Source organism: Bactrocera tryoni, chromosome 3 (genome assembly GCF_016617805.1).
Source record: "Bactrocera tryoni isolate S06 chromosome 3, CSIRO_BtryS06_freeze2, whole genome shotgun sequence".
NCBI lineage: Eukaryota > Metazoa > Arthropoda > Insecta > Diptera > Tephritidae > Bactrocera > Bactrocera tryoni.
In genome coordinates, this window is record NC_052501.1 from 34677107 (window position 1) to 34729411 (window position 52305).

Here is a 52305-nt window from a genome sequence, read left to right on the forward strand (position 1 = left end):
GATAAAGCGCACGCGCAGCTGTACGGAAAGGTAGTCAGCGTTCACAACAGTGTGCGGTGGGCGCCGTGGGCGCGGTGGCACGCAAGGGGCACTGCCGGCGGCGCACTATACCGATTTCCCGACTTTGTGAGATGCTCAAACGGCGGTAGCGTCGCTGTTGCTGGTGGTCTGCGGCTCGGTGGGGTGGGTACCTTGATGTGTCGGCGTCGACGTCGCCGCCAACAGTGTCGCATGCAAGCAGAGCAATCCAGTAGTGTTCGTCGCTACAAGAGCCATGGAGCCGCTAGCTGCTACCAGTGTGTTTTCGGATGCGGACGTTTTTACACGTTCGCTCGCTCGCTCGCTCGGTCGCTCACTTATTTGTTTCTGTCCGGCCATTCGTTTCGTTTTTGTACTAATTTTTTTTGTGCTCACAGCGCTCGTTGTTCTTCTTCGTTAGCAAGTGATTCTTTTAGTTTCTTATATCTGTTAAATATGCATTGTTGAATTTGTTATTGTTATTATTGTTGTTAGTTACCTATTGCTATTGAGAGTGCTTTGTTTTTCGTTTGCTGATTGTTGTTGTTATTGCTTCCGATTTGTGTATTTGAATTGTTCACTTATTTCGTGTAACGGGCTTCGGTGGAACTTGCCGCGAGGTACGTGAGAGACGCGTTACGTGTTCTTTCGAGCAGCCACTTGACTTCATTACTTCGCCAACCCTGGCAGGAGTTGCTGCACCATACGTTTAGATTGGTAATTGCAGCGACCTACTACCGTTAGTATGAAAAAAAAAACAAAAATAATAATAAATAAAGAAACTAACAACCAGTAGAACAAGCATAGAGTGTATCAAGAGTGGCAAGAGTAGCATAGACCACAATATCCGACCGACCAATTTAACCGAACGGCATTTAATTCACTGGCGGTGCAGTGCAGTGCAGAATTGCGATGTTGCAATGTGTGCTGGGTGTGGGCGGGAAGCGGAAGGCGCTGTTGTTGTCAGAAAAGTGTGTATGGCGTTTCGAGAGTGCACCTTGTCATACTATAAAATTGAATGGAAATTGCGAAACGAACACGAAATTCACAAAAAAAGAATAAATACATGGAACAGAAAAGAAACAGAAGCTCATAAAAAACGAAACTAAGCAAATTTAGAAATCAAGTGCATTATGGATTACCTAGTTAAGTCTTATTTCTACAGTGTTTCACTTAATTTCAAACATATCTTTTGCATGCGTACCTATGTATGTACATATCCGCATCTTACAGTTCAGAACTGGTAGAGTCAGTGCAGTTGGGCAAGCCTCGAGAGTTGCATCGATACGATGGAATATGTGTATGCGTGTTGAACCAAGTAAATATGTAGGAATATGTCTTTTCCAGTTATCTTTTGCAACATCGGGGCTGGAATTCTTCTTCCGTGCGTTTTTACTTAATTTCAAAGTATGTTTGATTATATTTGAAACCTGACCTACTTACATACATATGTATGTTGCAATTATTGCTTTAGTCTTTTTAACCAAACCCTTTTCAACATGTTTCTTATTTAAATATTTTCTAACCTCAAAGTAATTAATCAAACAAGGTTCGTGGCATAAAAGCAAACGGTTTTAGCAAACTGCAACAGCACTGACCAAACCCCTTATTAAAATAGCCTTATTTTATTGAACAAAAAAATTAACTTTTTGAAAGTTCTTCAAAAGTAGAAATATAAGTTTGAAATCTTAGAATATTAGCAGTATCGTAGAATAATTACAGTTATCTCTTACTTATCCGAAACAAAAACTTGTGACTATTCCGATATTTCAATGTCCTGGTTAAAGGTGAAAAAGTAAACTACAAATGAAATTTTTGAATTAAACCTCACATGGATTTATAACATTATTATTTTTTTAAAATTCATACACATATAATACACTGTTCTTGTTTTTCAATATATTCTTATATAAGAACCTAGAATTAATTAAAACGTTTATTCATCTTCGAATAAGAACAACTTCCACTTTCAAATCGCTGCAAATTCGTCCGTGTCGCATATTTCAAATCAAAGAGGAAGAGCACAGTAACTCTATTCTGTGATTAGGCAACTAAATATTGTCATAGGTCGTTTCGAAATTCTTAACTATACGAATCGGCATTCAATTGGACACACTTACGTACCCACATTCATTTATACAAACGCACGCATACGTAGCAGTTGTAATTTGTTTGCGCAATGTGCGTTCGTTCAGCTCGATCCTATGATTACCTTGTAGGAAATTTTTGGATGATAGAATTGTTTGCGAGTAAATTATTTAGAATTAGTCTAGAAATACCAAATTCGCCACTAAAGAGTACTTGTTATTACTGTTCGCAGGCTTAGTGTGTGCTTAGCACTCAGTGGAACGTGGGCTAAAGCCCTGACAAGGTAAGAATCTAAAGTTATGACCAAATGTACATATGTACATATTTATGTACATATATGTGCTTCGGCAGGTAAAGATAAACTTCAGATGGTTTTGCTGATCTAAAATCTATTAGCCGATTTAATGAGACTTAATGCTGCAGATCCATCCACTTTCGGCATAGCATGAAGAATAAGTACGACAAAAATCCAAAAAACTAGAGAGGTAGTAATAATCATTATGTATAAATACCAATAAGTAATAAATATACTTGTATAAGATCTTGTTTATAGCACCTTAATTTGAGTTCTGGTCCAGACCAAATCACCAGTTGGTTATGAATGTCATCAAAAAGGGCACCAAAGGGTCACCTGTTATATTCCTCACTGGGTCAGTACATATAGTACTTACGAAGTCGTACACTTTGTGTGTGTGTATTTATGTAGTTCGTTATGCATTCGTAGACACATCGTAATCAGGTGGTAATAATAACAGAACGTGTGCTTTCGATACGAATAGTTTTCGGTGTTTATATGCCATGCTGCATGCGATTGAGATCACACAAGAAGAAGCATGAAACTTGAATATTGTAGACCAAGTCCAAGCGTAAAGAGCAAAGCTAAAACGTAAAAAATAGTGAACATTGTTAAAGCAAGCTATTGAGTTGAATTTTACATACTATTTTTGATAATAATCGCTGCTATTGCTCAAGATCTCACTTCCTTATAAGAATCCTGAAAATGCAAACTGCCAAACTTTATTATGGAAAAATGAAAAAATTAAGATTATAAATTTTAAGTTTTTTCTATATATGTATTATAGTAGTATAATAAAATTGGCAACGTTATGGGCAACATATGTTTTACAAATGTCATCCATAAAAACAAGTTTGAAATATTTAAAATATAACAGACAATACATAAATTTGCGAGAAAAATTATATCGAAAATAGTTGAAAACAATAAAAAACCCCGAATTTCACCACCAGCGAGTCGGGCCACCTATTTGAACTGGTGGAAATCCCAATCCGATTTCATATTTTTTTCACAAAAATTAATTTCTTATTTCTTATTATTCTTCATTTCACAAATAACTGAAAATTTAAAACAAAAATCAGCTGTTACTTAAGCACTGCTTAAATCTCACATTTTCAGTACTTAAGCATAACTTAAGTATGAAATGTAAAACACTATTTTCCTGTTTTATCGGAAGCACAACTTAAGTATGGACTGTGAAACCGGAAATCCGAAATATTAATAGTAAAATCAACCTTATTTATTGAAATGAAAAATATGTGATAAACTCAACGCAAGGGGGTTCTTAGCAAATCTGGTTAGTACAGCTCTATTGGATTGTGAAGTATGGACATTGAATCTATTAGCGGCGGTACCACGCCTGCTTTTTAAAGATTTAAAACCATAGATGCCTGTCCTTAAAGCGATTACATGTATCAAATGACCGTTTTATATATCAATGCAGTTACAGTCTACCTATTAAATATAGGTTTTCGTATAATTTAGTTTTATGGTCGTGGCAATGGTCTGATTATGCTCATCTGAAATACTAAACTCCCCTTTATACCACGGAAGGATATCTCAATTTTTTCTCAAGTTATCGGAACCGAATTTTGCAGTCCCCGAATTCCAACTCGCCTCGTCATTCTGATCATTTATACGAGTACGTATGTACATACATATGTACACTTTCAGAAGTTCCTACTAACACATTTGATGACTTGCAATTCAACCAAAGGCATTGCACATGCCATTCCACGCCGTGCTGCAAACGCTTGTCTGCACATTTGGAACATACGTTCGCCAGCGTACACATTCGCTCTTATGCTTGCATGTGGGTGTGTAGGTGTGCAAGTAGCATTCTGACACCTTATTCATAGCTTGTTTCAGACGACTTCTAGGCGCGTGATTATACAGGTACATATATTAGCGCTGCTAAGCAGAGTATCGAATGCGACTAGCATAATGTCTTTAGCCGTTGGGTGCTGCATTGGAATAGTGGCTGCGACGGTTGCAACAGTGGATGTGACAGCGCCAGCGACAGCGGCAACAACAACGAGACTCCACTGTTCCTAAGTACCTGCTGGCGTAACTGCTAACCAACACCGTAAAGCACAATCAGTATTGGAATTGTTATTAAAGCTGTTTCACTACTTTGGCCCATAACACCAAGCGTTCAACTAAAAACAACAACAACCAAGTCCGTTAGTCTAACAACAACTAATCAAACAATGCGATGTGCGAGAAGCGAGCGGATGATTAGTTGGATGTGGCGGTGGTGCAATAAATGCATTGCGTCGGTGGTTTGGCCGACTTACGGTTTTTGCCCGCGCAACCGAATGAGTGCGGAACGATTAGGAAGGAAGGAAAGAAACGGAAGAGGTGCGCTACCGAGCATTGGGCGCAAATTGGGCGAGCATGAAGGTGCGCTCTCTGCTCGCTGCTCGTGCGTTGAGCGCCACACAATCGCAAAATAAACAGCAATTGCGTTGAATGTCGTGTCAGCATGAGGGCGCTGCGGTATGGCGAGGAAGATACAATCAAACAGCACATGAGAAGGCCCACTCCAAACCTGTTGACCTAATTTTGAATCGTGCGTCGTCTCGCTTCAAACATTGGCGCGTCGGCGTTTCCACTCAGTTTACGATTAGCACACAACGGCCGCTACGCTCTGTGTTACAACACAGACCAAAAGAGCGAGAGCATATCAATTGCTGTGGAGCGCACTGGTGTTTTGTGTACGAGGAGCTGACTGAATGCTGACTACGTACATATATGAACAGGGAGCGTTTAGCTTTGGAGACGATTACTGCCTACGGCTTTAGTTATGGCGCAGCTGACACTGATGTTTGCGCTGCCGGCGTCGCTGCGTCGCATTCGTCTAAAGTGGTATTCCCTGACACACTACTGCCTGTGTGCTTGCATAGTGCGGTACTTTGGATTCAGTATATGTTGTTGTGTTGTGCCGAAAAGCAAAACATTAGAATCGAAGACGCGAAACGCGCGTACCAGCGTTCTCCGAAAACGCCATCGCCTGTAGTCACTCATCGAACGCTTTCGTTCCAACGTCGATTCGGTTGTTTGTCGCACGCATAAGCGCATCTGTGAAGAACGCGGTCGCGTAGAAATACATACATACATATATTCACACATATACGGGTTTCGAGTACATGAGTGCATGGATTATTTTGTGGATTGTGCAATAAAGTTATGAAAATAATCGCTGAAGACACTACAAGTAGAAGCAAAATCCAAGTTATGAAAAACTGCAAGCTTCTGCTGGCCTGACATCAGTTTTACGTGAGGTGAATTGCTGTTAAGTTGCACTGCAACGAAACCAAAAGTAGAACAAATAGTGGAAACTAGGTTGGGTGCATGGCGAGCATAGGCTTTTTTAAGAATAGATGTGTGCACAGTTGTGCATATGCTTTGAACATATATGTACATATGTACATATGTCTGTACATATCTATATAAATCAAATGTATGCATGTACATAAATAATGCTATGAATTTCTATGTTCGAGCCATTCGCATATACATACATACATACATACATGCATATGTACATGTGTGCATACATACATACATATAACAACACTTTTGTGACATACTTGTACATATAATCCGTTGGCAACATTACAGCGGTTGGGGGTGTAAGGCGAAAATTCTATTCTCACCATTAGGTGAAATTGCAAGAATCCGGTCGCCGCCACGGAAGCAATGGCGATGACGATGACGATGTAATCACGGCAGCCATATGCTCTCTGCCAATATGTTCCTGCAGCATGGCAACATCAAAAATGTATTCGGTATTAGAAATAATTATTATATTTATACTTGACACAATTAGGTATTTGTGTGAACTGCATGCGATCTAACAATAGCTCAACTCCAGTTTATATCTCAAATCGGTTTCTTGCAGTTCTTCGCTTAAAAATGAGCATTGCTAAGGTACGACCACGCAACTAGCTAGAGTGTGTGCAAGCGTGTCCATGTGCGTCTATACGTACGTATGTATGTATGTAGTAAATACACATGTGCAGTGCTTTGTAACGTATTGCCGTTGTTGTTGGTGCTGCTGCAGCTGGTTTTCTAGTTCATATCTACAAAGCATCACGGCCGCCAACTAACATTTACTCGTCGCTCCACTACTTCGCTACAACTGAACGCTGACGAAATATGAGCGCAACGGCCAGCCATTGCAATGGTCGTACAGTCCGTCGAACGGTCGGCCGACGAGACGGTCAAGTTACCATTTGGCCAGGCAGTCTGTCAGAGAACTAGTTGCCATCGCGTGAGGAGAACATTGCCAAGAAAACTTAACGAAATGAGTAAAAATGAGGAAAATGTAAAATACAAAGATATTAAAAAGTCAAAGTGAGCGAGCACACAATTGTAACAAGCGAGAGGAAAATTAGGTCAACAAAACAACACTGCTTTCGAGCGCAAGCACCAATGAACGCTGGGAAGCTAACGCTGTTGACGAGAGGCGGCGGAGAGACTTTCTCGCTGGCGAAGCACGTTTTGCCGCTAGCAGAGCGCTTTTGCCTTTTTGACAAGATTGAGTACACGCGGTGTATGTGGAAATTTCGCTTTGTATTCTACGAGCATTGTGGCCACTAAAAGAGCGAAATACACTTTAAAGCGAAAACGTCAAACAGTTTAAATCAATTTATTAGAAATTCATTATTTACAAATCGCAGAAGAACAGCTCAACCGCAAACGAGAGCGAAAGAATTGAAGTGGTCGATTTTAAAGCAATAGACGTTTACGACCATAGTCTATTGTTAACTAATTATTGCTCAATGGGGTCAGTGTTTCTCTAGGTGCTCCAATATGAATGGAACAGAAATTAGTTCAATGAGTTTGGGCACACTCGTGGATTAAATCTGCCTAGTGCTAAAGCAAAAATAAAAACGAAAAAACGTAAAATACATTGAAATTAATAACAAAAACTACTATGCTTACCACAAATAGGTTAAAACGACTGCGAGCAGCACAAATTAGACAAAAGTGAAGCAAATAACCAAGACACTTTGTGCATACGTTTTAGTGGGTGATGTGAGTGTTGGAGTGTGAAGCGCTCTGTCGAGCTAAATGTTCCGAAATGAAGAGTTGCGAATGATAGTGGAAGTTGTAATTGCAAATATAGCAATAACGACAGTAACGAACAGAGTGGCACAGTGAGTCGACGCAGCCAAACGTGCGGTCTGTCTGTTGGTCGCTGACTGTTGTCATTGTTGTTGCTGTTGTTGGTACTCTGCTTAATGCCAGCGCTGTGGCAGTGTCCCACATGTGTGGAATGGTGAACTATTTTTGCTCCACTTGCTCTTGCCGTTGACCATGGCAAGTGTTTCGCAATGCGCTGCTGCAGCGCCTACATAAATGAAATCATCGCTTCGCATTCGGAACAACGCGCCGCTATAGCGTCGCTGTGTGTGCTTACTTACATGCATACCCACATGTGCACGCTTACTAGCCCGAGCGCAAATTAAGCTTTCGGTCTGTTGATCGTTGCCGGTGGCGAGAATTTCGCTGCCTGCGCTGCTCCGTTTTACGCTGTTTTACCTTAATGAGGGAAATTCCTGTTCCACTTTCTAACTTGGGAGTATGGCGCGAAAAGCACAACCGCCGTGTTTGTGCGTTTATGTTACAGTTAAAACTGATTCTCATTCACCATTCTTTCGTATTTACATACAAACATACATATGTATGTGCGTTGTTGTTATAAGTTTCGTCGTTCTTTTTTGCCGAACAAACAATTTCTCATTTGACTTCTGTTCGCCGAATGCGTTGGGCTGCGATGAACTGGTTGGTATGTGTGTGTGTGCGAGAAGGTGTTTGTGTGGCCTGTTGTAAATGAGCAGCGGGAACAATGTCACCCACTTTCAATAGCAGAAACTTCAGAATTAATGTCAAGTTCCGATAGAGTCACCCACAAACACACACACACACACACACATGTATTTAGAAATATACAACTTTTCTTATGAATGTAAAGTTGTGTGTAACTCTCGCACGTGCGCTATTTAGTTAACTGTTGTTTTCTCTTGTAAAATACATAGCTTGTGGAAAGTCGATCTTGGCGACTACCCAATCCTAAGTAATTTAATATTTTTACTTTCCCTAAAATGTGAACCAGTTACGGTAAACAGTCCAGTGTAAAAGGTTGCATCCAAATTATGCATAAGTATATAAGAACATATGCAGTATGTACATACATATGGCAAATGAGTACCGTGATTTGTTATTATCAAAAACCTGACGGTTATTTCACAAAAGAACTCCTGTTAAAAAACAGTTATGTTGTGCTAATTGTGTGACCTAACTTGGTGCTTGGATCACGGCGTTACGCCATAGTTGCAACTAGAAAATGTCCTCAAAGGCCTTATATTGAGCTTATGGCTGTCCTTTCTTGGAAAAAGTCAGTGAATGACTCGGAAAAGTTAGGTCGGCCTGTTGCTTTTTAGAGCAGCTAGAGAGAGATGATATGAATGATGAAATGAAAAGTATGGGATTCGAAAAACAGATTTAACTAATAAACATATTTAAAAATATCGAAATAGTCCAATATCAATCGATTTGTAATTGATTAATGTGGAGATATCAATCATGGTGTCTTTTTAGACGAGAGACGTTATTTCAAGTTCTGCGTAGCTTCAATACTTTGTACTTTAGTTTTGACTTAGTTAAAAATGCTTCAAAGCGTCTATTTGAGCGAAACCATTAAGCGAGTGTGTACGCGGTTAAGTGTAGGTCATCCACTTTCGGTATAACATAGGTATATTCCTGGTTGGTAGGTTTGCTTGTTAGTCGCCCGGCTTTTGTGCGACATAATCCAACATAAAAATGTTAAGCAGATATGTCACTGACATACTGACATGAATAACTTCAAAGTGGCAAAGAGCACAAAATAGAAAACAAAATGCGCTCTCTCATGCCTATTCAACGTGTATCTGTTTACTCACATAAATGCATTGGCATATGTGTGTATGTAGGGCATGTGGGTAAACTATGCACAATGTAGGCATGTATGAATAGTGCCAGCATGAATCTGTGTGGCTTTACCTTTCGAGCGAGATATTTATGAATTTGGGATGTGAGCTAGTTTGGTTTCAAAACTTGACCTAATGACTTGGTTGTAATGCAGCTAAGGAGCATTAAAATATACTAGTACATATTTACTATGTACATATGTATGTACATATCTATGCGCATATCTTTAGATGTGCTTATGCTTTAATGCATTTTTGTTTTACAACCAACGTTAAAATAGGCCAACTAGAAGAGACTGAGGGGTTATTCGAAATCAAGCGGTATACGTACATACATACATACATACATACATATGTTTATAAATATGTTTGTACATTATACATATGTTTATGGAAAAACTGTAACCGTTATGTTGATACATACATACATATGCGTAAGTTTGATAAATTGCTGAGAAATTAATTAATATGTGTATACAAAAACTTGAATTGATTTTGTAATAATTTAACCTCGTAGACACCTCTTTTGAAAATTGCCCTCAGAAAATGCTTTTTTCTACACTGAACAGTGTATATGAAGTTTGAAACGCAATTTGACATACCCCGAAGGAAATATCGCTGACCGTACATACATATGTATGTATGTATGTATGTATGTACATAAATAATCAGCATGATGAACTAAGTCTATTTAGGTACATATGTCCACTTGTCTGTAAAACGCGAATAACGCGAACTAGTCTCTCACTGTTTGAGATACCGACCTTAAACTTTGCACACGGCTTTTTCTCCCCAAGAAGCTGCTCATTTGTCACCGTTATCGACCGATGATCGCTCCTCAAGGCTTTTTTAACAAGATATACTCAAGAAATTTGGCGTGGATTAAAATATCAGAAAATATGTCCCAGATCGGATCACTATAGCATATAGCAGGCATACAAACTGGCGGACCAAAATCAAGTTCATGTGTGAAAAAGTGTTCAGAACTTCCTCAAGTCGTTTACTTTAGAATAGATCTTTTAGGCTGCCCAAACACACATTTCCGAGGAATTGCTAAGAAAGGTGCTTTAATATTTACCATATTTTTCAATGGTATTTGCTATTTTATTAAAGTTTTTTATCGATTGCGCAAATGTTACGAAACTGTAGGATATGCCTGAAGCATACACTGTATTTGTCGATCACTGTTTCATATGATCGTATAGTATATTTTCACAGAAATGGACAAGCTTTTGAAAATGTTGAAGACTTTTTGTCTTTATAAAAAAAAATTTCCATAATTACGATTATTTAAAGAAAGAAAAACGCGTTCTGATTAATTGAAAACTTGAAAATTATGCATTTGATGCGGGTTTTATTATTATAGATTATGTTACATAAAGAAAAACAAAAAAGGGGAATCGGAGTTTGAGCCACGGTTCGTCAAGGTCAATCTTATTTATTCCACATACACACATACAAATGTATATTATAATTTTTATATGTGTGCTTTTTGTATATTGTTTTGTTTGTGTGCATATTCAAATTGGATTAACCGGGTGACCTCTAATGTATCGTAGGGAAAAAAATATTAATTTTTGGTAAAGTGTGTTTATACACAACCGTTCGTGTTGGCATACATACATATAGATATGCATAAGTATGTGCATCTCTAATTTATGGTTTCTTTCATTCAAACCTGTTTTCTTAATGTAAGCGCCTCTAATAACAAACCCAAAACTATCCACTCACAACAAACGTCTGTATATTTGAAGATGGACTGTATTCAACCTTGAATCGAACGCTGAAGATCGCTTCTCTTACGTATTCATAATCATAAAATTAGAGGTTTATTTATTGTAGTTTGAATATTTTGTGTTGCTTATGCAGTTTTATTCATCTCTGTAATTGGAATGAACGCTGGAAAGATAGCAAGGGACTGTCTAAATAGCTAATCCCCTCAAGGCCTTGCGCTCAGTGCTTTGTAGGAGTGCAAGCAAAATGCGAAAAGCTTTTGAGGTTTTAAAACTCAGTAAGAAATTATCTCCGAAGAAAAAATGCCCTTCTTTAAAGCAATTACATTTAAACGCACTAAGAAAGCAATCCGCACCTGACAGATTTATTTCAATCAAGTATATCAGCTCAAGTTCTCTGCAAAGGGAAAGCAAACGTAGATAAGTTAACAAACTAAAAATATGTCATTACTGCCAAAAAACTAGAAGAAGAGGACAAATCAGCTGAGTTTGTTTGTCGGACTAGAAGAAAAATGCGACTGAAGGACCCATTGGAAGAAAACAAAGAGTTAGCATCTGAGAAAAAAATTCCATTTTTTAGTTTCTGATGATAAAATGCCAATTGTAAAAATTGCTAATTGTAATAAATTTGTCATTCAAATATTTGCGAATAACTGAAGGTATTCGACTCACTTTAGAGATCTTTCCGACACTATAATTATCATATTTGATGTAAAAAGCCGTCACAGTAACATGCATATAACTAATTACACATTAAATCCGTTAAAAACTACGCATTAATTGTCGAAATTATGTATAAATTAGATACATTTGTAGAACATTTAAGATTGGTTTAAAACTTTTTAAAAAGTACCTACAGGTCTAGTTAAAATAATCGGTTACTACAACTTGTCTTGCGTTTTTTTGTAGGTAAATGGCTGAAACTATAAGTGCAGCCGCCGGTATGGAGATGACATTAAAGGACAGCGGGATAATTGATATGACACCCGGGAGTTTGTTGCAACATAGTGCGTTAGTCAAGCATACACATGCGCTACGTAGCTTGAAGGAATGCAGCGCAGATGAACAGCCAGTGGCCTTGGATAGTACGGCACGCGCAAATAGTACCCCGCCAACGAATTACTCCACATCCACAAGCACACCGAATCCGCCCGCTATGGCGACGTTTCGATGCGAACGTTGCGACCATTTCGAGACTACTTCTAGGGCATCGCTACTACTACATGTCGTCCAGTGTTTGTCTAATCATGCGCGGCTCAAAACCGAAGAGCCTGACTTGGAGAATCTGAGTGTTGTCGGTTCGGTGATGCCCCATGCAGACCAAAATGCGGGCAATAGCAACGATGTAACGAAATTGGTACCGGATACGGCAACGGTAAATAATGTGCCCACAAATATGTCGGTGGTTGCAACGAATGGCAATGCCAGCAGTCCAACTGCATCATCGTCTTCGTCGTCCTCATCCCGCAAAGTTTTCGAATGTGATGTTTGCAATATGAAATTCTCGAATGGCGCTAATATGAGACGGCACAAAATGCGCCACACTGGTGTCAAGCCTTACGAATGCCGCGTCTGCCAAAAGAGGTTTGTATTTACTACTTACTCGAGCTACGAACTGACCCCCAGAGTATTATATAATTTATGATTATAGATTTTTCCGCAAAGACCATTTGGCAGAACATTTTACAACGCACACGAAAACTCTTCCATACCACTGTCCCATATGTAACCGTGGCTTCCAGCGCCAAATCGCTATGCGCGCACATTTCCAAAACGAGCATGTCGGCCAACACGACCTCGTTAAAACCTGTCCACTGTGTAGCTATAGAGCAGGTTCTATGAAATCGCTAAGGATTCACTTTTTCAACAGGTGAGCTAGAAGCGTATATACATAGATATGTTGCTTCGCGTAGTTGAAGAAATAAAGTTATTTTTTAATGCGGTGTGTTTTATAGACATGGTATAGACCTTGATAATCCCGGACCGGGTGGTTCCTCATCCTTACTGCTCGCCTTGGAGTCGCAAGCATCACAAGTAGCAGCTGCCGCAGCCGCTGCCAGTTTCGTACCGGGCCTGAATGTCGTGGCTGCAGCTGCTGCTGCGGCAAGCCAGAATGCAAACTCGAGCATGACGACGACCCATCAGAGCGATAGCGGCGAGTCGATGCGTTCGCTGGAGAATGCCACACCGCCCATGCACTTTTTGACTCCACATGTGGAAATTTCAACGCTGTCCGACAATGGAACCGATTTGTTCAATGTAACATGGAATGCGTTGCTAAATTGCAAATTGGGGAAATCCACTGATGCGGCGTTTTTATGTGCATTTGATTTGCAGGGGAACGCCAATACCGCAACCGGGGTGGAACTGATGGAGACGAAGAGCGGCGGTCGAGGCGAGCGGGATGCAGTCATTGGAAATAAGTCACCAGCGCCACCACCACCGCAAGAACATCCGATCGATTGCAATACCAAATCGTTGCCTTCAAGCACCAGTCATGTCGGTGTGCAGTTGAATGCTTGCCCTTCACCAAAAACCCATCACCACGAGAACCACATCACACCATCCATCAGTTTGATACCAATCAAGCAGGCGAGTGTAATGCACAAATTTCCTAGCCTTTTTCATTGTGTTCACATAAGCATACATATCTATGTACATATCTCCCCATTTTGTCTGTTTTTTGTTTGTTTTTTTGGTTATTATTGCTCTACTGTAGGAACCAGTAGGGGAGGATTTATCAACGGATGCTAATAAGAGCGGCACAAAAATTAGCCCAACCACACAATGCGATCAAATGAATGGTGGTGACAGCAGTGAATCGGAATTCTCGTCTCCAAACGGCAGATTAACTTCGTTAATTAAGGTCTGTTTTCATGTTTTTAAGATCAAAATTATCTGATTTTTCAATCGATACTGGCTCCGTCCTTAAGAGAGAACATTTCTGTTGCACTGGAATTTTCAAAAGTTCCATTTAAACTACTTACCTGAATTTTTTCTCTTAAAACTGCCACGTGTCGGGTTGCAACATACAATATAATTTATGTACGAAATATCTCAATGAAGCTTGTTATTTTGGTATTAGCCAATCGAATCATGATTCTTGTAAGGAATATCTGAAAACTCGTATTCTGACTAATCTTCAAATTCAGAAATATCGAGCTAGGAAACAAACATTTTTCTGTACTTGGCTCTCCGTGTCAAGGGTCGTCTTTCCGAGTATTTTTCATGCGTATTTAACAAAACTAGTCGATGCCCGGTATAGTCATAGCAAGCGATAGTCAGATAGCCGTTGAGGATATTTCGCCAATGGGTCCACCTAATATGGGTACCGCGCCTCAGAGACAAAGACGGAAATTAACCAGGGTACCAAGCTCGCTTAGTAGTTGTAGGACCTCATTACCAAAAATAAGGGTTTCTGTAAAAAAGAAAGTATGACCAGGAAACAAATGGCCTATGTTAATCAAAACGAGTACTGAACGGGTATAACCTGCAAAGGTGTAGAATTTCTTTAATGGTGGAACAAATTGGATAATGCGGAGATGCGAGGTCACAATAGATCCAGTGCAGTGCAACCCTCAATTATCCATTTATTTATCTAATAATATATAACTAAGCTTAGAGGTGTTTTTTATATTTTCTGATGGATTGCAGGTATCCCCACTGAAGTCGTTGTTAAGAGAGGATCTCAAACGACGCATTTGCGCCAAGGCTAATAATCGCATCACCCGTAATGCGGCTGTATTGGACAACAACAATGTCGTGCAAACAGGCGGCGTCACCGGCACCACAAGCAACAGCTCCTCCTGCAATTCCACCCCTATATGCAACGGCACGATCACCTCAACCGGCCAAGAGACCGAACCAAACCTGCTAAACCGCAAGCAAATACTCACTTGTTTATTCTGCGGCATCGAGTTCCCGGACGAGACACTGTACTTCCTGCACAAGGGCTGCCACTGCGAGAGCAATCCATGGAAGTGCAACATATGTGGCGAACAGTGCAACAACGTCTACGAATTCAATTCGCATTTGTTGAGCAAAAGCCACCAATAGCAACCAATGAGCCTTGCAAACGCGGCCAATATCAACAATCAAAAGTAGATAGCTACAAGCACGGCGGCATTTCGGAAACGATAACAGTTGTCCATAAAGCAGGCAATGAAGGACTCGTTGAACGAGCTTTTTATAGTGAGACAAATAATCTACAGCTAGAGGCATATTGATGGGGAAGGCTCCACAAGTATGTGGGTGTAAATATATAAGACAGTTTAGTGTTTTGTTTTAGGAAAATCAGGCAAGCGGTTCGCTGTATAACAGTGGCTGCTACAGGCCAGAGTCGTAGAGATAGTAGAAGCGAAAAGTAATGGAAACTGAAGTCACGAGATGCAAAAGTGTGTGATAGTCGATTGTAACTGAAAGCAAGAACAAATCAAAATTAAAAACATAAAATAGTACATTTTCTGAAATATTTATGCAAATTATCATGTTTAACGTACAACTTTCTTAATTACATACAAATGAGTAAGTTAGATAATGACGAGTATTCGTCAAAGCAAATCGTTAATCCTTTGCGCACGCGTAGAAGCAGTGAAGTCAAGAAAATGCTGTGAATGCAGATGAATAGGTCTCTATTAGAAGTGCTGAAGACAGAGAAAGTACCAAAACACATGACACCTTTAATAGGCAAACGATTTTTTAGAAATGCATTTAGAGCTTTATCCGCCCCAAATTAAACACATGATGTTATTAAATACATATATTGTATATTAATTAAATTAGAGAAGAGCATTAAGTAAAGCCAATGGTAGCTTTTGATAGGCCGAGGGAAATCTTTCTTAGCACATGAACGGTCGCCGAGAAATCGTAGTGTTCTGATAAAATCAGTAAAAAATTATTAACAAAAAAATAATATAGATGCAGTGTTGCTGTATCGGTGTGCTATGAAAAATTTCCGTTTGCTTGCGAGGAGTCACTCAATAATTTAACTATTAGTGCTGGTCAAATTTTTGCAATGTACCTTCAACGTATGTATGTAATTTTAAATGAATTGTTATAAAACATATATTAGTTGTAAGTAATCGAAAATTATACACATAATTAGCATGTAGTTGCATATACTCGTATGTAAAACAAACCTAATTGAAATAGCGACGAACTATAGTTAATTAATTAATAATAAATAATTTTAAAATATTTCTTTAGCCAAAAAACGCAAAAGCATTTGCACTTTTGGTGAATTCACGTACAACGTGCGACCGATATCTCAAAAAGTCAAAAGTTTCATGTCGAATTGGCAAACTCAAACGATTTAACGTGTGTATGTGGCAGACAGGCACGCGCGCAGAAAAAATTCAAAATCGTGGAAGCGCCATTGCTAAAGTATAAATTGAATTTTCAATATAGCAATTGCCGGTTAAAAGTATATTTTCGCATTTAAAGTTTATTTTTGGTTTTATACGTATTTCGCAAAGACATTTGCATTTATCGTTGAACAACTCTCTGTTGCATGCAGTTCCGAAATGGTCGTTGACAGGATATTAACTTTGAACCGCGGTAAGAGCAACTTACGAACTTTATCGCCCATTATTAAAAGCAGTCTCTAGTTAATGTTAAAGTGGGGTGGAATTCCGTTTGAGTATCAATCAAAAATTCCTTTTCGTATTCATATTATATTATATAAATACTTTATTTGCATTTGTTTGTGCTTTTCTCTAGCTTTTACTCAAAGTTTGTTTTTCTGAACGAAGCGTCCCTTCAAAAATGGCAATTGTAAATAGGTTACTCATGCGCCACGTCCGCCAATCATAGAAATACTCATTTCAGGCCAATGGCATTTTTAAAATACAATTGGGGTACTCACAACACGTCGTAAAGCATCGTAAAACCGTAAAATTATAAATTTTGACACTTGTATACAAAAATTGTTGTTGGATTTCATACAAAAATGAGTTTACGCATTTACAATTCTCAATGCTATGTTCTCGAATCGTTATAACTTATAACTTTATGAGACTTGTGAAAACCCTAAATATGTTTGAAGTGAAACAAATTGTAGGTCATGGACTGGTGGATCTATTTGAAAAATTTTTCTGTCACAAATGCATGTGAAGACTCAACCATAACCTGAAGGGGTGACCGATGTAAGAACTTATCACACACATCTCAGTGACAACGTTAATAATGAAGACATTTTGTGTGAAAAATCGCATTTCAGACACACACATACATACACGTTAAAGCTTTTGAAATTGCCAACATTTACAGCAATTAACTGTAATCAGAGCAATTGCGCTAAAAGTCAACAAATCAAAATGAGCAATATTTTTATATTCGAAGCTACGTAGATACCTACCTTCCTCTTTAATTAAGTACACAAATACCCAAAAATTCACACATATACACATCCAAAAACATACGCCAAAATATGTATATGTATGTATGTGCGTGCATAGAGATAAAAGCGTAGCTTAAGTACGTATGTAGTTTGGGAAAGCAGCTTATGTCATAAATGAATATGTTGTTATCTATTCCTAAGAAAAGCAACAAAATGTTTATGAAACATTGCGAGCAATTTCTTAGCTTGTAAGCATTCATTTAGACAACGCAACAAAATGCGAAGCTGAAATCTTATTCAGAAAAAGCTTCACGTGCTTTCAAGTAGCTATTTATCAATTGACTGAAGCGGCTTTGCCAAAACTAGGCAGGTACAGTTTTACGTGGAAAAAGTTAGGTTAGGTTTTGCTTAAAGGTCAACACTGACGATTTAAGCAAAAAGTTGATAATTTCACATCCAACACATGCACATGCACACACACTTGGATAAAGAACAAAACATTAGCTGAATAAGGGAATCCCAATGTTAACCAAATTCACACAGAAACATACATACATATATACTTAGAAATCGGGAATAAAATGCAAAAAAAACAAAAACAAAAAAAAAATATGTGACGAATGGAGAAACTTGCAATAGTTATTAAATCGTATAGGCAAATTCGTAATTGTGAGCGGGTAATCTTAGGTATTTTATTAGCAATATTGCACCATTGAATGGCCTTAGAGAAAGGCTTTAAATTGTTATGTTTTCAGAGTTTAACAAAACAAACAAGATTATATATAAATGATATATTATATATTACGACAGATTATATATTATTACTAGAAAATATCCATAGAAAACTTACAATTAAACTAGGCGAACGGCAGTAGTAACACACACATATAAACTCAAAAATGCTAAATACATACATACATATATGCAAATGATTCAGAATGCGCTGTACATATAGCATGTACTGGAATGTTACAATTTAAACACCTTGAACCAGATGCATATGTATAAATACAATATAAACGAAAGCGAAAATAAAACAAAAAATATATAATCAAAAATAGAAGATTAGAGTTATATAAACGAATGTTAAAGCAAATAATACAATTAACATTTAATGCAACGGGATGCCGTAAGAATGTAGAATGTAGTCAATATGAGTCAAGTTTGGCATTACATCCGTCCAAGGGTTCCTTGCTTTGCGCTGCGGACCCACAGTCCACGACATCGACGCAACGGCGCAGCCGGAGTCGTTTTCCGGTACTCGCCGCCACTCGTCGAACCCAAAATATGCGAACTTGCTTTCCTCATCAAATGGTCAACATGACGTACACATACACACATACAAATGCAGACACACTCATACATGCGCACACAGCATCCATATGTACCTTTTGTATGTTTTATTTAGTTTTGATTTCGCTTTGTTGATAATTAAATCAATTTGTTGTGTTTGTTGCATGCATTGCATATGTCGTAAAGGGTATTTATGTACAATGTGCAAATGTCACGAACAAATAATGTTGATTTTTTTTTGTTTTTTCGCACCAATCAGCATAAGTACATACAAACACACTAGGCACACATACACATATATACACACAAATCCTTGCATATTTTTTACAGTTGCATAAATACATATACATATATATATACAGATATATACATATATATTAGGAAATTGTAATATAAATTGTTGTGTTCAATTATTCTTTAATTACTTATCATTACATTCAATAATTATTAACTACATACATACATGCAAACAATATAAATGCGTAAATGAATAACGGTTAACGTGTAGTACATGGTATATACTTAAATCGTGATTATAACAAAACGCAAGACAAGTAAATTTTAAAAGTAAATCAAACGAAAAGAAATCTAAAATATTTAACAGAAATATTCAAATACATACATAAATGCGTACACGAAGCAGAAGAAGAAGAAGAAGAAGAAGAAGAAGAAGAAGAAGAAAGGAATAGTTATAATATTTTGTAAGAAAGTGTAAGTCATTGTTGCACATTTCGTTACATTGTTTGAAAAATTAATACTGTTGTTGAATTTTAAATACAATAATAATAATAATGACATAATTCTAAAATGCAATGGGTCTTGTGATTTTCCTTTTGGCCATAGGAGACGGCTACGTAGTTTTTTGAAGCCACCTGGCAGAGGACCACTTCTAATGGTTTTGTAATAGCACTTTTACAATTTAGAAGTCATGTCGATTATAGCCGAACCGAACTCTCCAAGCATCAAAGAAAACTGACTGGAATTGAAAGCAACAAAAAACCTTAACCTCGTTTGACCGATGTAGAGTAGAATGCCTTACACAAATAAAAAAAAATTTCGTACAAAAACTTGATTCTAATCGATCAATTTGTATGACAATCGATATCGACGATTCTGACAAATGAGCAGCTTTTTGGGGAACCAAAACGTGTTTAAAGTTTCAGATCAATATCTCAAAACCGAAGTGAAGAGTTCGCATATACATATATACAGACAGACGAACGGACGTATGTGGCTAAATCGACTCAGCTCGAAATGCCGATGTATATACAGTGGAATTTGCATAACTCGAACTTCTAAAACTCGAACTCTTGAATTGACATTAGAAGTCAAATTTCATATAAAGTTTCTTCCATAACTCGATGTTAAGATAAGATAAGATTGATAAATGAGGTAAATAGTACACCGCGGCCTTAGGTCTATTGTGCCCTCTCTTAACTCACAAGGACTCACTTAGACCCAGCACATTGATAAAGTCCAATATTCTGCCGGGTACTAGTGAGGCGATGCGATCCCTATCCGGAAACATGTATCCAAGGGCCTTAAACCTGCGTCTACAGACTGCTGTGCAGTCGAGCAGCAGGTGTTCCGGTGCTTCAGGCTCCCTGTCGGCAGTTAGCGCAAGAGGATAGGCCCATGTTATATAAATGCTTATTCAGCTTGCAGTGGCGATGTAAAACGCGACCAGTAGCCTGAGTTTATCCCTAGGGAGATTAATTATAACTTCAAACCTGCTCTGGTTGTACCCGCCAATTAGCAACTTGGCATGTCGCATACCTTGTACTCGTTGCCAATGCTTTTCTCTGCCCACTCCTTCTACCTTGCAGAGCAACTCTTTTAAAGTATGGGGACTCACCCCAGTAAAGGGTTCCGGTCCTACCATATTGGTTGGAGGCTGCGGAGCGGGCGAGCCCATCAGCCAGTTCGTTACCGGCTATACTTCTGTGACCAGGCACCCAGATTAGGTGCTCCTGGTTCCATTCCGCTAGGCTGTTCAGCCGTTCTCTACACTCCTACACTACTAGCGATTTGATCTCGTAGGAGGAGATCGCTTTTAGTGCCGCTTGATTATATGTAGCTAAGTATTGTTATCCGCTCATTGCGATAGTTGCGATGGAGGTTTATCTCTATGCACCGACTTATGGCAAAGACTACTGCATGGAAAATGCTCGGGAAACTTCCCATAGTTATGGAGAGCTTGGTGCGTGGACCCTCAAGCCCTGCACCGATTCCCTCCGATGTTTTCGAGCCGTCGGTGTACCACCTCAACCTATTATTCCAGCATCAGCTCGAGAGTGGAGTCGTTCCACTCATCCTTGCTGCCGAGAGTGAACTTAAACTTCTTCGTCCTTCGGGAGGAGGGCTAATGGTATATTGCCACTTGTCTCTTCCATACTCTGGGACAAGATTACCTCGCCTTTGCCACACCCCTCTGACGTTATTTGCAGAAGTATGTATTTGGCGACTTGACCGATCACTAAATGAAGCGGTATGAGTTCAAGCAAGACCTCCAATGCTGCCGATGGACAAGTGCGCATTGCGCCCGACATGCAAACGTGGGTTAGTTTTTGCAGCTTCGATAGTTGGAGCCCTACAGAAATCTGTGACGCTATTGAGTCCCAGGCCACCGCCCCGTACGTGATTTTCGGTCGCACAATCATGGTATACAACCACCTAACGATCCTTGGCTTATAGCCCCAGGATTTTCCCGCCAGCCGATTGCACAACATTAATGCTTTTGTCGCTTTGACCAAGGTCAGGTTAACATGCTGCTTCCACCGCAAAGTAGAATCCAGCGTGGCACCAAGATATTTGACCTTGTTGGTCATCTCTATCTCTCTATCCCCAGGTGTGAGATTCCTGAGACCGGGTAGGGACCTAGGTCTCGTGAACGGGACTACGGTCATCTTGTAGGGGTTGATATTCCAATTCAACCCCACTACACCACCTCTTTGCCAGGTTTAAACCTCTTTGTATTAGGTCGCAGAGAGTGTCCTCAAATTTACCCCTGGCTATAATTACAATGTCGTCCGCATACCCCTGGCAGCGGATCCCATTGTCTGTTGGCAGTGCTAACAGGTCGTTCACGACAAGACGAATTCTTGCATCTCCTACTGTGGTTTCAGCAATTCTGGAAAGCAGTACGGCCTCTATCCATCTACGCACCGGTGCTGCCACATTCCTTTTTTCCAGTGCCCTGACTACGCTCCTGTGAGACGTGTTGTCAAAGGTACCTTCGATATCCAAGAAGGCGCGAAGAATCACTTCCCCTCTCTCCAGTGGACTCTCCATCTCAGAGGTTAACTGGTACAGAGCAGTATTGGTAGATCTGCCCGCTCTGTATGCTTGCCCACTCTGTATGCCTACAGCATGCAGGGGTGCACTCTTCAGCTGCTTCGACCTTATTTCATGGTCTACGATCTTTTCCATAGTTTTTAGTAGGACAGAAGTTAGATTAATTGGCCTGAAGAATTTAGCCAGTGAATAGTCCTTCCTTCCTGGGTATGAAGATCACCTTAGCCGTTCTCCATAATTCAGGGATATACGCCATTGCGAGACTATTCCTCAGAAGCCGAACCAGGTATGGCAGCAGAATCTGCTCCACTCCCGGATACTTGAATTTTTCAAACGATACCATTGCTCTCTTGACCGAATCCGCAGTATATAATTACTTAGCGATTATCCAATCTGAGCAGGATGGCCTGTGTTCGATCACGGGAAGACACTGGTCTTCCCGAATTTTTTCCGGGAGGTGCGCTCGCAGAAGCTCCGTAGCTCTGTGTCAATGCCTTGTGCAGCCGAGCCGCTTCTGGAGTTGAGGTGACATTTTCACAGAATCTCTTGAAGCTTGCCTGCTGTGCAGACCTAATCTCCTTATTATATAAGGTGAGGTTGCCCCTATATTCCTCCCAGACCCCCGTACGTTTCGCTTTATTAAATAGCCTCCGTACTTTTTCCTGAGATCTGCAAGTTTCCTTGGCCAGCAGGGACAGTTGCGTCTGTCTGTGGGCATTTTTAGGGGGCAACTGCCATGATACGCGTTAATGATTGACCCGTTCAGCGCAGATTACCTACTCTCCATTCCTGGGCCTGTATCGCTATTGTCAGTCTGTCCCTCCCTGCTCAATTCCTCACTTAGCATCCCCCTGAGGGTATCCCAGTTTGCCCTCCGAGAGTTGCGTCTAGGGGGGAGTTGTCTGACCTCTATCTTTAGCGCGAACCTTACAATTCTGTGGTCTGACAAGGAGGGCTCCGTTGAAACCCTCCATTGTGAGACCAATCCGTTCGCAGGCTCGTTGCTCAAGGTGATGTCCTGCATATTGTTATCGAGGTGGGTTCACATCCCACATTCTCTATAGCTAAGTTACTGCTTAATATATGTATACTCCAAAAGAGACTCACTCTTGCGTTGCCCCATTCCATGTGGTGGGCGTTCGCGTCATTGCCAATGATTAGCAGTACACCACCAGTCTTTCCACCACCTCTGGGGGTGCTGTGGATGCCTCCCCCGGAAAATAGGCTGATGCCGGGACGAAGTCTCTGCCTTCAAAGTCCCTGGCTTGCACCGCCACCAGGTCCTGCGTCAGGAACTCTTAAATGCAGAAGAATTCAATATTATTCCTGACCACTATACAAGTTCTAGGTCTCTCGTTAGAGAGATCCCAGATTACCTTGTTGAACCCTGTCTTGAGGCCTTTAACCTCTCCTCTGTAGACCCAAGGCTCTTGGATCAGTAGGATGCCAGTTTATCCGATGTGAACCTGCTCGCGGCAAATCCACATCCCCGCCGTCATTCACGCTGCCATCCATCGGGTCTCCTAGCCCATCGAGGAGTTCCTGTGTGGAGGGTAGCTCTCCTCCCTGGCCACAGGATCTCTCATCGGGGACGTCCGAGGTTTCAGCAGGCGTAGCCTGCTCAGCCTTGCTCTCGCTGGTTTGATTAGCAACGTCATCCACCTGCATCCTCTTTGCCGTCGAGGTCAGCTATGTACAAGAACAGTCTCCATCCCTTCATATCACATTTTTCCTCAACCTCACTGCTGACGACGTGCCATGTCGAGATACTGAGGCCCAGGTTCTGTTTTTTGACCAGACCTGCAGCAAACTCATATGGCTTGTCTCCGCACCGGGGAAGGAACATCGTCATGCTGTGCATGATCGGTAAGTCCTCCGCCCTTCTCGCACAGAGGACGGGTCCTTCCAGCCTTCCAACTTTGGGGCGAACTCCCTTAGCCAGTTGGCGGACGTCTCGTCCTTGCAGTCTACCTGCAACGTGCCTCCTTTGAACTCCACCCCAAGGAAGGACGTCGCGTATTCACTCCCTCTGAATACCTCATCTATGAGGAGATCCTGGAGCACGGCAAGCTCCTCCGACTCCAGCGACTAAACCGGGTAATTTTTAGGCAATACAGCCATGCGGATGCCTTTAACAGCATCCGCATCTCTGCGCCGCCTCTCCTCCACCCGGGGGGAACTGGTGCGGATGTTTGGCCTCCGGCTGTCCTCGTACTACTGCCTTTCATCCTTTTAGAGCTGGGAGGCTCCTGCGGCGTGATCTGCCCGCTCTTCCGCTTCGCGATTTGTGCATAGGTGGCCAATGGCTCTGTCCTTCCGTCACCTCGCATTGCGGTCAACGTTGCGCTGACCAGGCCATGGTTACTAGCCCCGCTGCCTTTCGCGCGAGCAGACGCGGTCCTGCCACGCTCCTTTGCAGGAGATACACTGTTCCCTTTGTTTCTACTCTTGGCCATAGCCTCCGCCACCTCGGAAGTCTTCCCATCCCGGAGGTGCCGCAGGTACCACTTCAGGCAGGCACCACGCATGCCCTTCCTGCGAGGGTCATCGCACCCGCCGGGTTTTACCAGCTGCTGGAAGAGAGCGTTGCCTATCCCTTTTGCGCTTCCTCCTCCTTTTACTAGCGCCATCGGTCTCTGCCCGATGTGACTCCCCCGAGTCTAAGCAACTAAGCCTACTGAAGGGGGTCTTGGTGGTGCTCGCAGCTTCATCAGCGGCCACAGTCGCTTTCGCCTGCCGAGCGTCGCTGCATGAGGGCATGTCATCGTCATCCTCTCAGGCATGCTCCTCAAACAGTGTCCGCTCCTCTGGCGAGAGAGCGTCAAGGAAGCTAAACTTCCGCTTAGCTCCTTGACCCCCCTTGCCAGCAGCTGCGCCGATTGCCTTTTCTTTACCGTTGTCCGTGGCCGTTGTCCTGGGTTGTTGCCTTGTTGGGTTGTTTGGTGTTGTTGGTTTTTGTTGTAGTCTTTTATCCATCATGTTGTTATGACCCTTGGCTCAACGCGGTTAGCTGTCGGGCCTACTTTTCTATAGGGAAACTAAGGGTGCGCCACGCCAGAACCCCTTGACGCGGTAAGGCCACAGTTAAACCCCAATTCGGCCTGGTGCTGGGAAGACTCCGTTGGAATACAGTCGAATTTACCTCCTGGCTGCAAATCATCCAAAGGGCACGGGAGTCGCATAACACCCAGGATGAGGAGGTGGTAGCTCTTGGTTGCCGCATGCATGCGGCACCCGACATCCGGCCTGGGCAGTGCCAATCAACACCACCCACACCAGTTGGAGGGCCTTGCGACTAAGCCCCTGCACCACGGCAATGTGCGTCCCATTCGCCGAGGCGTCTTATCTTAACTCGATGTTTATTTTTGTGGATTATGGTGATTCGAATTAAGGAAGTTGAACTGTTTATATATATTATAGGACCTCCGATCTTTCCTCTGGGTATTAGAAAAGTCGTGTCAAACTTAATATCCCCTGTTTAGGTTATAAAAAGATAATGGATTCATAAGATTATGAATAAAAAAATATACAGAGTTAAAAAATACTGAAAAGGAACTGTTTTTACGCTCAAAGCTCATAAATACGTTTAAAGAAATCGGCAAATGTCTTTGAGTGGCATTAAAGCAACCAACTTCAGATTCATACAATTTGTTGTGGGTATTACTTTCGAGCGAAAATTCACTATTGTTACCAACACGAAGAGGTGAATCTTTGGCAGATAACTAAGCAACTGAACATTTTTTATTTTCAAACCAATTGCATTGGAAAGGTTGAACGTTGCACGTTGGTGGTGATTTATACTACAATAACGGAAATGTTGCAGCTATAATTGGAGTGTGGCAGATGCAAAATGTGTTCGTGATCACTCAAATCCATTTTAACTTCTTAAGCCAAAGTTATATGGGCAACCAAATGGCTTTTAAATAAAGTTTGCTGCATAAACATCAGACTAGGGAAATGATTTTAGTGGTGGACTGACGCAATCTACGATATCAATAGTTGTAAAGGAGTCTTTAAATATTATGGAACACTGTATTTGCGCCCAGTGTTTTAAAAAAAAGTGAGCTCAACAAGCTATTCAATTTCGTTGTAATCTGGATTTTTCTATGTACTTACATATAAGCTCGAAATAACTAATTAAAAATAGTTTAAAATATTTTAAATAGTTTGTTTATCTAGTTTCCAGTTTGTGTTAATATTTTTTCCGAAATATTGTTGCTAACCGCGCTCGTGTTGAAAACCGTAATACCACAAAATAGCTGAAACTCGATAATTTTTTAATTGAATTTGTTTGGACGTATTGAGTTAGTATCGATAATATCGCTTTCAAAATGTCAACCAAAATGCAGTTGAGTTAGAAACAGTTACAGAAGTTAGAGTTCATTCTATGCCTTAGCTATTGACCTGTAGGTGGCGCGGTATCAACCAAGGTATCCTATCTGGTTTGGAACATGGATAGTTTTCTTTAAAATAAAATCTAAGAACAAAATGTTAATTAAGAGAGACGTGAATGTTAGCTGTGCCAGAGAACATAAAGACAGAGAACATAAAAACATAGAGAAGGTGCAAATTGAAGTGCTGAACACATAGAGCGTGACAGACTGCAAGCGACATCTGTCAAATATTAAAATACACACGTTCTTATGGACACAGTTATTTAGACAGCTGCACTTGCACGACTACACGACTGCAGGCCGTCAGTTGTCGCTCTCGCTAACTTGAAAATATTTTCATATTTGCCGACGACAATAGAGACGACAGTAGAGTTGACAGTAGAGAGGAGTGATGCCACTAATATGTAAAATGTAAAATCATTCAAAGCTCTAACAAACCTGACGTTATTTTACAAATAAAAGCATAACAGTTCTGTTATATCATTTGCAATAACAATTGATAATTTCAGACAAAAATATTCATCTATTTACTTATTTTTTACATAAAAAATTTCACTTTGAACAAAATATTAATCAACGAAATTGTGTACATATAAAATGGACAACTGTGTTGCTTTGTGTATATGCCGGCCGGCCATTGTTATGTTGCGGCCTTCTTACAAATGTTCATGTAGTAGGATTCACGACGCCATTTACAGTTCACTGTCGTGCTGCCATGTCGTGTCGCTCTCTATGTGTTCGGAGCGTGAATTTTGTATGATGATCGATTGGACGGCGAACAGTGTTGAAAAACTTGAAGTAAGGAATTCACCATTTTCGCTGCTATTTAGCAGAAATGAGCACGTTCTTTGGCGGAAATGTATGTAAAACGACTGTTCTACAAAGTCACATATGCGTGATTATTTTGTATCATATGAACGATTTTTTTTTTCAAAGTAATGGCAAAAATTTTATTTTTTTTTTACAAAATCGCGAAAAATTAGATAAAAATAATTTTAAATAAATTATTATTTCAAATAAATTATGTTTATTTTGACTATTACAAAATCAAGATGTGCGAAATGAACTTAATTGTGCTCATATTAACACGACTTGGGTTATTCCTTTCCTTTGTTCAAAATAAATCAATGACCTTCACATTTCTATGGCATATACATATGTATGTACATACGTATACTTTTTCACAACATTGTGTTGTTGGTAGAAAATCCGAGCTGTCCCGTAAAACACAAACAAAGGAACGCTTTATGTTCCCCGATTAGACCTTAACAGTATGGCGCATGGGCGCATGGGCGCATGGTGCAACTGCCTCTATGCCGTAATGACTTAAGTTGGTATGCCCGCAAAGCTAATTCCGCTGTGTAAGCTGATGTTGAGCGACACCAAAAGCTCCATCAGGATCGGAAGGACCTCTCCAAGCCGTTCGATACCAAACGAGATTTCAGACAAGGTGACTACATATCGTGCGACATCTTCAATCTATTGCAGGAGACAATAATACGAGCTGCAGAGCTAAATAGCGAAGGTAAAATCTTCTATAATGAGTCTGGTTGTGAACAAGGACAAGACGAAATATCGCCTGTCATCAAACAAGCAGTCGTCGCACTCGCGACTTGGCTTCCACGTCACTGTTGACAGTCATAACTTTGAAGTCGTAGATTATACCATCTATCTTGGTACCAGCTACTTTGAACTGAGTAGGCAATTGAAAAGTAAAGTCCTTTCTCGGCGAATAAAGACCAAACTCTACAAGTCCCTCATTATTCCCGGCTTGTTATATGTTATGTCATGTTATATCATCTGACGAGTCGGCCTTAGCAGTGTTGGAGACAGAGGTTTTGCGGGAGATTTATGGTTCTTTGCGATGAGCTGAGCGATGAGCGAATCAAGACACTGCGATTGCGCTGCTTAGGTCATGTTATGCGGATGAAAGACCTGCACTCCGTTGTAGAGATCAGGTGAAGAAGGACCTGACAGCATTTGCTATCCTCGATTTGGAACCAAATAGTGGTTTTACGCCAGTAAAGAAGAAGAAGAAAAAACTGTGAGAAAATTTATGTGAACAATATTGTGAGATATAAACTTTTTTGTTATCTCTATTTGGTGCTTAATTCAAATCTGCGTAATTTGTTAGGAAAATAAGTAAATCATTTTTTATTTCTTTAAAGGTTATACATATGTATATCGTCAGCTAAAATACATATAAATGTAAAAACTGTTAAACTGAGTTATATCTAATAGCAGAACCTTAAAATGTTGAGCAAATGTTCTTATACATACATACATATGTACATACCGATGATACATAACGGAAACGATTCTGTAGAGTTTGGTTGACATAGCTATAGTTGTTTCCGAGATATGTACAAAAAACTTAGTAGGGGGCGGGGCCACGACCACTTTTCCAAAAAAATTGCGTCCAAATATGCCCCTCCCTAATGCGATCCTTTGTGCCAAATTTCACTTTAATATCTTTATTTATGGCTTAGTAATGACACTTTATAGGTTTTCGGTTTTCGCCATTTTGTGGGCGTGGCAGTGGGCCGATTTTGCTCATCTTCGAACTTAACCTTCTTATGAAGCCAAGAAATACGTGTACCAAGTTTCATCATGATATCTCAATTTTTACTCAAGTTACAGCTTGCACGGACGGACGGACAGACAGACAGACACCCGGATCTCAACTCTACTCGTCACCCTGATCACTTTGGTATATATAACCCTATATCTGACTCTTTTAGTTTTAGGACTTACAAACAACCGTTATGTGAACAAAACTATAATACTCTCCTTAGCAACTTTGTTGCGAGAGTATAAAAATATAAGTCAAGGAGCGCAAATGTTCTTAAATTCTTAATTTTGAAATAAATTACTATATTTCTTAGTTTATTGATATTTCTTTCAGTATTTGTATGTACATATTCTAAAAATATTTTTTTTTAACGGTTTAGTGCGGTACTGTATATCTTAATGACGTCCTTATTAACATTAACTTAAATAAAAATTGCATTCAGCAAAACAACAAAAGACACACTAATATTTAAGTTGCATCTATCCAAATTCAGTCTACCAACCAACAAAGCCATAATGCGCCAGACATTTTTTTAGTTGTTCATCCCCCCACCCACGAATCAAAAACATCCAAACAACTGGGAAACTAAGCAACGTTCTTGTGATACACACTTCGGACAGTAGAGTTGTCTCTTTCATTAGCACGCGCTTCGCTTTTATCGCTTTCGAATTCATACCTCCATTAACAGTGTACATATTTACATGGTGATATGCATTTGTACATATGTATGTATGTACATATGGATTATTGGAGCACAAATACTTAAAATAGACATGATATGCTTTGAAGAAATATGGAAACGAACCAAATTGTTATATATCAAATAAATATGAAATTTAAATATAAACTGAACTGAGTTGGAATTTATCGTAAATAATGTGAATAAATCTGGGCTGATTCGACTTCCTTTCGAATACATCGTTTTTGCAATAATTTCTATGTAAATAGTAAAACATATACATATGTACATAATTATATGTATATATCGATGAACAAATATAGATATCTATACATATATACACATATGTATGTACGTATATATAATATGTATGTATGTATAATATTATACCACAGCATAAAGAAGAATGAAAACAAAAGACAATTACAATAAATACATGCATTCAGAGTGAATGAAGTGATATACGGATAGCACTCGCTATGTAAGTACATATGTATGTTTATAAATACATACATATGTATATACTACATCTTTAAACTAAAGAAGCATAAAGTTCGGCACTTGCCTCTACTCAGCCATCGGAAATATTAGCATATTGTGCGCGTGGAGCATAATTTCCCGAATGTAGATATGTACACGTACATTAATACATACATATATATAAATGGATTAGTATATATGTATGTACATAGAACAGCCATTATAAATGGTGGAATCAGTTGTATTGGTGGCATATTCCGGCATTCACGTATTCGCCACGCCTTTCATTGCGGAGTGTTTGGATATTCGGCGCTCTTCGACAACAACAAATGCAAGTTTGGATTACAATCACTCCTACTGCGCTTGTTGAAACATTTCCGATTTTTAAAGGTAAATAAATTTATGTCAAATAGAACACATACAAATTAATAATCTGGCTGTAATAGTTCGCAAATTTTATGGCATTGAACAAAAGTTCGAACATGTGGGCATCCCGACTGCCTTTCATGAAGACCATCCCATCCCGCTTCGAATGTAGCAACCGAAGCTGATTTAACAGCAAAGTTAGAAATTGGAATGATTCGGTCCCTCAAAAGTTCTTCTTAATAGAGCTTCAGTGTCACGTGCTCTATAGCTTGTTCTACTCTCCAGCTAGAAGTACTCGCCACGTAAACGATTGATATCAGCAAGTGGAATCAAAAATGTGGAGCAATCTCCGTTTAGGCCATATAAGGGGCTAGGTGTAGTGGGAAACATAAAAAATTATAATTATAAATAACTTTTTTGCCAGTAAACAATTTAATTTTATAAAAGTATAAGTAAAAATAAGGTTGACACAAATTCAAAACAAAAGAAATAGTAGTTTTTAAAGACTTATTAATTAGTTTCAGTAATATAAAATCTAGCTATAGTTTTAAGTAACAAAATGGTGGCCTGAAGAAAAAATCTAAATTAAAAAAATTAAACAAAATCTTCAATCAGGCACTAGTGTTTCATGTTTTCAAAAATCTGTATAATCTTCATTGAAATCTATCGGGAGATTACAGAGCTACAATGGTCAATAGTTAAAAAAAAAAAACAGAGAACTCTTTTTCGACTTCTTCGAATAACTTGAAAAGTATTACTGGAATTTATTTCAATTTGATTTTCAGAGATTATTCCATAAATATTATATACTAAGAGTGTGCTAAAATCTATCTACCCCGAACGCCATGAGTAACCTCTCCAGGAAACATAGAAATCTAGAGTGGCTCTTACGGAATGGTGCACATGAACTACGCAAATTTATTTACTTGTAACTCCATGTAAACGTAATTTTGCCATATATCTAATAATTTCTACATAAATTTTTACGACTTTTAAGCATTCTTTCGTTGAAAATCTGTTCATTTTAGGAAATCATGACAAAGTATAATGAACTCTAAAGTCAAGCACAGTTTTAAGTACTTTGGCAGATAGTTTGACTCTGTGTTTACCATAACGGAATGTGAAAGGGTTCGGGCGGGAAACCGAATATACCCGCGGTAAGGCATGCCTGTCGTAAGAGGCGACTAAGATCCTGGCCACCAGTCCAGAGCTGTATGGAAGCTCAACTGGTCGTAGCTTCGGCTACAAGGTCAGAAAGACTTTAACCTGGTACCACGGAGAGCAGTAGCCCCTGGAGTTCGCTCCAGTCTGCTCATTGGGTTTAGCCCTTTGTGGAGATTCGTGGTGGCTGTGATTAAAACCCAAATCGCGGGAAGAACTGACTTTGTCAGTCGAATGTGGAGTTGCATTGCAACCGGGTGCCGGACCCAAAGTACTGCAGAGGTTTTAGATGGGCCTCGAGCGCTACCAAGGTGGTTAGTGTGTCCATGCCACACTGCCAATTGGTACTGAAAATGTTTAACCAGTTTTCAGGGCGCTGATCGACGCATTGTATTGACGGACAGTCAACCGGATCTTAACTTTTCTCGTCATCTGATCATTTATATATATGTATATATGAATATATAACTCTATATCTATCTCGCTTAGTTTTAGGTGATACGTTCAACCGCTGGCTGAACAAAGCTATAAAACTCTGTAGCAACTGGTTGCAAGAGTATAAAAATGTTGCGAAAGAATTCAATAGATACTGCTAACAAAAAAAGAAGCTTTATTACAATGTACTTAAAACGAGTAAAGTCAGCCGGATGTTTGACAATCCCGATATTAGATATTAGGGCAAGTTTTCATCCGATTTTATCCATTTTAGGCACAAAGAAACACGCTCTTTCAATGCCAATCACATTCATGTAGAGAAACATGACATGAGTTTCACATGCAAACAAGTCAACAACCATCGAAATGGCATTCGTTTTCAGTCGAACGAAGAGAGAAAATAAAAATCGCTGAAGGGGAGAAGGCCATCCCAAAAGGTCTTTCGAGGACTGGAAAAATCGTTGGCATAAGTGTATTACGTCTGGTGTGGATTACTTTGAAGGTGGAAAAATAAATATTGATGAATAATTAAATATTTTGCGTTATATTTACAATTTTCGGATACTTTTTTGTCAAAATGTATCTCAGATTAACCGATATTTTCGTTAAATATTCGCAATAGGAACTGGGGCTTGAAAAGTTTTAGTCAGATTTTGACAATTTTCGGTCATAAGTTGGCATACCCCAAAGATCGAGATCCATTGATTGATTCTTTATTTGCATACTGGTAAGTGAAAGAATCAGATTTATTTAAATTGTTTTATATGAGAAGTAGACTAAAACGATTTTGCACATATTCGCACTGGAATATAATAATGTCAAGATAACATTACATGCCAAGTCCGGAGATATTAGTTTTTTACCTATCTCGGCTGTAAAGTTTAATGACTCTGGTGTATTAATTTATTAGTTTATTGAGCTTTTAGTTTAAAAGAACCGGAATGGGCGTGGTTATCACCCGGTTTTATCCAATTTTACTACGTCTGTAGACTTTAACCAAAACATTGACCTCCAAAGGTATGCATATACCCTGAAGACACAATTTGAAAGGCGGTAAGCAACCAGGCTCTACACGCATACTATTACATTAGAGATATTATCACCAGAATGCAGACTATTAATTTCCAATGATTTGACTAAAACCGCAAATGGGTGTTAAGACGGGATTTTAAAGTACTTCCGTAAACATACGTTCATTTTCGAAAATACGGTCATTGTTACAGTTCATCGCATGTTATTTATCATATTTAGGTGCGCTTGTATGCATTTAAGTGCGTACGTATGATCCCATGCCGCGGCTTTACTGCATTATAGCTTACTTTGTGATAATCACTCTTCCTGAAAACCGAATGCTTCCAAAAAGCGGATTTACAGATTTTGCCAACTAATATATCAATTTCGGTAGCAGAGTCCAACAACAACGCATACAGCTGCAGATTATATCACTTGCAGGGAAGGTAGTACATACATAAGTTGGTGACTATTACACATTCATATGTATGTACCTTCAAACAAACACACACACATGTATGTATATGTAGATATGCATATGCTCATAATACTCGTAGCTGTAATTGTCGGGCCGCCGTACAATCGATGCGTGTGTATTTAACGATATTTTAACAAAAGTCCAATTCGCAATTGCCGGTAATTGCTGTGTATCACTCAGAGTCCTTTTTGGGCGCACACGGCATTGATTGCTTCTCTGCTTCTGTAGCATGTACACACACTACCACAACGACATGTTCATATACCCATTTGTTTACATACACCGTTAATGTTTTGTCACAAAGTCCATATGGTTTATCTATAGTTTTCTACCTCCATACACACATACAAATATATTAAAAAATATATGTATATGTGTTTACATTTGTGTACATATGTATGTTAGCAAACTATATTTATTTGCCTCAGCGCTTTAGTTGACTGCTTATGGAACCTTGCGTATGTGTATGTGTGTATTTATCTGCTTATTTATAAATTTGTAATTGTTGGCTGCTTCCATGCGACTCTATTTCATTGTCGCATCTACCGTTTTATTTGTGTGCGGTGTGATTTCGATTTAAGGGATAATACGCCATAAAGGCAACACGATTGACTGGACGAAGCTGTGTTAACTCGAACAATAGGAGCCATGGCGGTTTGACAAAATATCCACGCACACACATATACCTACATATGCATGGATATGGGCTGGCTTATGTGCACAGTTTGAAGGTGTATAGTATGTTTCTATGGTTAGATCTTTACAGATGAGACCGGATTATGTTTAAGTTCCTAATCTTCTGCTGTCAGCCAGCTTAGCACACTTTACGGTATTATTTTCAACCAAATATTTACCAAATTTTACAAATGCCTGTTGGCGAATATAAAATTGGCACCGTCAACCGAAAAGAATTATAAATACTTCGCAGTCATTGTCACCTCTGCACAACATCCGAATATAAATTTATAGACATATGTACATATGTATGTATGTACATATGTATGTATGTATGTACATATAGCATTTTAAATGTATGTATATGTACTATATATGAATATGTACATAGTACATACATATTTGAGTTCGCATACACCCGCGCTTCGAAATGTAATATTTTTATACTTTATGGTTGGAACCATTATTTGTAACAAGATACAAGTAATATAAATAATTATTAATACATACCGTTTATAAACTCTCGCAAAAAAGTTGCTAAGGAGAGTATTATAGTTTTGTTCACATAACGGTTGTTTGTAAGTCCTAAAACTAAAAGAGTCAGATATAGGGTTATATATATATATACTAAAGTGATCAGGGTGACGAGTAGAGTTGAAATCCGGATGTCTGTCTGTCCGTCCGTCCGAGCAAGCTGTAACTTGCGTAAAAATTGAGATATCATGATGAAACTTGGTACACGTATTTCTTGGCTTCATAAGAAGGTTAAGTTCGAAGATGGGCAAAATCGGCCCACTGCCACGCTCACAAAATGGCGAAAACCGAAAACCTATAAAGTGTCATAACAAAGCCATAAATAAAGGCATTAAAGTGAAATTTGGCACAAAGGATCGCATTAGGGAGGGGCATATTCGAACGTAATTTTTTTGGAAAAGTGGGCGTGGCCCCGCCCCCTACTAAGTTTTTTGTACATATCTCGGAAACTACTATAGCTATGTATCAACCAAACTCTACAGAGTCGTTTTCTTCAGGCATTTCCATATACAGTTCAAAAATTCATTTGTACATACCTGTACTTTTTCGTGGCAAATTTTTTAGTTTTAAGTTTTTTTTTTCCATTTCCCCTACTAACAGCAAATCACAGCAAAACGTGCACATATTTTTTCTATGCCGTTTTGTTTTGATTAATCAGCTGTTCTCCGTTTTCGCTTTCTCCCTTTTCGTTTTGCTTTTGGGTTAGGCGTTGCCAACCATTAAAAATATAAGTAAGGTTTTAGCGGTAGGGATTGAACGTACTGATTGACAGGTGGAGCCAGACTATTTTCTCACTGAGGCATGGCCTCTGAGAGTAGTATGGGGCGTACCCCAGAGAATCCTTTCCGGAGGAATTCTAAAATTTTGAGAACGCCTCCTAACGGCAGGAATGAGGAATCCACTGCTGCTGGATCAACAATTAGCGATGAAACAACTGACCGAGCAAGCAGAAGTGAAGAGAATTCACTAAATAATGAAACTTCCGACCATTTTAACAATCTGGGTTGTAAAATTAAAGAGTTGGAAAATATGATGGCTGGGCAAAGGCACGTAAATCAAGCTATGCGCGATTTACTGAGTAGCATAATGAGTCTATATAAAAAGCCGAGAAACCGGAGAAAAAAATATGGTTGAAAGCAACCAGATATCTCATATTTTTAAAGAGATGAATATCTCAAAGCGGCTGCGTGAAGCATCGGGTGACCTACCCCACGAAAAACTGAAAAAAGCTACTGAGAAGTTGCAACAAGTAAACAGTGAGCCAACGAAAAAAATTCAAGAAAATATCACGGGTCAACATGGCGCAGGTGAAAAATGGGTGAAAGTTGTGAAAAAGAAGAAGCCAATTCAGAAGAAAATTAGAACGAAACCGGACGTCATCATAATAACCAAAAAGGAGGGTGCGTCTTATGCTGATATTCTCCGGAAGATAAAAAGCGACAGTGGTCTTGAAGAGCTTGGATCAAACGTGACCTACATACGGAAGACGATGAAAGGAGACCTACTCATCGAGTTGAAAAATCAGGCAGACAAGAGAGCCGAATCATTTCAAACCGTCTTAGAGGGAGCGGTGGGTGAAATGGCGCTGATACAGCCAAAAACCCATAACGTTACAATAGTGTGTAAGGACTTAGACGAAATTACAACACCAGAAGAAATCTGCGAGGCACTAAAAAAAGAGTGTGGGTTCCAAAACCTGGAGAAAACAAGCGTCAAAAATATGAGAAAAACCCGAAGTGGCACACAAATAGCTCTTATTTGTCTGCGCGCCCAAGACGCTAAAGTTGCACTAAAATTGGGCAAAGTGAAGATAGGGTGGTCCATCTGTCGTCTTAGAGAATACTCATCCATTACCCGATGTTTTAGGTGCTTCCAACTGGGTCATATAGCACACAAATGTGTCAGTCAGACTGATCGGTCAGCCCTCTGCACACGCTGCGGAGCTGCAGGGCACGTAGCAAAAGTATGCAAAAATGCCCCGAGTTGTATGCTTTGCAAGGGAGAGCACTCCGTCTTAAGTACGACATGTCCGAAGTACGTACAAATGATGAAAACAATGAAAAAATGAGGTTGTTACAGCTAAACCTTAATCACTGCGCTGCAGCACAAGATCTGCTAAAACAAACAGTCCAAGAAGAGAATATAGATGTCGCCTTACTAAGCGAACCATATAGACTGCGTTCGGAGAGCACTTGGTGTAAAGATAGAAGTGGCAAAGCAGCAATATGGGCCTGCAAAGGACAAGCTTTTTCATCTCGCTCCAAAGAAGTTCATAACGGCTTTACATGGGCGAAGATGTAAGGTATATATTTTGTAAGCTGCTATGCTCGTCCTAGCGCAACAATTAGAGAATTTGAAGCTTTTCTCCTGGAGCTGTCTCTAAAAACCAGAAACAAATCGCCAATAATAATAGTGGGTGATTTTAACGCATGGTCTACTGCGTAGGGTAGCAGAATTACAAATCACCGTGGTCGCCTCATTCTAGAATTTTTGAGTCAAACAAACCTCACGATTCTAAACAATGGCACAAAAAATACGTTTCAAAAGGGTAATAAAGGTTCTATAATAGACCTTATGTTTGCTAACGACACGCTTAGCAGACATATTAAGTGAAAGGTATCAGATATTTACACAAATAGCGACCATATATGGCTATAATCGCAGGGAACTGTCTCGCAGAAATCCCTCTCGAAAACGTAGTTGGCGTGAAAGGAATTTGATATCGACGTCTTTGAGGCGTCTGGAGTGCGGCAAAGGCACCAGGCGAAGACGCCACCCACTTAGGTATCCGCTGTGCAGAAGGAACTGGTTGCGGCATGCGACGCAACTATGCGCAGGACGAGATACAATAACAATCGAAAGCCGGTCTACTGGTGGGCGACGAAATCGCCAAAGCTGAGGAAGCTCTGTCACTCAGCTAGACGTCGCGCTCAACAGAAACCAGGGAGGGAAAACGAAATCCGCCTCAGAGAAGCATTTAAATGCCAAAGAAAGCTCCTGAAGTCAGCCATTATCCGTAGTAAGAGATCCTGTTTCGAAAAGCTATGTGAGGAAGCGAACATAGACCCCTGGGGATCGGCTTACAAAATTTGTATGTCGAAATTCATAAATAAGTCGCAGCTACCTAAGAACGCATCATTTATGAACAATGTTGTCGAAGCGTTATTCCCCACACATGCATCCATTTCCTACATTAAAAGAAACGAAGCTACGGAGCCATCTCTATTAGTCACAGAAGACAAACTATTGGCTATTGCGAAAAAAATCAAAAACTCTAAAGCGCCTGGAATAGATGGTATACCAAATAGAGCCCTTAAAGAAGCCATAACTCTTAGACCCAGTTTATTTATTAACATGTACAATGCGTGTATATTAGAAGAGGTGTTCCCCGATCCGTGGAAGATTCAGCGCCTGGTTCTACTCCCAAAGCCAAAAAAGCCACCAGAAGAACCTTCATCATATCGACCCTTTTGCATGCTCGACACGATTGGGAAAGTGTACGAAAGCATTATAAGAAACCGCTTGGAACTAGCTATCCAAAAAACCGGCGGATTATCAGAGAGACAATACGGCTTCATAAAAAAGAGATCCACTATTGACGCACTACGAGAAGTCGTCGATATTGCGAAATGTGCAGTAAGTGGCAAAAGATGGAAAGGTGGCACAAAAAAGTATGTGCGCTGATTACCCTGGATGTCAAAAATGCGTTCAACTCAGCAAAATGGGCAGACATAATTAAAGCCCTGGATGAAATACGGGCCCCTAAGTACCTCATAAATATAATAACGAGCTATTTTAAAAACAGAAAGCTGAACTTTGAGACGGACGAAGGCAACAAGAGCTACTCTATCTCAAGTGGAGTACCACAAGGCTCAGTGTGAGGCCCACTATTATGGAACCTTATGTATGACGGGGTGCTAAGAAGACAGCAACCAACAGACGTGAAACTAGTAGCTTATGCGGACGACCTCATGGTGATAGCAGTCGCCAAACAATTAGCCGACCTGAGAAATAAATGTAATGAGTGCTTAAATAGTCTACGCCAATGGTTCTCATCTATGAGTTTGAAACTGGCGGAGGAAAAAACAGAAGTTTTACTGATGAGCACTAGGAAGATAGAAGAACGAATAGAGCTCACCATAGGGGAATGCAAGATTACCTCGCAGCTGCAATTGAAGTATCTAGGGGTAATACTAGATTCCAAATTAAAATTTAAAGAACACTTGGAGTATACTTCCGCCAAGGCAAACATAATTTATAATGCGCTATCGAGAATGATGACCAATAGAGGCTGTGTGCATTCCAGCCGGCGATTCTTAATAGCGAAAGCACTGAGTTCCGTAATACTGTATGCGGCACCAGTATGGATACAGGCAATGGATATAAAAGCGTATGCAAAACAAATAATTGCAGTGCATAGGCTTTCTGCAATTCGGGTAATTAGTGCTTTCCGGACTATATCAACCGGCAACTGCTGAAGTATTAGCCAGCATGCCGCCCATTGACGTCAGGGAGATGAACTCGAGCGTTTATATCATTTATCAACGCCTAAAACAGTATCAGTAAGGACAGAGGAGAGAAACAAGAGTGCTAAAATGTGGCAGGAGCGGTGGAATTCCTCATCAATCCTCATCCGGTGGTTCCGTGGGAGAGTCCTGAGTTGGGAGTAGGTTAGGTTAGCGGATTAAAGTTACGCACTTCGGCTTTCGATGCTTCCCCTACTAAAAAAAAACAAAAAAAGTTCAAAAATGGAAGAAATCGGATAATAACCACGCCCACCTCCCATACAAAGGTTATGTTGAAAATCACTAAAAGTTCGTTAACGGACTAACAAAAAACGTCAGAAACACTAAATTTTACGGAAGAAATGGCAGAAGGAAGCTGCACCCAGCCTTATTTTAGTTGAAAATGGCGTCGCCACTTGCAAGTGAGAAAGTTCTCTGATCGCCATTCACTTTTCGGAGAGTGGAGTTCCAAGAAACTCTGATTCTTTTACATTCTTTACACATGGCTCAAGCAGCTCACTACTTCCGGTCTTTGACCAAGTATCCTCTGGGTAGCCTAAGAACATCCGTTCGAAGGTGAGCTAATGTGAGAAGGCGAAACATTCCCTACATAGGGTTGTGCGCTGGGCCTGGGACCCGCCACGTAAAAAACAATACCAATGAAAAGGAAAACACAGCCTGGGATGAGAGACCCCCCTTTTGATGACGACCATGGCAAACGGAATAAGGACTACGATTTGAGGGCATGCACCTGGAATGTCCGGACCCTTAATGGGAAGGTGCCGCTGCCCAGCTGGTTGATGTCCTCGCAAAAATGAGGCTGACATCACCGCCGTCCAAGAAATGCGATGGACGGGACAAGGACAGGAGACAGTTAGGTCCTTGTGACATTTACTACAGTGGCCATATAAAGGAGCGCAAGTTTGGTGTTGGATTCGTGGTGGGAGAGAGACTCCGTCGCCGAGTACTATCATTCACTCCGGTGAATGAACGTCTATACAATCCGCATCAAAGCGAGCGAGTTCTTCAACATATCGCTGATCTGCGCCCACGCTCCGACGGATGAAGAGGACGATGTGACCAAAGATGCCTTTTATGAGTACTTGGAACGCACTTATGAGAAGATGCCCCCGCCACGATGTCAAAATCGTGCTTGGCGACTTTAACGCCAGGGTGGGCAAAGAAGGTATATTTGGCACTACGGTCGGTAAATTCAACCTCCACGATGAAACATCCCCAAATGGGTTGAGGCTGATCGACTTCGCCGGGGACCGAAATATGGTTATCTGTAGTACTAGAATTCCAGCATAAGAAGATTCATCAAGCTACCTGGCTGTCTCCGGATCGAAAAACTACCAACCAGATCGATCATGTTGTGATAGATGGAAGACACGTCTCCAGTGTTTTAGATGTGCGTGCGCTCCGAGGTCCTAACATCGACTCGGACCACTATCTTGTTGCCGCTATCTTGTTCGCACTCGCCTCTGTGCAGCAAAAAAGGCACGCCAACAAACACAAGGAAGGTTCGACGTCTAGAAGCTGCAATCACAACAGACAGCCGAACGATTTTCTACTCGGCTTGCACTCCTGCTCTATGAGAGCACTAGTCAACAACTCGGTATAAGGGAACTGTGGGACGGCATTTCAAACTCCTTACGTACAGCTGCAACCAAAGCCATTGGTTTTCGGAAAGTGCAAAAGATCAGCTGGTACGACGAGGAGTGCCGTGTCGCAGCGGAGAGAAAACAGGCTGCCTACCTCGCAACGTTACGATCTACCACAACACGTGCGGGATGGGATAGATACCGAGAGTTGAAGAGGGAAGCGAGACGCATTTGCAGACAGAAGAAGAAAGAGGCCGAAATGCGTGAGTACGAAGAGCTTGATAAGCTGGCCGACAGGGGTAATGCTCGAAAATTCTACGAAAAAATGCGGCGGCTTACAGAAGGGTTCAAGACCGGAGCATACTCTTGTAGAACCCCCAAAGGTGATCTAGTCACCGATGCCCAGAGCATACTTAAATTATGGAGGGAACACTTCTCCAGCCTGCTGAATGGCAGTGAACGCACAACACCAGGAGAAGGAGAACCCGATTCCCCAATCGATGACGATGGAGCAGACGTTCCATTACCCGACCATGAAGAAGTTCGAATAGCAATTGCCCGCCTCGGGAACAACAAAGCGGCAGGGGCCGATGGATTACCGGCCGAGCTATTCAAACACGGCGGCGAAGAACTAATAGGGAGCATGCATCAGCTTCTTTGTAAAATATGGTCGGACGAGAGCATGAGTGCCAACGATTGGAATTTAAGTGTGCTATGCCCAATCCATAAAAAAGGAGACCCCACAATCTGCGCCAACTACCGTGGGATTAGCCTCCTCAACATCGCATATAAGGTTCTATCGAGCGTATTGTGTGAAAGATTAAAGCCCACCGTCAACAAACTGATTGGACCTTATCAGTGTGGCTTCAGACCTGGAAAATCAACAACCGACCAGATATTCACCATGCGCCAAATCTTGGAAAAGACCCGTGAAAGGAGAATCGACACACACCACCTCTTCGTCGATTTCAAAGCTGCTTTCGACAGCACGAAAAGGAGCTGCCTTTGTGCCGCGATGCCTGAATTTGGTATTCCCGCAAAACACGAAAAGCTCCGTCAGGATCGGGAAGGACCTCTCGGAGCCGTTCGATACCAAACGAGGTTCCAGACAAGGCGACTCCCTATCGTGCGACTTCTTCAACCTGCTCCTGGAAAATAGTTCGAGCTGCAGAACTAAACAGAAGGTACCATCTTCTATAAGAGTGTACAGCTGCTGGCGTATGCCGATGATATTGATATCATCGGCCTCAACACCCGCGCCGTTAGTTCTGCTTTCTCCAGGCTGGACAAGGAAGCACAGAAAATGGGTCTGGTAGTGAACGAGGGCAAACGAAATATCTCCTGTCATCAAACAAACAGTCGTCGCACTCGCGACTTGGCTCTCACGTCACTGTTGACAGTCATAACTTTGAAGTTGTAGATAATTTCGTCTGTTTAGGAACCAGCATTAACACCACTAATAATGTCGGCCTGGAAATCCAACGCAGGATTGCTCTTGCCAACAGGTGCTACTTCGGACTGAGTAGGCAATTGAAAAGTAAAGTCCTCTCTCGACGAACAAAAGCTAAACTCTATAAGTCGCTCATAATTCCCGTCCTGCTATATGGTGCAGAGGCTTGGGCGATGACAGCAACCGATGAGTCGACGTTACGAGTTTTCGAGAGGAAAAATTCTGCGAAAGATTTATGGTCCTTTGCGCAGTGGCCACGGCGAATATCGCATCCGATGGAACGATGAGCTGTACGAGATATACGACGACATTGACATAGTTCAGCGAATTAAAAGACAGCGGCTACGCTGGCTAGGTCATGTTGTCCGGATGGATGAAAACACTCCAGCTCAGAAAGTATTCGACGCAGTACCCGCCGGGGGAAGCAGAGGAAGACGAAGACCTCCACTCCGTTGGAAGGACCAAGTGGAGAAGGACCTGGCTTCGCTTGGAATATCCAATTGGCGCCACGTAGCGAAAAGAAGAAACGACTGGCGCGCTTAATATTTTCTTAACACCCTGATGACATATACAAAATATGGGTGAAATCGGTTCACAACCACGCCTTCTTCAATATAACGCTATTTTGAATTCCATCTGATGCCTTCTCTGTATAATATATACATTAGGAACCAATGATGAAAGCGGAATAAAACTTTACACAAATACCGTATTTGAAAAATATGTAAATGACTGATAATGAAATCTCGATTATCACTTTATCATGCGAGAGTATAAAATGTTCGGTGACACCCGAACTTAGCTCTTCCTTACTTGTTATATAATACTAGTGGCCACGGCCACGCGTTGCTGTAGTTTACATTTTGTGTATACTATTATTCATATAATAAACTACTAAATACAGTGAAAATTTTATTTACAAATAAATGGGAAACCCTTTTGTCGGTATAAGAATCCAAGGGATTGTACTTAAGGTTTAATTTTGAAATATGTTCATATAATAATATGTTCATGAAAATAAATTTCATCGGAAATAACGAATTTGAGGCTGCTTTCTTAATGTCTGGTTACCAGCATTTCTGTGAATTTAATTAATAGAGCGCCCATTTAATAGAGCTTTCACTGTATTTTTTTATTTATGAATTGTTTTTACTATCCTATCTTCTAAGTTGGTTCGAACTGAAAAAGTGCGCTACATTTTACTAAAATCCTTTCAGTAGTTTTGGAGTCCATCGCGGACAAACAACGTGACATGTACTTTTGATACTATATACATATATAAAGAATATACAGTTATGTCCCCTCCTCCGTGCAGCGAATAACTGAAGTTATATATTTAGACGAAGTTTGATACAGAAAATCTTCAAACAAGGAAAATGCATTTTGTGAGAAAAGCTTTTCTCATTAACTCGTCTCAAAACTAGTGGTAGTAACTGTAATTCAAACTTCCATTTTGTAAGTCTAGTCTATTTTGGACAAGGTAATTTTTCATTTAGATATTCATACAGGTTTTTTTGCAGTGACCACGTCGAAACTAGAGGCGACAAGTTTTTACTCACCAATTTTAAAAAATGCTTCTTAAATATGGGTCAATGAGGGCTATTCACCAGCTAATGCAATCATTTGTAAATAATAGCTATTTTCAAAATTTCTAACTGGACATATGAGCACCAAAGATCATCAATGCAATAGACATCCAAAGTACGCTCTTTCGGCGAAAATATCAAAACAAATTACAATATAATTTTGGATGATTATCTTGAAAGGAACGTGTTGGACATATCTTCTTCTTCTTCTTAATTGGCGTAGACACCGCTTACGCGATTATAGCCGAGTTAACAACAGTTTAAAACTCTCATCCGAGGCTGGTTATAACTATTCACTAGGGGTGTTTTTTTACGTGGCGGGTCCCAAACCCAGCGCACAACCTATGTAGGGGATGTTTCGCCTTCTCACTTTAGCTCGCCTTCGAACGGATGTTCTTAGGCTACCCAGAGGATACTTGGTCAAAGACCGGAAGTAGTGAGCTGCTTGAGCCATGTGTAAAAGAATCGTTTCTGGCCACTCCCAACTGAATGGCTATCAGAGAACTTTCCTCACTTGCGTGAACTTCTACACAAGACTCCATCCTCCATGCCATGTTGGACATATAGTTCATTGAAATTTTGGCACAGAGACGCTCTGAACAAACGTAGTGCCAGGAGCTCAAAATCAACGGATTCGATCACAAAATAATGGCAGCGATGTTAAAGTTGTATGAGTTGGGCTTCGAATTGCTTCCGCATCTACCGAATTCTCCGGATCTGGCCTTCGGTCTTACTAATATAATTTTCTTAGTAATAATTTACCTTGGTAAACAATTGTAATAATTTTTGTTTATACTTAAGTACTGATCTATTACTCTATCTGATTCTGTCAGTTCGGTTCATGTAACGAAGCGAACCGTTTGTCTTCAAATCAGCGATAGAGAACAACTTTGTATCACTAGCGATTAGCTTATACCTGATTTGTTTATGAACGTTCGCATCAGCTGAAAATAGCCGAAGTGATATATACTCTTGCTTCAATGACTGAAATGATCGACAGCGTTCGGTTTGTATATCATCCCCTAAGCACTGATTTACTCGTGCACTTTTGTTCTATTTCAAATACTTATGTATGTATAAACATATGTTATATGTAAGTATATGTATTATTCATATATACATACATTTGTAGTATGTAGTACTCGATGGTATTCCTATTGTTTATGCATCGAAAATTTGTAACATGCGCACACTTTCAAAGCTGATACATTTTTTGCCACACATGATTCAAATCAGTCCAGCAGAAAATTGTTGTTGTGTGCTGTACTCATAGATTTACTTATAGTTTACCCGAAGTTTCACATCGATTCAAACAATCGTCACAACGCAATGAACTGACATGATACGATTGGAACCGAACCCAGCCATACCGTTTACTCGATCGTGATTGCCGAAGAAAATATTGTTCGTGTTGCACCAGATCAGTTGATGCTGGCGGCTACTCGAATTGATCAACAATGCTGTCTATGCTGAACTTAATTTATTTGATTATGTTTCTGGCACGATAAAAATAAGTACGCAGTTCTCCAGGATCCATAAACGCTTTGAAAGAAGTTAAAAAACTTAACTTTACGGAAGAAACTCGTCGGAACGCTGATACAATTTTGAAATATACATATGAACAAAGTTGAGCGTGCTTTCATAGCCTCCATATGGTCTCCAGTCAATTAATGAAAGTCAAAAGCAATTTATGATGAATGGAAAATTATTGCAGGGAATTTAGATCATGTCAAGTAGAACTCCGGCATCGGATGTCGACGTCGGTCACACTTCCGCACCATGTAGCAGGACAGGAATAATGGGTGATTTGTAGATTATGTTTTTGATTCGTCGATGAAGGGTTTTAATTCTCAATTGCCTCCACAGTCCTAAGTAGCACTTGTTGGCCAGAGTGATTCTGCGTTGGATTTCAAGTCTCACATTGTTTTTGTTTTTGTATATGTAGTTCCAAGAAAGACGAGTTGAACCACAAATTCAAAGTTATGACTGTCATCTGTGAAGTAACAGCCAAAGAGGTGAATGCGCTGACAGTTAATTTAATGACAGCAGCTATTTCCTCTTACCCTTGTTCCTCACCAGATCCAGCAGCAGAAATAACGGTAAACGTTAGTAATGCCAATGTCATCGGCAAATGCTAGCCATTGTACATTTTTATAAAATATATTCCCTTGCCTATTTAGCTCTGTGACTCTTATGATTTTCTCCACCATCAGATGGAAGAAGCCGGGGATAGGCCATGTTTATGACTGCCATTTACCAGTGAGTGGTCAGAAACGACTCTTTTATTTTTTTTTGAAACCAACTATTCGGACCAACGGCCCCACTCCATACCACGAAAACGCATCCCACACCATGACATTACCACCACCATGTTTTAGCGTTTTTTGGTGAATCTCGGGTTTAAGGACTTGCCTTTCGGACGATGAACAAACTTTTTACCATCGGGTTCAATTCGATTTATTTTTTTTTTCATCGCTTCATAATACACGTTTCCAAAAATTTTCATCACTCCCTATATGAGTCTTAGCGGAAGTAATCCGGGTTTTAATTTTTTTTTTTGGTAGAAGCGGGGTTTTTTGGCTAATGCGTCCATAGAGGTGAACGTCATTGAGGCGTCTTCTGGCAAACGAGCAGTACATGTTTAAGCCAAGTTCTTCGTTACTTTCGGCCATAATGGCGCGGGAGGACTTAAGGGGCTATACCAGTGTGACGCATGAAAAATTAGGCGATTTTCGTGAATTTTTTTAAAAGAAAGTACTAGATTGAATGTTTCGACGTTCTATGGACGTAATAAAGTATATTTTTAGCTATATTAAAAAAAAAAAAAAAAATTACAAAAATATTGAAAAATAACGGAGTAATGTGCTGTCTGCGGAAGTGCCAAAAAAAAGTGCCTCAACTGCTGACATGATTCCGGTCGATTGAGTAGCTGAAACAAAAAAATTCAAAATGTTTATTAAACTTAAATATATTTTCTATACAATGGACTACGATCTTTGAAAAATATCAAAAATTAGGAAAATGGCGCCATTTTGAAAAAAAAAATCGTTTTTTTTTTTCGAAAAAAATTGTCGTTTTTTTAATGCCAAATTGACAATTTTCAGCCAATCAAAAGGATCGTAGTCTATTGTATAGCAAATGTATTCAACTATATCCAGTTTTAATTTGAAGTCGATCGGTTAATTTCTCGTTGAGTTATAATGTCAGCAAATTTGAAAAATGTCGTTTCGAGAAAAACGCGTTTAAAGTTTCACTTATATATGTTTGCACCTCTGAGCGGTCGCTATTTAGAACGCTGCCATTCAAAAACTATTTAAAATACGACCTCGCCGATTTCACAGGATATTTTTGAATATATAAGCTATCGAAAAAAGCCAAAAAAAAAAATTTTTTTGAAAGTGTCACACTGGTATAGCCCCTTAAATGGATCAACCTTGCACTTTCTTACAATTGTTTGTTCCTTTCGGATTTGATTTTTTATTTTTGTCTCTGGATCAAAATTGTCTGATGTAATAGAGGATGGAGTATTCTCGTTTCTATAAGTTCGTATATTACGCATCGTTTTTCTGGAGTACAATGTATTCCTCTACCCATTTTTTTATTATTTATACAAATTAAAATTCTAAACTATAATCAATAACTTTTTTGCACAGTTTTCGAATTTTAAATGAGAAGTGATCAACAATAGTCAAGTGTGCTATTTCTCTGAAGAGCTGCAAAACGCAACTTATTAGGAAAAATCGCCAGCAACAATATACCAAGCATAATAACGGGACATGGTTTACCGTTACCTATTACCTGGATCAACGCAAACACTCAGTCGAAAAATATAAATTTGACCTTTATTAGAAATAAGGAAAACTTTGCCTCAAATATTTGCATCAATAAGTGTGCTCTGTGAATAACTGTATTTAAACACATTATACATTAGGCGCATTTTTTTTAAAAAGGCTATATAAATAATCTTCTTCTTCTTAATTGGCGTAGACACCGCTTACGCGATTATAGCCGAGTTAACAACAGCGCGCCAGTCGTTTCTTCTTTTCGCTACGTGGCGCCAATTGGATATTCCAAGCGTAGCCAGGTCCTTCTCCACCTGGTCCTTCCAACGGAGTGGAGGTCTTCCTCTTCCTCTGCTTCCCCCGGCGGGTACAGCGTCGAATACTTTCAGAGCTGGAGTGTTTCCGTCCATTCGGACAACAAATAATCAATTATTGTTATTTTGCTGAAAATTTAAAACGATTATGAATTGAAAACTTTCATATTTAAAAATGTAAATATTTTGTCCGCATTATTTTATGTTTCAAAAGCAGAGCACTCCAACAACATTACAAAAACACAAGCAAGTGCGTATTCTTTGCAACGATTCCCAGATGGCCTTTTTTCGAAAAAAATATGCCGAACCATATGTAAGTATGTATGTATATGAATATGTGCATTTGATAATACGAGTAGTTCAGAGGGGTCCGTCTATCCGAACCCATATGATGATTGGTTCTAGTGAATTATCTAAGTGAATTTGAATTTCAATTCAATTGAAATTTGGTAAGTTTGCGAAACCAGAGCGAGACGAACGAGTAACAAGCCAAAAGGCAACATTTCCGCTTGTCTTGTTCATCAACGACCTCATGGCAAACGAACCCAATTATCTTTCAATAAAGAGAGCACAAAGCATCCATCCTCAAGTTACACAAACTGTTTTCTTGCTTTTACTGCCCATTTTGTTGTTGTTGCTCATGTTGTTGTTTTGTTCATTCTATTGTTTTGTGTATGTAGCGGATTTGTATTTACTAAATCCAAAAAGCCAAAGTAACATCAACAGCGAAGTGGGAAAATGCTTTCAGCATTTGTTGTGGGCTAAAGCCGTTCGGGGGTTGCGGCAAAGCCATGAACTTGTGAAAGGGGATGCGCAGCATTAGCTCCGCAAATTCGTAACTTGGCGTAGTTGGGCTAAACTGATTTAGCGTGCAGAGAGGGCATAGCTAAATGCGGCGAGTCGGGAACGAAATACAAATCTCGCCTGCGGGCAAGCATTTTTATTAATTCATAATCAAATCCAGACAGTTTGCGTACATATACATATGTAAATGCATGCATGTATATAAATACATACATATGTATGTATGTGCATACTCGTTCGTATCTATTTAGGTATGGCCTGCACTACCCAATTGGTAATTGTGCTGTACGAAGCTGCTTTGAGAAAACTTATTTCACTCTGTACGAATACTTCCCATACAAGTAAATATGCATGGATGTATGAACATATGTATGTATGTATGTACATACATGGATTATTTCGCTTTGCTCTAGTGGCGGTAAGATACGATGATTCTGATTTGACTTCGGCGTCCGTCATTCCTGTAATTTAATACTATTTTTCAATTTTCGGATTTTACAAGCATTCATAATAGCTTGCGAGCGCTGTTGGATAGAGCGTACAATAGTAAAGTATTTAAATAGACCAATGTACATATGTACATACATACATTAGGGCAAATAGTATATGATATAAAAATTATTCACATATTAACGCACACATAGCTGTGTGTACGCATTTTGGTCAAAATTGCCGGTTTACTGCTTCAGTTTTTGAACAATCAATTTTCCAATTGTAGCCATGCAAGCGAATCATTCACACATTTGAAACACCTAATAAAGATATTAAATTTGTTCGTTACACACGTTGCACTGAGGTCTTTAGAAGCAAAAACGATCGGTAAGCAGCAGTTATACGAAATATATTTACTTTCACATGGGTTCTCTCGTTTTCCTTTTGAGATTGAAGATGAAATACGTACTATGTATTTGTATAATTCTAATAGAATAACAATATAAGGTATATAGTCCAACCTAGAAGACATAGACCATGTATTAAAGGTTCACTTAGGCTACAATTATATTTAATTCCTATTTAAAATTAATGAAGGTAAAAGTTATTAAGATATAAAAATACTAATCCTAAGTCATCTTCACTTTATTACTTTATTACTCAACCTGAAACGAATAAATAATTCCATCTTATCGTGGTACAAGTTACTTTGCCACTGCAGGTTAAAGATTTTCTCTGACACTTCCTTATGGAGGAGTACTAGGCTATTTTTGTTGTTGTTTTTTTATAGTAGGGGAAGCATCGAAAGATGGAGTGCGGAACTTTAAACCGCTAAACCTAACCTCCTAATCCCAACTCATGACTCTACCACGGAACCACCACGAATTACAGGTACAGAACATTTAAGTGCGGACTGGCGAACGCCAAATCTGTTGAAAAAGTCTCAGTTTTGTCATTATTTCTCAGTCAGTGTCGTTATCGACTGTAAAACTAGCACCGAGTGTGGTTTTTAGTTTCCCCTGGTACTTAGAAAGCGAGAGCAATAAAAGAACATGCCCAGAGTATTCAATGCTCTCTGAACACGACGGCCCGTTTGTGCTAATGTCATTGTGGAATATGTAAAGGTAGCTTCTAAAGCATCCATTTCTGTCGTCTGTCTTATTTTGTGTGGAGTTATGTGAAGTCGCTTTTCTACGCGGATAAGCCCGACACAATTGACGCCTTGGAAGCGAATATCCGACGTGTTTTGCTGACATATGACCCCAATTGGGCCTCTCGACTGCAATTTATTCGAGGCAGCCGAGGCGGTCATTTGCCCAAAATCATTTTAAAAACATAATGACAAACTCGTATCTGTACAATAATGTTATAAATAAGACAGGTAAATAAGGGCTAAGTTCGGGTGCAACCAAACATCTCTTACTCTTTCAACTTGCCAGGATACACTTTAAGGTGCTTAATATTGGCTCAATGCCAAGTTTTCATTTCATTTTGTTCATTTTAGGTTCAAAGATACACTGACATTAGCTAAAGAGAGGGCCTCTTCATTAAAATAACTCCCACATTGGTATAAAGTCTCCTGGAAGTTCAAACATCTTTATATGAGATATAATATGTGTAGGGTTACCATATCCCTTGATTTGTGAGGGAATTCCTTGATTTTGACCTTCGGCACTGATTCCCTGGTTTTCGTGAAAAATGCACTGATTCCCTGGTTTCCTCCAGAATCGGCGATTTTTTTAATTATTATTTTTTTTCGCAAGTGCGTGGAAAAAGTAAGCATCACAGCGGTTTAGTCTACTTGGGCGTTTTGAATTTGCGCGCCACGCGAATATACATATGTACATACTGTGGCGTAGCTACAACTTCGGGCGCCCGGGGCCAAGAATGTTCTGCCGCCCCCTTTATCTACCTACCTACAAGTTTCATGAGGTGGTTCGAACAAAAGTGAATTTTTACAAAATATCTTCGATATTAAGTGTATATAATTTAGAAACTATAAGCCACGCAAATTCTGAAGTTCCAAATTCTCACAATACGGTTTTTGATGAAATTGATAGTAAATTTACAAGACATCTTATTAAAAGCCATAGAAAAAACCCATTTTCGCCCTATATCTTGTACACTTTTGACACAATTTGCAGGAATTTTTGCCCGAATTGGAGTTTTTAAACATCATTTTTGAAAATTTGGAAAATAAAAGTATTTGTTACATTCAAAGCATAGGGTAACTGTGAGAGTGACACGACGCTAGGCAAAGCTAGAAAAGTGCATCTTTAAGTTCTATCACCATTTTTAAGAAAGATATAAGCCAAAAGATATAAGACAAATTCAAAGACTGAAGAGTATTCGAGTAAAAACCAATATTTTTCATTGTTATTCAGATTATTACATTATGAGTGTACAACTCTTTATCTTTTATAATAAATTTTGTAAAAAAATTTGTTGAAGTATTTTTCAGAATATTAAAAAACAGCGAAGATCGTTTTTCCGCCCCCAAGACGTTGCGCCCGGGGCGACGGCCCCCTTCGCCCTCCTCCTAGCTACGCCACTGTGTACATACATGTGTAATTCATGGTTGCGTTCCAATACTTGACCGAGTTCAACTTGCGCAGGTTTTTTTCGTTATAAAATTCCTGCGCGAGTTGAACTCGGTTGAGTTTTGGCACGCACACCATATGATATCGCCATCATACTCGTACATGTATACCGTCGCATGGAAATGCGACTGCATTATATGTCATCATATGTTGAGACAATTCAGTTTTTAGACTCGAAAAATGTTCATACAAGTATTGACGGCAACAAAATGGGGACCGCGAAATATCAGACGAGTTTTTTGCGCAATCTGTTAATGACCAGCTGTGTCAATTTTTCAAAGCTAATAAGAACGCTGAGTCGTTTTCCGAAATCTTGATAATAGTTCAGTATTTGTTGTCTATCCCTGGTCGCAACGCAAATTTCGAGCGTATTTTTTCCATAATCAATTGTCCATTGATGTATGCAAC

General features: G+C 39.8%; 1 protein-coding gene across 7 annotated transcripts; it reads left to right on the forward strand.

Moving 5' to 3' along the window:
* Window positions 1–344: 344 nt before the first annotated feature.
* Window positions 345–16199, forward strand: LOC120771187 (ikaros family zinc finger protein). Of its 7 annotated transcripts, XM_040099084.1 has the most exons (7): window positions 345–757; window positions 12021–12695; window positions 12763–12981; window positions 13067–13370; window positions 13449–13709; window positions 13831–13977; window positions 14766–16199. In XM_040099084.1, the coding sequence occupies exons 2-7, from the start codon at window positions 12025–12027 to the stop codon at window positions 15165–15167; spliced, it is 2004 nt and encodes a 667-aa protein (XP_039955018.1). In that variant the 5' UTR covers window positions 345–757; window positions 12021–12024; the 3' UTR covers window positions 15168–16199. The 7 variants fall into 7 exon arrangements, with proteins under 7 accessions (XP_039955018.1, XP_039955012.1, XP_039955017.1 ...); XM_040099078.1 differs by having other exon boundaries at window positions 13067–13709; XM_040099083.1 differs by having other exon boundaries at window positions 13067–13703.
* Window positions 16200–52305: the final 36106 nt, after the last annotated feature.

Bases quoted from the DNA above. Each gene is read 5' to 3' on its own strand.
- LOC120771187 (XM_040099078.1), top strand. From the start codon at position 12,025: ATGGCTGAAACTATAAGTGCAGCCGCCGGTATGGAGATGACATTAAAG. The intron at 12,696-12,762 runs GTTTGTATTTAC...TTATGATTATAG, and splicing joins TGCCGCGTCTGCCAAAAGAG to ATTTTTCCGCAAAGACCATT. The intron at 13,978-14,765 runs GTCTGTTTTCAT...GATGGATTGCAG, and splicing joins GATTAACTTCGTTAATTAAG to GTATCCCCACTGAAGTCGTT.